The sequence below is a fragment of the Thermobia domestica genome, chromosome 3, assembly GCF_964235325.1.
Source record: "Thermobia domestica chromosome 3, izTheDome1.hap1.1, whole genome shotgun sequence".
Taxonomy (NCBI): Eukaryota; Metazoa; Arthropoda; class Insecta; order Zygentoma; family Lepismatidae; genus Thermobia; species Thermobia domestica.
Window position 1 is genome coordinate 212,229,619 of NC_137456.1, and position 72,089 is coordinate 212,301,707.

Genomic DNA, 72,089 nt, shown 5'->3' on the forward strand with positions numbered 1-72,089 from the left:
ATTTATTGTGTGGAAGGGTGGCTGCTCGTATGTTTCTGTTTATGATTGACCTTTTCCAGGTAGATATATGAGAATAACTTCATCTTTTATCCTTTCTTACCTTAATCAATTGAAATGAATAAGCAAAATAGTTTTCATGCTCTCGGGTTTTAATTGTGAGGATTGCAAATATATAACGTGCGAATTTCCAATACATTTATTACTATTGTCGTGTCTTCATGAATTATTAAAACAAATAGACCAAGAAACATATTTTTCGTAAGCGGCAGGAAAATGACGAGAAATCATCGCTCCGCGCGAATCAGCTGAAACTCAGAACAGCGCCAGTTGAAACCCTGGCGATTGAGAGCCAAACCAAAACACACACACACACATACAAAGGCTTCGCTGTGAAAAGGTTCGCGCGCCGACAAGTATTAATGCGCTTGTGATGCGGCTCTCAAGTTAACATTGCGTTTAGTATAGTTGCAAACCGTACTGTCATCAGAGCAATGTGAAAATATAAAGACAAAATCAAACTATTTATTTCTCAGATTAATATTGATTGCACACCTCATGCACAGTTCCAATATGCAAAATCAACCATCATCTTAAGTAGAAATTGCTGAAAACGACAGAGGATTGATATTTAAACCTCCAAGTAGGAACCTGTGCTGGAGCGATTCTATTATCAATATTACAACACAATTTCTTGTAAGTTGCGTCTGTCGTCAAGTGAGTTTAGTACTGCTACTGACATTTCAGAAACGAAGGGCGACGGTTCGAACCTCCGTGCGGAAAGTCAACGTTCTTCCTTTTTTAAAATATGAGAATTTTTTATAAATATAAATTTCCACCGTAAATTGCTACCTAAAATGTAGGGTACCTCATTCTTATAAAGCAATTTGAACAATTATTTAGAAAATATGTACTGCTTAAAATCGGATTAAATCGCAATGCCAGTAATCTGTAATATCTTAAATTTTTATTTTACATTGAATTTATACTTGTTTTATACTGTATAGCATGAATATTACCTGCTACATAAGAAACAATTATCTATAATTGAATTTAAGTAGGAAATTGATATAGCAATTATAAGAAACAGCTTGTGAAAATGAAGTGTATAATAATGGTTGTATCTGAAATAGATGTTGCGTAATGGTGTAATTGCTTACCCCGCCAGCTTTGAACTACTGGACTCTTCAAACTGTCCATCCTTAGGGATGCGCAGAGGCGAGTCGAGACAGAATTTTTCTGACAAAATTCGAGTCGATACACAGCTCTTCCAATAGAAAAATATACATTTTTCGAGTCGAGATATCACTTTTACAGCATATTGTCGAGACGAGACGGCCTCAAATTTTGTCTCGTGCGCATTTGCTTTATTACCCACTTAACCTTCGTATACTGCAATTATATTTAAGCTTGGCATAAATATTTATTATTATTAGAATGTAAACATTGTAGAATATATATTAACACACAATGAGGAAGAACTCAATGCTCGTAGTAATTAACAAATTGGTTGCAAGTTTATTTAAAATTATCTCTCTTGAAATCTAAATCAGCATTATTAGAAAGAAAGTAAGAGAACCGTTTTGTTAATTTGGACATATTGTAAGAGATTGAGGAATGTGTATTTAATCGAACAGAATATATGAAACTAAATGGAATGGCATGTGCAACTGAACTTGAAAGAGAATATGAAAGAAAGCAATGGTTAACAGCCGTAGTCACTACTTATAGCAGATTTGTGAAATCTATCCTCCCCCGAAAAAAAAGTTCAACAATTCTGAAATAAGAGGGTGTCACATTTGCTTAGTTTCCTGACAAAATTGAAAAATGGATTTTGCATATTTTTCGTCTATACCCCTTCAATATAGTTAGCTAACAAACCAAGTACAATCGACTGACTAGACGTCACGTGAGTGAAATTTCTATAGCAAGTTTCCATACAGCGTTCACCGAAGTGATGCAGACGTGGTGTTGAAGCTTCTGGTAGGTCCTATTTCGTAATGGATTTTAGGTCAGTGAGATTTCTTTATAGGTATGAGAAAGCTCTTTAACTCCATACTAAAGGCGTGTCGTATGATTTATTCAAATCGTCAGGTGTTCGGATAACCATGAGCCCAATTCGTTTTGCTTCACTGCTCACAAGTTTAACTTGAAATAAATTCTTACTTTTGCACGGAAACACAAACTGTTTGAATGCTCATTTTATTATGGGTGAAATGTATAATTCTGCAAGTAATAAAAACATTCATGTCCATCTCCGAGATTCGATCCCTCGTCCTTTGGCTCAGCAGTTCCATATGTAGACAACTAGACTAATTGCTCTTGTGTAACAGCTTGCAGGAAAATCAGTTTGAACTGCACGAAGGAAATTGAGGGCATTGATTATACCTAGATTGAGGCAACTACCATGTGCTCTCATATATACATAATTTCGAAATACTTTATCCTTAAATATTACAATGATGAATTGTTTCTACAGTACAGTTAATAACGGATCAACATATCTTATTACACTTAAAAGAAAGACATACAGATTTAGAGAATGTTTTCGATTGTGAACTTTGGATTGTGGGTTCGAACCTATCATCTTTGGTTAATTGTTTCCCGAAAATACTCGAAGTTGAACTTAAGAAATTTTTGCCTCAAAAGACCAATATTACAAGTCAAAGTTCAGTCAAGTTCAAAAACTATTTCTTACAGCAACTACGGTGATTACCTAATTAAATTTAATTTAGTTACCCCGTACCGTAACCGTTGGTGGACCGATCGCCAAAAATTGATTGCCCCATTGCAACGATCCGCGGTGGCCCCACTTCCGTTTTGAAAATTATGCCACTAGTGGGCCACCGGTAGCATAGACGCGACGAAATACCAATGAATTACAAAATTACTCCAACAAAATATGTTAAATAGCCTATATGCATGATTGATTTACTTTGAGATGAGTCTTAAAAGCGCTTACAAACTATATATAAAGTTCTCCCAGAATGGTGCGAAACAGCAACCTTGTGATGTAGAAGCATGGGTTAATCTTTACCCCGGAGATCACTTTGGGAACATTCGTCAAAAAAACAAATATATAATAATAAAAGCATGCACATGACTGGCGATAAGTCGTTTCGGTCCCTTCGTCGATTATCCGCGACGAATCGAAAGAAGGACCAAAAGAAGTCATCGCAACTACGTGGTGGTAACTGCAACAAACCCTACTCTCGATGTCTGTTTCGACTCGACGAAACCCTACCGCCAGGGACAGGCTAGCGGCAATCTTTCGATGTGTCGCTATATCGACGATCGACATTTACCGGCAAATGGGCCACTAGGCATTGGTGACGTTAAAGACATGGCGTCACGTTTCATCTCACAAATGTGAGATATTCTAATTTTGGCATAAATTTTAGCTCCTCTCCTTTGTTAGCATAGCATTTTAATAAAAATGGCGTGACAACAAGCCAGTCCGCGCACGGCACCCTAAAATGTTCTAGGAGGGGCATTCTTCATGGTTGCTATATATTGTTTTGGTATTTCTGTTTGTATACATTTCGTGAGTCAGAGGGCGGCAACACCATGCCCCCTTCGGGTGCCCATGAGTCAGAGGTAGCTGAAAGTGTTAATAAAAATCATTTCAAACGCTTAACCCATTTTTTGTTCTGATAGACGACGTCTTTTTCATTCATATCCTATGTAGATAGATACAGATTAATAGCATTATTACTGTCCTATTATTTATTTCATTTTTACAATATAATTTTCTAAAAGTTTAAGTCCTTTAGGCTAAAGAAGACGGGTGATTCAGGCAAATAAATTCTAGTTCAAGTAAAATTTTTAATGGCCTTAACGGGAATTGAACCCGCGAATATAATACCCAACAACGAACGACTTGCAAATTTCTGTTTTTTTCTTCCTTTCAAAAATTCTCTCGTATTTCTTTTATGATGATATCAGTTAATAATCTTCGGCAAAGTTTATATGAATAACATGAGTTGTTCTTAAACCTTTCGTTCACAAGTTTATTTCTTCCCCACATGAAACTACAGATATGACAGATTTAATTCTCATACTCTGCATTTGTTACAAAGCAGTTGCCATTGCCTGGTCAAAGACTTATGTCCACCACTATACATTTGCCTTTTTTCACTATGAGGTATGATCTGTCAGGAAAGTAAATGTACACCTATTTTTCGAGTCTGGCATTCCTGCGCTCCATCCGTGGAGAGTATGAGAATTAAATCAATCAAATGTTTACTGAGGGACAAAAAGAAAAGCTTAATCTGAATAAGACATTGCAGTGGGGCACATGCTGTGAATACGAATAGTGCATTGTGTAAATAAAGGACGACACCGAAAGAGAAAGCCAGAAACAGCTGTTAAACTTACAAAAAAAGAGTAAAAATTGTCGAAGTGGGAACATAAAACACAAATACAACAAATACGCCGACAACTAAACGATCACCATGCCATGATCTTGGTGTAGTGGTTAAGGTGCTGGCTTACAGATGCAAAGGACGCAAGTTCGAATCCTCTGCAAGGACATTTTAAAAATTTTTGTTAATAATACATACAACTCATGAGAGATAGTAAAAGAGGTCGTATTTAGTTTTTCGTAGCAATTATTATTGGTAATGTTTAGTACTGATAATACTTTTTGTCTTTGCGTATTGCTTTTGTTCTTGTCTTCATTTCGAAAGAGAAGAATATCCGAACAAATTACACCAAAATTCCTCATATTTTGAATGTAAACGCCATTTGCAATTAGTAAAGAATACAAATTGAACGTTCCGAAGTAGCTGCAAAAAGTAAAAAGAAAAACATGGAAGTCGACCATACTCATGGTTATTAAAAATACAATTTCTACATGCCTTACACCTCCCGACCACGTTTCTACGTTAGCAAGTAAGAGGCTTGTGTTTAGGTTAGGCTCGTCAATACGTTTTGCAAAGGGGCCCGGTTTAGCTCTGACGCACCACAGGTGCGAGAAGGGAGAAAAACACTTTTTCTCTCTCCCTCTGTGTGTCTATTTATCTATCTATTTGTATATATATAACGCTATTTGTGAATGCCATAACCACCCTAATTTTCAGCGGATTGAGACGAAACTTGGCACAAACATTAATTGTTGAAATATCTTGATGAGTTCGTTAACCAGAATAATGAGATGAAAATGTTCAAAATGGTGACCCTTCAAACTCTTAAAAAGTTCCAAGGGAACCAAATTTCGCCCATAAATAGGTATTCAGAAAGTTTGAATAAATTTTCCTCTTTTACTGAAATATTTGTGTGCAGAAACTTATTGAAATATTGGACCCGATTAATCGCCTAAAGAAGGTTCACGCCCTTTCGCTACGGTCAGTTTTTTTTTTTTTTTTTTTTTTTGCAGGAGGGGGTTATCTTCCTATTGGAACAAGATGATTGTTACTGATGATATGAAATTACACATTGAAAGTGAAGTAACTTGTGTAACGTGTTATTTGAAAGAATAATATAATAAATGTGCATTGCTCTAACACAGAGAACTCATGTATTTCGAGTTCGGGAGCCTGAATAGCGAGGAGTGTTATTTGATTTGCTTTTTAGTAACACATTGCATTGCAAATAAAGGTAGGCAACATTAGTGGTAAGTAAAAAAAGAACAACAACAACAATAATAATAATAATAATAATAATAATAATAATAATAATAATAATAATAATAATAATAATAGGTGTTGTTTGTGGCAAGGCAATATCTTTCTCAGTTCTTCTTCAAACGTAATGATTGTAACGCCATATCTCCCTTACAAACAAAATATTAGCAATTTATATCGAGAGAACGGGAAACTGTAGAGCGATGGGACCAACGTTGGACAGTATGCACTCATAGTACTCAGAAAAGTAAGCGATTTCAATGCAAAATGAACGAAGAGTCATTGTCATGGGTACTCATGGGGCCACGGCAGAGACCTCTTTAGGCAAAATGTCGATAGCTTATATCGAGAAAACAGGAGGTGATACTGGGATGGGACCAACGTTGGACACCGTGGACCCATAAGGCGCATCGAAAAAATTAGGGAGGCGGGCGCCAGCCAGCCTTACTTATTTCCACATAATAATATAAAATTATATTGTCGAAATACACACACGAGTTAGCTACTAATATTTCATATTATTATTATTATTATTATTATTATTATTATTATTATTATTATTATTATTATTATTATTATTATTATTATTATTATCATCTACAGCGTCTTTTCATTACGTGAGCATGTTTGACATGAAACCAAAGAGAAAATCCATCCTGTAGCGAAAAGAAACAATACTTTCTCTCAAATGGATAAAATATCAAGCCGAGATTGATTCGAACTCGCATGGACGGCGCGAAAAGCCAGTGCTTTTCTCCACTATTTTTTTAACTGACTCACCGAACGCGTTTCAGTAACTTACTTATTGCTAATTTTACTTGCTTCACTCGTTTAACTTGCTTTTTCTAATAACTTATAACGACAGGGACACGAACACAGAAACATCGAGAACAGTTAAAAATGATAGATGCTCTCCCGCCGAGAATCGAACCCGAGATTCCATACACACAAGGCTCACGTGCTAGCCTCTAGACCAGCGGCGATGGCAACGCTCACTTCCTGTGTCGTTAGGGATTACGACCACTGTATTGCCAGCTATCACTTCTGTGGGTTGTATACTATGATCACATGTTTCTTCTTTGCCGGAAGAGTAAAACCTACATTATATGTAATACATGAGGTATTTAGACCTACATGCTCTTCATATAATGTAATAAAAGGGTCATGGTGTCGGATTTTAATACATGACGTATTGCAGTATACAACATGCTTTGCATTACTTGTTTGTTTGTAGACAGCTACTAGCTTAGTGTTCTGAAAGGTTGTGTATAAACTGGGGATAGCCCGTTCCGGAATTATTAGTTTTCGGACTCCCGAAAGTAAAGCCGGACAAATTCCGGAATTCGGAAAATTCCAATTTTGTAATAATTTCGGAATTCGGAAAAATCCGGAATTTAGAAATTTCTGATTTCGTTAACATTCCGGAATTCGGAAAATCCGGATTTTTTCGAAAGTCGGAGTTTTTCTCAACTCCGGAATTTTCTAAATTCTGGATTCTTTCCGAGTTCCGAAATTATTCTGAATTCCGGAGTATAACTGAATTCCATAATTTTGCGAAATCCGGAAAGTGAAAGTTCCGCTTCCGAAAAATGAATTTATTTTGGTTAATATGAATCGTGGCGGAAATAAGTCTTTGACCAGGTAATGGCGACTGCTTTGAAAGAAATGGGGAGTATGAGAATTCAATCTGTCATATTTGTAGTTTCGTGTGGAGAAAGAACGAACTTGTGAACCAGTGGTTTAAGAAAAACTCAAGTTATTAATATAAACTTTGCCGACTTCATAAAAGAAATACGAAAGACATTTTGAATCGAAAAATATAACATACAAGTTTGCAAAGCGGAGACAAAGAAACCTAACGTAACCAGACTAAAGACGGATCGTTTACCGCGTAGCGATCGCGGTTCAGTGGTCAAGGTGCTTCTGCGAATGCACGTTGCAATTTTTTTTTCTTACTTTAGAATTTTTGATGGCGATTGATCAGCGATAACATACGTTTTATTATATTCAGATATTTGAATACTCGGATGTTTCAATACTTGAACTATCAAATCTTCAGGAATAATAATAGTAATAATAATAATAATTATTATCTCGTAGAAGATTAAAAGCTAGAAGCTAAATTATCGCTCAGGTCATACCATTACAAGGAGAAACGTGACATTTGGAAAGAATATTTCGGTTTGGTTTAATGTTGCTCACGAGAAGAGGAGTTTCTCATCTCGTTTCTAAAACAAATAAAATAACATGAGAATTAATATTTTACATTCGAGACGGGTCAGGGCTAAATCAAAATTTTCGTCTCTCTTTGGAGATGAGAATCGAGACGAGACGAAAAGTATCGTAAACATTTCCCGTCTTGTCTCGATTCTCGAAATAGTGTATGTCCATTCTTTAAGTAACAATTGCTCTGTAGACTGAATCTCGTAGGCTATTTCGTTACATTGTATTTCAGAGCTCATTGAATTATGCTCTGTGTAGGTATTTTTGTAGCAAAGCTTTTATATTTACCTCTGCATATTCTAAAAATTAGTTTATTATATGCCTTACTGTCGCGTGATATTCAGTTATATTTATTACAGTTATTTTCCTCAAAACATACTTTCTACATGAAACTTCAATAAAAGGTTCTAGTTTAAAATGTTGGTAGTTGCAGAGGTGTGTCTTGAAGGTACGGAACCCTTTCCCCGAAATCTCTACTTTTAAGTAAGTTTTGCCAAATTTCAGGGCAAGTTTAAAACTATTATTATTATTATTATTTTTATTATTATTATTATTATTATTATTATTATTATTATTATTATTATTATTATTATTGTTATTATTATTATTATTATTATTATTATTATTATTATTATTATTATTATTATTATTATTATTATTATTATTATTATTATTATATCAACTCCATGTATAATCTTTAAAAGATATACGGTTTGTATCTGAATAGTAAAAGCTAATTGACTGTCGATCTCGGTCGTCTGGAAGTCTTCAGGAGGCAAGGACATCGGTCACGTTCTGGGTTTGAGTTCCGAAGGGGCAAGTATTCGGGCTCGAGCAAAAAATTGTTAAAAGTTATAGGCTTCATCCAAACATATTCAAAACAGCTGGGACCGGGTTTGGGCTTTTCAACGGCTCGAGCTGCTCGGCTTACAGCTCATTCAATATCGAACCGAATCGAGAAGTGAGCCGAGCCAACAGCTCACCACACCGAGCCGATTTGAGCCATCGGCTTAGTTGAGCTGAGTCGAAACGTGCTGATGAACTAGTTTCAACTTAGCTGGCTCGAACCGGTTCACATGAGCCGAGTAGGTGACCCATCCCAACCGAGAAAGCTCGAGCCATCGGCTCAATTGAGCTGAGTCGATGGCTTGTTCCAACTAAGCCGGCTCGGGTCATCGGCTCATCCCAACCGAGCCGACTCGAGCTGTTCGCTCAGTTGATACGAGCCGAGCCGGTTGATATCACTACCCGAGTTGGTCTTCTGCTTGGGCTCAAGAATTCGACCGTGCAGATCTCAGCCTTGATTTTAAGAACTACAGTATATACTTATATTGGTGATTACGACATTTGAGGCTGTCTCGTAATAATAATAATAATAATAATAATAATAATAATAATAATAATAATAATAATAATAATAATAATAAACTCTTGTCTTCTCGTTATCTAGACGAGACGAGATACACTAAAATTGCCCCATGAGATGCACTAAAATTACGAGATGAGACGCACCTCTGTCATGAGCAACACTAAAAGTATTCCACATTACTGCTTACATTTCTCATGGCTTTTGCTTTCCAGTCTGATCAGGCCAATATTTCAAAACGAGTTAAAACGAGCTGAACGAGCGAGAGAGCCATTATCAAACTCAACTCAACTCGAAACTAGACCTCGAAAACAGCGACTTGGCTCGGAACTCAATTCAAGAAAATTACCTTTGACTCGACTCAAATTGTACTGGAGTTGAATTGAATTTTGGCTCGACTTGTGCTCATCCCTATTCGTGTTTGTATTTTATGTTTCCACTTAAACAATGTCTACTCTTTTTTCTCCTTTTACCTGATGTTTGTGGATTTCTCTTTCGGTGTCGTCCTTTATTTACACCGTGCACTATTCTTATTCCCAGCTTGTGACCCGCTTCAATGTCTTATTCAGTTTAGGCTTTTCTTCTTCCATTGACTTCACATGTGATTGATTTAATTCTCACTTTCCGCGCACGACCGATGAAAATGTATTATTATTATTATTATTATTATTATTATTATTATTATTATTATTATTATTATTATTATTATTATTATTATTATTATTATTATTATTATTATACTATTGAACTTGCACGGCGAAATTACTGTATAATACGATATCATTTCTGTAATTTTACTCCATTGTATGTTATTTAGTTTATTAATGGGCACTAAATTGTCTCCAGATCAACGAATAAATTAAAACGGCATGCACTTTGGTGGAAATATCGTTGCAATAAGATTATTGGTTCGTTCCAAACATGTTCATGTAATGATATTTCCACCAAAGTGCATGCCGTAGTTAATTTATTCGTTGATCTGGAGACAATTTAGTGCCCATTAATAAATTAAATAACATATAATGGAATAAAATTACTGAAATGATATCGTATTATACAGTAATTTCGCCGTGCAAGTTCAATAGTATAATAATAATAATAATAATAATAATAATAATAATAATAATAATAATAATAATAATAATAATAATAATAATAATAATAATAATAATAATAATAAAACATTTTCATCGGTCGTGCGCGGAAAGTGAGAATTAAATCAATCACATGTGAAGTCAATGTAAGGAGAAAAGCCTAAACTGAATAAGACATTGAAGCGGGTCACAAGCTGGGAATAAGAATAGTGCATAGTGTTAATAAAAAACGACACCGACAGAGAAATCCAGAAACAATAGGTAAACGAAGAAAAAAAGAGTATAAATTGTTGAAGTGGAAACAAAATACAAATACGAATAGGGATGAGCAGGAGTCGAGCCAAAATTCGACTCGACTCGAGTTCAATCCGAGTCGAGTCAAAGGTATTTTTCTTGTAGTACTTAAAATTATACTGTAGTTCTTAAAATTAAGGCTGAGACCTGCACGGTCGAATTCTTGAGCCCAAGCAGAAGACCAACTCGGGTAGTGATATCAACCGGCTCGGCTCGTATCAACTGAGCGAAGTTGTTGTATTACTATACATCTGCTTTCGCCCCTGTCAAATCTGGTCGATCTCGTTGACGCGACATATTTGCTTTTTAATACCCCTTTCTTCGTTTACTGAACAAAACAGAAACTATTCTGAAATATACTACTGCGCATGCCTCGTAGATAAATATTTCTGATGCCAATAGTTTCCGTTTTGTCCAAGGAATGTTCTTTTTCTTATTCCCAGCATGACCCTTTTATTACATTATATGAAGAGCATGTAGGTCTAAATACCTCATGTCTTACATATAATGTAGGTTTTACTCTTCCAGCAAAGAAGAAACATGTGATCATAGTATACAACCCACAGAAGTAATAGCTGGCAATACAGTGGTCGTAATCCCTAACGACACAGGGAGAGAACGGTGCCCTTCCCGCTGGTCTAGTCGCTAGCACGTGCGCCTTTGGTGTATGGAGTCCCGGGTTCGATTCCCGGCGGGAGAGCATCTTACATTTTTAACTGTTCTCGATGTTTCCGTGTTCGTGTCCCTGTCGTTATAAGTTATTAGAAAAAGCAAGTTAAACGAGTGAAGCAAGTAAAATTAGCAATAAGTAAGTTACTGAAACACGTTCGGTGAGTCAGTTAAAAAAAAAAAAAAAGTGGACAAAGCACTGGCTTTTCGCGCCGTCCATGCGAGTTCGAATCAATCTCGGCTTGGTTTTTTATCCATTTGAGAGAAAATATTTCTTCTTTACGCTACAGGTAGTCCCCTCTTCGTATTTTTCGCTGTCATATACGTTCGTGAGACTTCGTGCTATTCACATCGTCTCTCGCTCACTGTTAGTGTTGTAACACACGACGAGTCGATTTAAGTTTGTGTACTGTGCGATTATCTTAGTGGGATATTGAATTTATTAGTGTCTTCTAGCTCTTTATATCTTTATTTCTTCGAGTGATTTTGTGGTCGTTCTACGACGAAATTTCGACATGAGTTGTTTACGTGAAAATACCTTACGCATAAATTTTGGTCAAGTAAGTCAAAAGCCTTCTACAATTTTTGTCCATGAATGGATCCGAAACACGTTTAAATTAACCATAGATCAAATCCACAGCATTGAACTGGACTATATCAAGAAACAACTGTATATTAAGTTAGTCAACAAGGTTCTGTGTGAACGAATTCTATCTTCTACTCATGGTGAAGTCAAATTTACCGATAGTGACAAGGAATATTTACTTCCTATTGATCTCGCTGACAACAGTATTACCGTCGTTAAGGTGTCTTTGTGCCCCATGGAACTTAGTAATCAACAGTTAACACGAGTGTTTTCTCAGTATGGTGAAATACAGTCAATCCTAGACGAACAGTATTCTGCGGATCATGTCTATGTCACCCGTACTGGACGTAAATTAATTAAAATGAGGGTTAAACAAAATATTCCTTCATTTATTACTGTGTGTGGTTTGCGCCTCTTCTGTAGTTATTCCGGTCAAATACAAACTTGCGCGTTGTGCAATTCACAGGACCATTTTGTTCAAGAGTGCCCCCGAAAAAAAGGTCCGCCCTTCAAAGTTCACCCTCCAGTTCGCAGCTCTCCACTGCCACCGCTTCGTACCCCTTATAATCTCCCACATGAAAAGGTGTCTCTGCATACTGATAACTATACGGAATTTCCTCTGCTCACTTCTGCTCACCCTGGTATTTCTTCAAGTCCTGACGTTCCAGCACCTGAAACATCCCACGATCCCGTCATTCGCCCCGACCTACAAATGGAAGAAGATCGTACTACTGACCCGGAAGTTATTGCCCCTCTGGAATCTACTGCAGTACCTCAGTCTACTCCTGAATGTAAGGCCCAAGAAATTCTCAAGGAAGGACAACTAGCTCAGGTAGGTGACCAACAGTCAGTAAAGGACTTACAAATGGATTCTAGTGCTCCCTTGGACCACGATAATCAGTCTGTTGTGCCATTGGTAGCCGAATCGAATACCACCCGTGACCGGAATGTGCAATCACTCACAAGTGATTCCGCCAGTGAATCCGATCTTAGTGCCCCTGTATATGAAAAACGTAAACTTTCCAAATTAAAGGCAACTGTTACTGGAGTTTCAAAAACTTCTAAAGGAGGTCGTTCTTCAGATGTTACACCTGTTTCAGGTGCACGAACACGGGCCACCTTGAAAAAGTTGAAAGCTGGTACCCCTGTTGGGGAAGATTTATAATTATTTTCTTTGTATTATTGTGGTATCATTTTCAGCCCTTTATGCAGTGTTTACCACTTCGTTTCACTTTATTTTTGTTTATGTATAGTTTTAGTTTTGCCACCATTAACCTAAATGGATTTACTTCTCCTGTTAAACAAGAAGCGTTAAGAGATTTTATTTACAAAGCAGATATTGATGTGTTGTTCGCTCAAGAAGTGGCCCTTCCAGAATATGGTTCTCTTTCCAATCATACATGCTATTCTCGTTTTACAGAGAATGGGCTAGGTACAGCAATTATCTATCGTAGTGATCTAGCTTTTAAGACAATTAATGATTACCCAAATGAACGAATCTCCCTTGGTATGCTTGAAAGCATCAAATTATGCAATATTTATGTCCCCTCTGGTTCTCATAACAAGAGAGAGCGCCAAGATTTCTTCAATACTGACCTTGCTCAGGCTCTATTTAATGGTACTTACCCTTGTATATTAGGTGGAGATTTTAATTCCGTTTTACAACCCATTGACCAGACTCCGAACTTTAACTTTTCTCCCGAACTCCAGCGCATAGTAAATACGTATGATTTAGTGGATGTGTGGCGTCATTTTCGACCCGCTGACCCGGGTCACTCATTTCATACTTCACAATCATCTAGTCGCTTGGACCGTTTTTACATAAGCCGCTCACTTGTTGCACAAGTGCGCAATATTAAGCTCGAACCTGTTTGTTTCAGTGATCACTATGCTCTAATTATGAGAATAACCCTACCAGTATCCAAATTTTTGAGAAGTAGTCCCCTTTGGTATTTTAACACCTCTATCCTTATGGACCCTGAGTATCAGCATTTAATTCGAGAGGAATGGCGGATCTTGTTTCCGTTAATATCACGCTATCAGGGCAAACTTATGTATTTTTGGGACAAGAGAATTAAACCTAGATTTCGATCCATAAGTAAACAATATTGTATTCAACGGACCCAGGCATACAATACTCAATACAACTATTACTCTAGTCTTCTCAAAGAATACATGCAAGAACAATTACGAGGCCGTCCGGTCAGGCCTCAAATTCAAGAAATCAAAGCCCATTTATTGTCGTTGCATAAACAACGCATGCGCGGTTTTTTTGTTAGAAGCAAACTTGTCCAGGCCGATGACACGGAACAAGCTAACATCGTGCAAATTCACAAAGAACGACTCAGAGGCAAACAAAAGCTAATTTCTTCTATTAAGGGCAAGGATGGCCAACTTTATGAAGGTTCGCAGGTCCTTCCCCAATTTGTTCAGTATTATAAACAATTGTATACAAAACCTAATGTACATAATGAAGATGAATCTCTTTTGGACTTTATTCCTCTAAACTTAGATGTAAATGCTCAAGAGTATCTCAACAGTCCCTTCACACTTGATGAAGTCAAGAGATCAATTCAATTAGGGAAACGTGGTAAATCTACTGGTATTGACTCTTTACCATTAGAATTTTATATTACTTTCATTGATATTCTTGCCCCGTTTCTTACGGATCTCTTCAATGAATATCGAGATACCTGTACCTTAGGGGAATCTCTATCCACGGGTATTACTGTATTAATCCCTAAACTGCCTAACTCTAACTTCATAGACAATTATCGTCCTATCAGCCTTTTAAGTGCAGACTTAAAAATTTTAACACGATGTCTCGCGCTTCGTATGAAACAATATGTGGGAGAGTTATTAAGTTCCTGTCAATATGGACATGGGCAACAAGCTTTAATTCATGAAGCCTTAGCTAACATAAGAGATTTTATAGCCTATCATGAGACTGCCTCTCCTACGCCCGTTGCTATTTTATCTACCGATTTCTCGAAAGCTTTTGATAGGGTATCACACGAGTATCTTTTTAAAGTTCTACAAAAATTTGGTTTCAATGGCGCCTTTTTGTCCATGCTCCAAGGAGTATATCATAACAGGACAACTAAATTAAAACTCAATGGTAGTCTCAGTTGTGTCATTCCTTTCTGTAATGGTATTCTTCAAGGTGATAGCATGTCGAGCCTTTTATTCAGTTTCTCGGTTGCACCTCTCATATACGCGGCACAAACCAGACTCACTGGCATACAAGTTTATCAAGCTTCCATTTCTGTCGCAAGTTATCTTGATGACGTTCATTTCTATGTTAACAGTATTTCTACCTTAGAAGATATTCAGAGCCTTTTACACAGGTATCAACAAATTTCTGGAGCGATTTTAAATAAAGACAAAACAAAACTACTATGTATACACCCCGAATACCGGACTACATACAGTTCGCACTATACGATTGCTGACTCAGTTAAAATCCTAGGTATTGAATGGTTCAATAACACCAAACAAACAATTCACTACAATTCTGACATAATTGCAAACAAAATACGTGGTCTTTTAATACAGCATAAGCCTCGCAATATGAACATGATCAGTAGGAATTCATTTCTCAAACAAAAAGCATTGAGTCTTTTGTGGTATTTCTGTCAGATTTTCCCTCTTCCCACAAAAACATACAACTTCCTCAACAGTCACGCTTTGTTCTTTCTGTGGAAACACAAGCTGTTGAGAATTGCACGTGATCAGCTTGAGCTTTTACCAGCTCAGGGTGGCGTAGCTTATGTAAACATAGCCCTCCAGGCAAAATCACTACTGCTGAAAAGAAGCATTGAATTGTTTACGAACGATAGGGTCAGTGTGTCGTCATCTGTTCTCTCCGCATGTTTAGGTTGCATCGACCTTGAAGCTCCGATTCATATTTTTCCTTGGGGAATTAAATTCCCACACTTGTGTGAACCCGTCTTAGATATCGCTTATGCATTAATTGAACGAGCACAAATTGAGTTAATGCCTGTCAAAGCACTCTACCGACATTATCTCAGAACGCAACATATCGTCACGCCCCACATTCAATTGAAAGAACCACAACTTCATTGGAATTATATTTGGCAAAATATTAATGCTCCCTTTTTAACTACCCAGCAACGATCTCTTTGGTATTTTATCGTTAATAATAAATACGAAACGCGAGACAGACTATATCAGCTCGGTATAGTGTCTTGTAATCTGTGCGACTACTGTCATAATATAGATACTCTTGAGCATCGCTTCCAATACTGTACAGAGATTCAACATATATGGACCAAATTTAGTACACTCATAAGTAAGATTTGTCATTCTTCACCATCTCATATTACTGCTACTGATGTTCTGATATATCCAGATTTTAACTATTTTCCTAAAGCAAAAAATAACAGCGTAGTCTGGCTCGCTGCATATACGCTTCTTTATGTGCTTACCACACATCGACCATATCATGTCGATGTGTATTTGTCTTATTTAAGGTACCATTTGCAGCAAATGAATGTGCAGTATAAACAACACTTCGCAAATTATTTTGTTGTCTTAGCTCCATAACAATTCTGTAAACTTTTCAGATTTATAACCAGTTTTTTTTTTTAATCAACTAGCTCTTGTATTGCTTTTATAACTGTCTAATGTACATGTGATAGAACTGTTAATAAAGATTAAAAAAAAAAAAGTCGCTAGCACGTGCGCCTTTGGTGTATGGAGTCCCGGGTTCGATTCCCGGCGGGAGAGCATCTTACATTTTTAACTGTTCTCGATGTTTCCGTGTTCGTGTCCCTGTCGTTATAAGTTATTAGAAAAAGCAAGTTAAACGAGTGAAGCAAGTAAAATTAGCAATAAGTAAGTTACTGAAACACGTTCGGTGAGTCAGTTAAAAAAAAAAAAGTGGACAAAGCACTGGCTTTTCGCGCCGTCCATGCGAGTTCGAATCAATCTCGGCTTGGTTTTTTATCCATTTGAGAGAAAATATTTCTTCTTTACGCTACAGGTAGTCCCCTCTTCGTATTTTTCGCTGTCGTTCACAGTTAAAGTAACTGACTATTATTCTTTCTACGAATGATGGATCTTCTCTTTGGCTTCATGTCAAACACGCACACGTAATGAAAAGACGCTGTCGATAACAATAATAATAATAATATGAAATATTAGTAGCTAACTCGTGCGTGTGTTTCGACAATATAATTTTATATTATTATGTGGAAATAAGTAAGGTTGGCTGGCGCCCCCCCCCCTATTTTTTTCGATGCGCTTTATGGGTCCACGGTGTCCAAAGTTTGTCCCATCCCAGTATCACCTCTCGATATAAGTTATTGACACTTTGCCTAAAGAGGGCTCTGCGTGGCCCCATGATTACCCATGACAATGACTCTTCGTTCCTTTTGCATTGAAATCGCTTACTTTTCTGAGTACTATGAGTGCATACTGTCCAACGTTGCTCCCATCGCTCTACAGTTTCTCGTTCTCTCGATATAAAGTGCTAATATTTTGTTTGTAAGCGAGATAAGACGTTACAATCATTACGTTTGAAGAAGAATTAATTAAGATATTACCTTGCCACAAACAACACCTATTATTATTATTATTATTATTATTATTATTATTATTATTATTATTATTATTATTATTATTATTGTTGTTGTTGTTGTTGTTGTTGTTTTACTTACCACTAATGTTGCCTACCTTTATTTGCAATGCAATGTGTTACTAAAAAGCAAATCAAATAACACTCCGCGCCATTCAGGCTCCCGAACTCGAAATACATGAATTACAGTTCTCTGTGTTAGAGGAAAGCACATTTATTATATTATTCTTTCAAATAACACGTTTCACAAGTTACTTCACTTTCAATGTGTAATTTCATATCATCAGTAACAATCATCTTGTTCCGATAGAAAAATAACCCCCTCCTGCAAAAAAAAAAAAAAAAAAAAAAAGCCTGGCCGTAGCGAAAGGGCGTGAACCTTCTTTAGGCGATTAATCGGGTCCAATATTTCAATAAGTTTCTGCACACAAATATTTCAGTAAAAGAGGAAAATTTATTCAAACTTTCTGAATACCTATTTATGGACGAAATTTGGTTCCCTTGGAACTTTTTAAGAGTTTGAAGAGCCGCCATTTTGAACATTTTCATCTGATTATTCTGGTTAACGAACTCATCAAGATATTTCAACAATTAATGTTTGTGCCAAGTTTCGTCTCAATCCGCTGAAAATTAGGGTGGTTATGGCATTCACAAATAGCGTTATATATATACAAATAGATAGATAAATAGACACACAGAGGGAGAGAGAAAAAGTGTTTTTCTCCCTTCTCGCACCTGTGGTGCGTCAGAGCTAAACCGGGCCCCTTTGCAAAACGTATTGACGAGCCTAACCTAAACACAAGCCTCTTACTTGCTAACGTAGAAACGTGGTCGGGAGGTGTAAGGCATGTAGAAATTGTATTTTTAATAACCATGAGTATGGTCGACTTCCATGTTTTTCTTTTTACTTTTTGCAGCTACATCGGAACGTTCAATTTTTATTCTTTACTAATTGCAAATGGCGTTTACATTCAAAATATGAGGAATTTTGGTGGCATTTGTTCGGATATTCTTCTCTTTCGAAATGAAGAAAAGAATAAAAGCAATACGCAAAGACAAAAAGTATTATCAGTACTAAACATTACCAATAATAATTGCTACGAAAAACTAAATACGACCTCTTTTACCATCTCTCATGAGTTGTATGTATTATTAACAAAAATTTTTAAAATGTCCTCGCTTAAGATTCGAACTTGCGTCCCTTGCATTTGTAAGCCAGCACCTTAACCACTACACCAAGATCATGGCATGGTGATCGTTTAGTTGTCGGCGTATTTGTTGTATTTGTGTTTTATGTTCCCACTTCGACAATTTTTACTCTTTTTTTGTAAGTTTAACAGCTGTTTCTGGCTTTCTCTTTCGGTGTCGTCCTTTATTTACACAATGCACTATTCGTATTCACAGCATGTGCCCCACTGCAATGTCTTATTCAGATTAAGCTTTTCTTTTTGTCCCTCAGTAAACATTTGATTGATTTAATTCTCATACTCTCCACGGATGGAGCGCAGGAATGCCAGACTCGAAAAATAGGTGTACATTTACTTTCCTGACAGATCATACACTTGGAAACAAAATAAATACAATATATGTTGTTAGGGACCCTCCCATGACAAAACTGGCAAAAAATTGTGGGTGTTCTACTTAGTCTTCCACTATTTTTTTTTGAAAATTTCAAAAAAAATAACTTCAAATTTCATCCCCAAAAAATTTCAAAAAAAACATTTCCGACTTTTCTCTTGTTGAGAACACCTAACATATTTTTTTCATCATAATCGATTGAGCCGTTCAGGAGAAAAAATAATTTTAATTTTCCTTCCCCCTCCTAACACCCCTCCAAAAGCGCTTGGGGGCTGAAAATTTTGGAAACTGAGTTCCTTATAAATGTTAATCGATACTGTAAATTTGGTGCAGATATGATGGGATGCAGTTTTCACATGCTTATTCCGCTAGGCCCTTTACTATAATGACGGACTGATAAAATTATTTGAAATATGTGGGTAATATTGTTTACAGCCAACTGTCCAATCACTTTTCTACAAAGAAAACATTGGCCAATAAATGACGTGAAAGTACTTTTATGTCATTTTCACTTTATTGGTCAGATCACTGGACAGAAGGCCAATAATAGTCCGCTCAGATACGTTAGAAAGATGCTTGAAATCCTGGTAATTGAACTCTTCTTGCACACTATCGTTGTTGAATTGAACACTTCTGAATGCTGCATTGTTATTTTTCTGCATGGGACTGACGGATTTCTACATTACGTTCCCTTGCAGCTATTTTCAAGAATGATGTCTTTTTGTTAAGGAAACAATTCAAGCTACACTACTATGGATTCGAAGCCAAGTGCGCCGAACAGGAGTCACGTGGTTTAACCACTACATTACATACATGTTGTGTTATGTTGCGAGAAGCTTCGTTGCTATATTGTGAACTTACGATGCTTTCTCTCCGTGTTTTGTACAATGTGATTGACGATAGTTCTGTTCCTTTATTACTATGTCGCAATAATTGAATAAGGACCCTACGAAGTTGTTGTTTCGTAGGCGTTACGTTAGAGTGGCTGTCTTAAAATTCCAAAGATGCTGGGTTCGATTCTGGATGTGGGCCTTTCTGTTATTTTTTCTAATTGTTTCTGACATGGTACATGTTCGTGAGAAAAAATATTATACGTTTCTACGTGAATTGCAACTTGGAGGCAACAAGTAATGTGATTATGTTTGTGGGAAAGTTGTACAATATTTTTAACAAATTGTAACGATTATAAATTAAATATGTCGCGGAGTGTCGTAATGGCGTATTGGAAAACTCCTTGCTTTCCACGTACCAGTCCCACGTTCGAGTTTCTATTATTTTATCCTTTTTGCAATTGAGTGGTGAAAATTCACTTGGTTTTACTGTGATGCACATTTCTCTCTCATGTTATTCAATGGAGACATGAATTAAGAAGAACGGTCACTGAAAGTGCTTTTTTGAGAAACGTGACATAACCTAAGTTGCGAATACACAGACCTTAAATCACATAATACTTAATGAAAATGAAATCTTGCAGGTTTACGTCCCACGATTATGCTGAGTAGGCTAAGGGAGACAGTGATGATGAAAATAATGAAATGATGAAAGCAAAGGAGTCAGAGGAAACGGGAGAACCCCAAGAAACCCACCATACCGTGTTTGTCTACTACAGAGACCACTTGGCGGGACATGGGATCGAACTAAAAACCCCACTTAGAAGAGGTGATCGCTCTATCATTGTGCCATAGCGACCAGCAATACGTAATGTAAAACAGCTATTATTTAAGCACATTGCATAACTACAGTGAATACGTTCAATACTATAATATGTAAGCATATCTAATTTGTTTTCACACGTATCTAGAAAGAATCGAAATTGTTTGGCAAATCATAAGTGGTGGCAACTTCGACCTACGTAGTGGGAACCCATCGTCCCACTTTTTCCCCTTTATTTATGCTAATTTCGTAGGCAGGCCTAACCTATTCAAGTGTTGTTCCTTCACAGATTCTTATTATTGATTATAATATTAATCAACACCAATTTGGAACTTTGAGGTATTTGTTATAGACGTTCTCCCTGGGAACTTGTGGATTTTTAAATCGTTTGTCTCGGAACTATTCTCAAGACAAAGAGTGCAACAAAATCTTACCTCAATTCTTATAAATATTTCTACAAAGTTTAGTGGAGCTCTTGGCAACTTAAAAATTGCGGCTCCCTTCCTGGGCCAAGGGTGACCATCCCTCCAGATGCTTGGGCGAAATGTATCCTACATTTATCATTCTCTTTTCCCCACCTGAAAAAGAGTGCCTAAATTGTAGCGAGATTTCTCCCCTCCTCTAATGATTTCCACACTGATTTGCATGTCTCATACATAGAAGGATTTGATTTCGGGATGTTGTTGGCTAAATGTTCCTTTGTGGGGAGTCCGGGGTTCACCCCTGGAGAAATTGATAAAAACCGCAATCTTAGGGTAAAGACATACCTAAGAGACCTCGCGATCGACGTTGAGGTTTAAGTAGTGGTCGCTATCTCGATGTCTAGGTCTAGATGGATGTGGGGTGCACAAACGAGAAGGTCGCACCCCCGCTGTAAGTCCTGAGTTTGAGGAGAAACATTGCTGTAACACGTCTGAAATTATTCCTTAAAACTCACTGCAAAATAAGTTTGAACTTGAAAGGGCCAAGCAGTTTATAGATAGGGATTGACGCGAGACGAGACATATGAAATGTTAAAATCAGCTCTCTTGTTTCGCAAAAATATTTAAGTCTCATCTCTTGTCCATCTCTATCAATAAATCAAAGACTTTTACATTTTTTCAATTTTCTGTGAAGAAATGTCCTCATTCAGCACTCAGGCGGGAAATCATTTCCCAATAAAATAAAATTAAAAAACAGGTATGTCTTCAAGTTTCGGTTTGCAGGCGGTATTAACTGTAGCAAATGAAGTTTCGTCACTGCAATTCCTTTATCTGACATTTAGCCCTATGGACATGAGCCTATCTTTACGGGTATTTCTTTACCTTACATCAGTAACGAATTCAGAAGAAGCCATTTTTATTAATCTCGGAATTGGGGGAGAGAGGTGGAGTTTTTAAACATAGATATAATTAACACTAGCTTTTTTCTTTTGAAATCCCACAATTTACGGACTTCAGCCCAAAAGCCCCTTTCCTATAAACGCCACTGCCTTATATAATAATAAGCTACAGTATAATTCTCAAATAAATATGAATAACTTACCTGACTTCACATTTCAGTTGCTATTTTCTTTCATTCTCTATTTAAAACGTGTCTATTATGATGTTGTTTGTGTTTCATATCCAATATTGCTGGAACATTCCTCACTAGTTCTATTAATTAGTGAGAGTATAAGACCTCTCGAGTATACACATACAGAATTCTCTGCAGACGAAATTTTAAACAAATGAAGACTTTATTCCGTGCAGAGCTTCAGGGAGAACTAAGGAGAACATGAACAACGACGCTCCGCTGATGTAAAAAAATGATGTAAAAAATACTTGGTTGTTCTCCATTGCGACCACTGATTCACCCTCGCGGTCGACCTCTAGGTCGCGATGTAGCGTACATCTTCAGCATGAGCACACCCATTTGAATCCATGTGTTTGTGCCAGTAATGAGGGTGTGACCGCGACTTAAACCACGACTTCGATCACGAGGTCTCTTCGGTATCTATGTTTCTACCCTTAGGCCTTATTTCAACAACTTACGCAAATGTACGGAGGTTCCAGACTTCCTGGCTACGCCACTGCTTGCTAGCATACATTCTTCCTAAACATCATCAGTCTCTGTTCACTTTCACCTTCAGGCATAATTTTATTCTTTCAAGCCAAAGAGAATACATTCGTTATCCTTCGCATTTTGCGTTCTTAAAGGTAAAATTACGTTATAATTAAACGTGCGATTTTGCCATTTCAATGTAAATTTCTGTCCCCTCCTCCGCAAAATAAATATCATGGGCCCAACTTCCCTGTATGGTTCCCCTGTTCCAAATAGAAAAATTGAATTTGGATATTTTCTGCAAGACTATTGGCGAGATATAGAATTTCACATCCAGTAATTCTGTTTACGTGGTAGTGGAATTAATAGAATTGGATGTAATTGTTTTGTGTAAGTATAATTGTGCAGAACAACCATGGATAAACGTTTTGTACTGCTCTATATAAATGTATTAAAATTATTAGGAAACATTATGGAGAGGTGGAAAATATTCTTCCCAGACTGGGACGACAGTAATTAAGTTAGTACCAGGGAAAGGAAAACTAGAGACGGAGAATTTCCTTAGCTTTTCCCCTTACAAAAACGTTTTGTAAGTAACAAACATTCTGTGTCTGACGTATGACTGCCTATCGTTCTGTGTGGCTCTGTGGATGAGTGAGTAGAGTCGTTGCTTGGTAATCGTGAGTTTCACGGATCGAGTCCTGTTCAGGGTAGTCTAATTTTTTTTTATTCTTTGTTTCCCACATCTGAAGATGTTTCTCCCCCTCCGTAATCATCTGGTGCTCTCAACTGAGTTCTCCACTTGAATTCAACAATTGGTAGTGGGATGCTCTCAGGTTCGGATGAGCTTTTACGTGTCTACTAACCAAATCAAACTTTTCGACAAAATATGGATGCTACCCGATCATTTTGTCTTAAATTCTAAATTTGCGCATGTGACTGTATCTCTCTTTCATCATATTTGCATCTCTTGTTCTCCAATGTCATCAGCTATGATATAAGATGTCTTGGGATCAAAAGTTGAAATCATAAAAGCGCTATACCAAAGGGTTCACTCTCACTAAGCATTTGATTATATGTATGTGTTTTCACACTGAAGGAGGGCGGTATCCGCTCTTCCTACCCTCCTGAAGTGACAGAATATTTATTCAGACTCTGCAAAGTAATTTCAGATCTAACGACAGAAGGAGTGTTCATTCCAACAGCAACAGGATTGGACTTTAATTTTTGTTTTAATTTATCTTCACGAATAGGACAAGTATCAAGTAATATATATTTGAATTGCAAAATGCAGCATCTTTAAATTTTTTGAGTGACACGTTGGTATGGTGTATGTGCCTAAAGAAAGCTATGCTTATTATAATCTAGATGGAGATTTCCTCTAGTAAATATCTCGTTCCGTCCGTTTTTGATGTAAATATTTTTAACCTTGCAATGGCGAGACTTAAATGATATCTCTTAATTGATCACTGTTTTCTCGTGCTGTTTGGCAACAATGCTCAAGCATATCAGACTGTAAACTGCGTAGTGATATTATAGTTCATTCAAGGAACGTTCAGTACCTCATGTAAACAAATACACGTGGTGATTGTTTCATTTTATTGGTTAAAGAGCCTTGCCGCATCCATGCGGCAGAAGAAAATAGTCCATTGTCAAGTAAGCTGTTTTTCAATGTTTTCGTTGCTTATAAGGCTCATTACCAGAAATACAATTTACTTACAGTAAAATAACAGAAACAACACTCTATCTAAGAACTAAATTGAATTAATGCAATAAAAGAGAATACGCATGCGTAGAAACTTGGTTTGGCCCACCTTATTCGCGAATCACAGTTTACAATATGGCTGCGTGCGGGGAATATGCAAAACGCCGACAGGGTACAAGCACGTGCTTCTCGAAAGAAGCGGTGACCGATAGCCAATCATCCGATGACTGGCGGAGTAATACCATTCTACAATGTTTACATCAGGATCAGAAGGTTCGTTGAATGAATTTTAAATTCGAAGTAAGTACCTGTATATGTCGTATACATTGATATGTATAAAATTAATAAACAGGTGTGGTCTTGAAAACATTTGCCTTGGGTTTTAAGGGATGGTTCTTGTCTTACTCCACGATCGACATTCTAAATGCCAGACTCTTCAAAGTAACCTTTTCTACATGAGCTTACCTGCTATCACCGAATGTTCCATCAGTCTTCTTAGACTTCCATCGGTAGAGAAGTATTTTGTTCCCCAATTTTACTCGCAGTTCAACCTTAGGCATAGTTTCCTTCTAGCCACAAAATAATCCAATTAGTAATCGCAATGGATATAGCACTGTATTCACTCCGAGGAAATTTGGATGTTATGATTAAACCACAAGGTTTATAATATTCTGTCTCAGGTTTGGAGAATTTTAATGTAGCCGCGATTGTAGATATAATTCCTGAGTACTAAATAAGATCAATAATCGTGTTGTTTCCTAATTTCCACCTTTGAAACGGAGATGTACAAAGTTATCAATGAATTTAACATTAGCTCCTTCAGCAAGTATTACAACCGTATCTCATTCTATCATTTCAAACTGAATTAAAGTTTGAATTATGGGAATGAATAAAGCTATCGCCATCGTCAATATCAAACTCAATGTCCTTGTTTAGTTCGTAATTAAATATTCTTTGATTGAGTTGAAAAGATTGCAGTAGATAACTCTCAATAGCTTCCTTGCTCTATGTGTTCTATTTTTGATTCAGTGATCTTAAACATCAATAGACATCAATATGCTTGTTATTGCACTTCAAAGGCAACAGGTATCGTCACTCTAAAGTCAAGGTCACGTATATGACTGTCTTGAATCGTAAAGAATAATCGAAAATGCAGCTTGTGAGAGGTTTACACATAGTGATTGCGTTTCTTTATGTGTGCCTTTACCTCCTGATACGAGTATTCCTCGAGCAATGTTACAGTGCAAGTTCAATGGCTCAATGGACAGTAATTTAAGGAGATACTGTTCAACATGTGTTTTTCTGAAGCACGTTCTGTATTGTTGTCGATGCCTAGAGTAAGGCCACGCTAAGAAGAGCTCTGAGAACTCTCTCGTGCGATCAGGCGCGGTTGCCACATTTATCTTCTGCAACAATACAATATAGCAAGGGGCACATTTTGTGGGAAAAGTATCACTTATATATTACAACAAAAATATTATTTAACATTATGCCCGACGAAAGTATTAGTCAAAAGAAACAAACAAATTAGTATTGCGTTAAAATCGTTACAAAATCGTAAAGAAAACAACCGTTATTTCTATACACATAGGGCCTTATGCAGAATCGTTTTGACGTATGATTAGCGTCATACTAAATGCCTGACTACTGCATGGAAACATATGTTAGTCGAACTCTCTAGTATGACATCGAGTTTCTTCGTGCCTAAGCGGTTAGCGTACACCTTTGACGCGGGAGACCCCGGTTCGGTTCCCGGCGGAAGCTCATGTGGTTCGGATTCCACGTTAATCAGTAGGTCCACGTCTCATATAGCCTCGCTGCTGAAAGATACGTTAAACTCAAAATCAACTCAACTCTTTAGTATGACATTAAACACGTGTCAAAATGACTCTGCGTAAGACCCATAATGTTATATATTCTCTAAAATTGAAAACTACTTACGTTAGAGAAGGGTTTTCAATTGTAGACAATTTAATTCCGTTTACTGTAGAAATCCTATGCTTTTTTCCTAGGATGAATAAAGTTTCCGTCGGTTCAGCGAGGTCTTTCGGGCGCTTTTCTTTTGTGATTCTTTTCTCAGTTGTAGGGCTAATGTATAAAGCTAAATCTACTCTTTCAATCACTTTATTCAATGGCAATAAAGGACCGTCGTTACGTTCTTTTTTCGAAATATTCCCTAAGATTAATCACAAATTCCCGTACCTGACTTGTCAAGGGCACCCCCTTTCCGCACTTCTTACGCACTTCATGCATTGTGTTCATAAACACAAACACACACACATACACATACGAAATTTATAATTTAGGTCTATGTGAATAATACGAATACAAACTGTATTCCACTGATGAATGAAAATAACAACGATTACACCACAATATTCATACCAATACACTGGGATGATAGCACAAAAAATCAAAACAGCCTGACAACACAAAAACTTTCACAGTAATGAGTAGGTATAAATGCGACAACACTGTTCTCTTACCATGGAAACAACCTAGTGTTTCCAAACGTATTTTTGTGGGTCTAATCCTATCCTCCCCTTCACATATTGGTGAAAAAATGTCTTCTACGAAAAGACAAACATAACTGGATCATGTTCGTTACTTTCCAACTCCTCAATTTCTAAATCAGTCCTTATGAAAAGCTCATTATAACGGTCTCTGTAATATATAGACTATGTACATTTTTTTCCGATGTCAACAAATTTCCTACAAAGACCATTCGAAATTCTACTAGTTTCAGCCTGACATTCCAAATCACGGTTCATTGTCCTTGAACTTAAAAAATTCCGTAGAGACTCGCTACTCTCCTCACTTTCACTTCCACGAAAACCTACTCCCTGCGGCGACAGAGAGGTGGACCGGTTGTTGTTAAATGTAATTCCACTTCTATTTACGTAGCAAACTTGGCAAAAGGACGGAGTTGTGTCAATATGTGGAAAAAGAAAAAATATTCATTATTGTTGCAATAACGTTAGGCCTAATGGAACTACGTTGTGCTGGAATGTTGAGGAGTAAAGTGAAGTACGATTATTTTTTTTAAATACAGTGAAACATCCCTTAACGGACACCTCTCAATAACGGACACCTCTATAATACGGACAGATTTTTTTGTCCCGGCAAAAATATATGTTCTCTTATGGAACAAAACCCTCCCTTTTACGGACACTCTCAGATACGGACGCGGATAGTCCTTTTTTCCCCCAAGCGTTTCAATAACCTCTTCATAACGGACAGGAATTTTTCTCGATTCTGCGATATATTACAGGAGACAAAAGTATTTTCCCCACAAGTGTATCTATCATGAATCTAGACCGGTGAACCATCAAACAGAACACCTTCAAGCTGAACTTCAAATTCTTTTATTCTGCCCTCAATAAATTGCTTTCTGGGGGAAATTCTAGAAAACCTTCAATAAGCTATAACACTCACGCAGGGTCAGTCGTATGGCCAAGAATTCTATACGAAAGATCTTCCCTTCCCTATCAAATTTAGTCCTTTTCCTCTGGAACTTGCATCTTTCCGACAATTTCATAGATAACAAAACAAACGTTGTTTGTTTTACAATAACATTTTCAACGAACAATGTTTCCTCTCTTACATTCTTAGTAAAGCAACTTTCTCTAATATTATATTCTTTGCGATTGGGGCTGAGTCAACAAACATATGCACCCCCAATAACTTGCCTTTTCATCCATTCCGCCAGTACACAAACACACACACACACAGAGAGAGAGAGATTTTTTCCGCAACCGTACTGAGGATTCTCAGTGGACACTAGCTAATGAGTTTAGCCGGTTAGTTGGTTCCTAACGCATCTTTTGAGAAGGTCCTGAAAATTTGAAATAAATGAAAAATCTTTCCCTCCCATGTAGGAAGAAAATGATCATACATGCATTATCTTTTGCAATATACGAATATATTGACACATCCCTCAGCAATAATACTATTTAACATAAATTAATTTCTGCTTCATCCCTTCCAGTAATTCAAATACGTTTTAAATAGAGTATTTTCGTATTGAAGTTTACGTATTTACGCTCATACATAATATATCTACTGTATATTACTCCATACAATTACCGTTGCGAGAAATTAAATTACTGTAACCTCTCTGTAACGGACACCTCTCAGTAACGGACAAAAATTCATGTCCCATTGGTGTCCGTTATTGAGAGGTTTCACTGTATCTACTTTGTAAATATTTCAACTTATAATTTGATTCAATCAGTGATAAAGTAGTTCGATTCCTTCATCGTTCTGTCAAGTGGTCGCTTTGATTCTTGTTGCTATGACACTTCGCAACACTGTCGTCAACTTACACGATGTTAGATCTATCAGAGCTCAGGTTATGATAGCCTTAGAATAACAGATTTCCATTGGTTCTCAGACTGAGTTCACTACTTAATGGAGTCTCTATTCTATGACCAACATGTTTTTCATTCAGCAATACATCGCGTCTAAAGTTTATCTGTAAACTGGGTACATTGTATTGACTTACTAGGGTTGATTCTATACCTGTACCAAGTACCTGGGTAAAACTTATATATCATCTTACCATGAGAAGCACGAAACCGTTTTTAAATCTCGGGCAAACCAGCAACCAGACCCTATAAAGAGCCAGTTTGTTGGGTTTGTGACCCTATGTTGTATGGCATATTCGACAGAAGTAACAATGAATGTTATGATGCATCACGCGTAAGCGACTGAGCCCATCATGCTCCTGTTTTTGTTCATTGCTAGGATGTGACTCGGACAAGGGCTTGATAATATCACTTTGCACCCAGATGTACCCATTTGATCAGAGTTGCCAACGAATTGTAAATACAATGTGGCAGATGGTTTCTATACCACTGGATGTAAATCCATGTAACGTGCCATGAACATTATTCGTCACTAGAGAAAATATACTGTGGATGTATTTCTATCTCTTCTATCTTTGCTATGGTGTCGTATAATGTTTGTCAGTGTTGCCAACCAATTGTAAAAATGAGAAGGTGTAAAACAGGTTCCATACGATAAGACGTTTATACACTAAGCTTGGCAGAAACATCATACGACACCATAGCAAAAAGACGTTGAGTGTAACCATCTTCCAACCATCTCGGTTGTCAGTGTCGCAAACCAAGTGTAAATGTCATAATATTGCAAATGGTGTGCGTACCACTGAACGAAAATAAAACAAATGTGCCCAGGGGCGGATTAAGGTTTCTGGCGCCCCTAGGCACTCTGACATAAGGCACCCTCTCCCCAACATACACCTACGCACTTCTCAGGAAATACTACAATTCATGTTTAAAATATATACACCAGTGTACCGAAACTCCATTCATCACATTACATAAAACAAACATTTATGACGCTTTGAATTTTACAGTGGTTATAGGCTAGAACTTTACATGTCATAATGTGGACGGTAACACTCTCTTTTTACCTTTAAACATCAACAGTTACTGGAAATAGCACGATACTTGTTAAAAAAGTAAAACACTCTACCTGGCATTAGCGTTTGCAAATAAACTAACAACTCGTTCAAAATCTATCTTTCTTAACAGTTCTCTTTCAATGCACATTTTACTAAGAGCTGAAAGTTTTTGGTTGTGCCTTCTGGACCGCAAATGGTTCTTAACGCGTTTAAACATAGAAAAAGATCTTTCCCCTGAACAGCTCTAAGTTGACAAAGATACAGACATTCGTAGGCAAATATTTACAATGGGAAAGATGGTTTCGAGTTTGTTTGTCTGAATGTACTTCAACTTTTCAGATGTAGTTTCGATGGCTACACCATACGCTTTCAAGTGATCATTGAAATTAATACATTCATTCGAAAAACTGGCTTTGAAGTAATCTTTGTAATGAAAAACCAATGCATTTGCTTTTGTTCGGATGGTTTCAATCCACACTATCCAGTTTTGCGAGGAAATTATTTTTTCCATTTATCATGTTGTATGGCTTTTCCTTATGCACAATTCAGGGATTATGGAATCCATAGTTGCGTTAAATGTCTCCATACAAAATCGTTCTCTTCGTGTAGACACATGTTCTCCCTGTTTTGCTTTTTCGGGAGCAGTTTTCCCTATTTTTCTTCCGTCCCTTGTCATGCAGATATTCCTCACATCAAGGACGCCGATCCTGGGGGACCAAGGTAGCCCAGCCTCACCAAAGCTGATGTGGGCCTCATGTATTTTTATGAATATATATATTTTATGTGTGTTTTATTGTTATATGTATTGTTACATGTATTTTTTATGAATGCACCCCCACACACAGTTACAGGGAAATCGGCGCCCTTGCCTGACATCCATTTATATTCTTTGCTTCCTCTTCGTATGCATCAAACTTCTGTTGCTTCACTCACATCAATATCTGTTGCTTCTAGATTGTTATTGCCTCCATCGAATCACTCCGTTATATTTACCCAGATAGTACACATCAATGCCTACTCCAGCTGTTGTAGGTTTCGTCAGTAATCATCAGTATCACTACAAGTTTGTGGTTTTCCATCATTGTTACTTGGAATTTGATCCAGAGCTACACAAATTTTCCTGTAGCTTGTGGAAAGTGCTTTACACGTATCTGCCCTTCCTGACCAATGAGTTGCTGATAAGCCTTTCAGAACAGTTGATCTTGCCTTCAAATGTTTCAGTAGAATTGCCCATCTTCTGTCAGGCTGAGAAGAGGTTATATAAGTAGGTTCTGCAATAAACCAAAAAACGAAATAGCGTCACGACAAGACTCAGCGGCACATGTTTCTACAAGATTTATAGAATGCGCAGAACAGGTTATGTATTCTGCCATTTCCCCCTTTCTCTCCATATTTGAAAATATATATATATATATATATATATATATATATATATATATATATATATATATATATATGTGTGTGTGTGTGTGTGTGTGTGTGTGTGTCGTTCACTATGGACTCACATGACTTGGGATCAAACCTCCGACTCTTGAAACCAAATGTAAGCGCTCTACGTCGGAATGTGTTTTCGTAACCCTATAAGTTTTTGCTAAAAGCATCATTATTTTAGATTTTATTCTAGGGGGAATTTTTGTCGACATAAGAGTTTCATTTTTATCAGTTTTTTATACATTTGACCAAACAATATGCGTTTATCACACTCAAGGGAGAGGGGAACTACACATTCCTATCCTGCCGAAATGATGACACTAAAACATTTGCTTTCAATTACTGGAAAACAAAATGAAATTAATCATTGAATGACACTCACTTTTGTCAGTAGTTTTTAGAGCACTGCGCCCGCATTACTGGCTTTGGGAAGCACGAAACCTACTGCCGTGATTGACAATTTTCACAAGGAGCACGTTCCTAGCTTAATGTAATATGTAGTCCTTGAAACAGGAAAAGAATACAAATAAGGCGTTTCAGAAGCTATGGGAACACTTTGTGATATTTTTTATTCAGGGTCTACAAATCATTTCAGAACAAAGAAATGAAAGAGATGGTTTTAGAGCTCTAAAGCTTGTAATAATGGTTCCTGCTTTTTCCGTCTGAATGGAAAGAGTATATTAAGTCGCACGGACTACTTTAGACAAGGAGAGAAAAGGGATCGGGTTGAATTGAATACTAGGAGCATGCATTTGATCGAGAAGAGTTTCTGAGTGCATAAGCACACGGCGCAAGAATTTGTTAGTAATTGGAGTTAAACGTTTTGTAACACTTTCTAGGCCGCGAACTGCACCTTACCTATCTTTCTACGCAGCACCCTCTCAATTAGATGTCAGGGTATTTTGTTTTCATTACCTCAGGTTCATAGAATCATCTAGCATTGCATACAATACTTCCTAGTTGTATTCTTTTTCTTCTGTCATGCGGCCGTACATGTATAAAGCAGCCTGCAATTCAAGTGACGTCAGATTGTCTGTACTTTTTGTTTCCCCCTTTGGCATTTTGAATAAATCTTCGGCAATAAACCATTACACGTAATAATTTTGATAATTTCGAGAACTTATTATGCTTGTGTGATTTTTTTGGGTTGTCACACTCACGATTGTTATCTTCCTTGCCTCTGGTACATCTTCCGGCGTTGATTTGATTGATGACGACTACAATCTCTTAGGTTGTGATAACCATAGTGGCCCATGAAACCACAACGTCTTACATTGTATTTCATTGGGTTTAACAGCTCGCGATATCAAATCTGCAAGGTTGTCCTCCGAGCGGCAGTTTTACAAGTCACTAATATGCGTTATTTCTTGTATTTGTGCAATCCTGCAAGCAACAAATGTTATCCATGTGGCCGAAGACACAAGCCAAGCTAGTACGCTTTGTGAGTCTGTCTATAAATAAATGTTGTCTACCTTGCAATGCAATATAGATGCTACCTTATGCATTAACTGAGCCAGCATTAATACGACACACAAGTCCAGTCTGACGAATGTGATCTTGAGAAGTGCCACTCGTGACTTTAAGCACAACAATTGAGTGTTTGATACGTCCTTAGGTAGGTTGAAAGAACATATACACATGCTCCATAAGCGGCCTCATTTGCATCCGCAAATCCATGTATTTCAATTCGCTGAATGCTGCCGTCAGTCGAGACGAAATGGTTCACTTGTATTGTGTTGATTGATGGTAGTAGATGATGCAGCTGCTGCCACTTTGCGGTTAATTCTGTAGACAATTCGGCGTCCCATTGTATTGGATATAGCTACATATGCTGCAAGAAACACTAACTTATCAAACCAATCGGATCAAAAATCGTTGCTATTGTAGATGTAACTTGTCGTTTTGTTACCTTTACTCTCGTTACACTCGTGGAAGGAGCTACTTTGTCCCTAATGAAGAACTTGTCCTTTTCGAGCTGCTAAGAAAATCCCAAGGTGTTTACTACTTTGCCGCCTTGAAATTGAATAGGGAAGTTTATATCTCTGTAAGTCAGTGAATTGCTTCCAACAACGCTGCGCTGTTAGAACACCATTTGCGTAATTTAAAGTTCCCATTCTGCAGTAATGTAATCAGTTCTATTTGTAGAATTAATGCATTTTCTACCGAATTTGCCCCACTTGCAAGGGAATCCTTGAAACAATCTTGACTTAATATTGCTGAGCCTTGGCCCACACAGCAATGAAATATTTTCGAAACGTTTCTAAAACGTGCCATCATTTTCCTTCAGAAAATGTATCCTACTTCCCTTAAGGAAATATATTCCATATGTTGTTGAAAACATTTTCCACATAATACTGAAAACATTCTCTGAATATACTCAAAAACGTTGTAGAAATATTTTATACGCCGTTAGAGAAGATTTCCAAAAAATGCTTCCTGTACGATTTCCAAACATTACTGAAAATGTATTTGGAACGTTTTATACAATGTTAACGGAATGGTTTTTAAAATGTTTCTCATGGAATATTTTAAAATTATTTACTGGTAACACAGACAATATTTTCCTACATATGCCAAAAAAAAATTTAGTGAATATTTTTTGTACATCTCAGAAAATATTTAGAGAATAGTTTCTGTGCATGACAAAATATTTAGGGAATATTTTCTGTACATGACAAAATATTTACAGAATATTTTCTGCACATGATAGAACCCGAAGCCCATAGGCCAACCCGGTTACTATTGCAGATACGGAAACAAGGTAAGATATAGAAGGAAATTTTTAAAATGCAGCAAGTTTTGGATTTATATTAGTATACCGCCCAATAGTAACGAGAAGTACAACGCTGCCACTGTTGGATAACACTGAATGAAAGAAAGTGTGGTTTGAAATTATTTGGACCAAAGGGAACGGAAAGACACAATAAAAAATATAGTGCAAGACCCAATTTCGCGTCCTTCGTATCTGCTCTTCCTCCCCCCCCAACACCGTGGTTGCTACGCCACTGGCGTAGATCTGCATTTGAATGTTTATTCTTCACTGTGTCTCCTTTCAATTCTTCTCGGTGTAGCTAATTTTAAACTACACATTATTTCATTCGTGTAGCCCAACATGATGTATGGTAACGCATTTTCTTTATTGAGCGGTACACTATTACAAAAACAAAAGTGTTGCTGGAATTTAAAAGTGTCCTTACATATCTTACCTTGTTTTCATATCTGCAATAGTAACCGAGTTGGCCTATGGGCTCCAGCCTTTTGCGTCATTGTGTATATATAATGGCTTCTTGCTGGGAACAAATAGTGGGTCGAAAACAAGGCGGCCAGACTGTGACATAGCAGCTGGAAGAAAACATAATATTCTTCTGTCCAATTTTACCTGCTTAGACGCCTTTGCCTCACTCTGTCTTCATGACGAAAAACCATTGCGGCCCACAGACTCAGACAAAAAAAATAAATAAATATATAAATAAATAAAAATAAAAATTAATAATAATAATAATAATAATAATAATAATAATAATAATAAAGAGTGTAAATTGTAACTACAATAATGTTAGCTTGTTCTCATAATTTTAAGCATTATTTTTTTACTAAAAATCTTATTTATACAAATGGTTTCTGGGTGTTCCACTGGTGCTACTGGTATGTGGCCACGCCGTGCATATATGTTGGGCTGTCTTATGTGACTTACGAGATTCAAACTGGATATTAGTGTGTTCACAATCGTCGCCTGCCAGTTTTGAAAGCAACTGTATTGGATCCATTAAAAAAAAAAGATTGAGGTTTAGACATCCAATTCAAGAAACAATTGTTGGCAATCCTTTTCCTATCTTAAAAATAATAAATTCAATATAGCCGCTTTGAAAACTGGAACGCGATGATTGTGAAGGCTAATTTGCAGTCTGAACCTCGCAATATGACATAAGACACCCCAACATACATACACAGCGTGGCCACATACCAGTAGTAGCAGTGGAACACCCAGAAACATTCTGTGCATAAATAAGATTTTGAGGAGGAGGAAAAAAAAACACGAGAGCAAGCTAACATTATGTAGTTATAATTTACACTGTCCACTATAATAAATATACATATGTATCAGTTTATATCGGTTAGTAGTTTAATAAAAATATAAATATACACTATTCTGGCTTTATTTATTTAAATTCTCTTCAGCAGAATCTTCATGCTGCTCGTATTATTTGTTTCTATACATTAAGAACAATCTTCTCAAATATCAGAAATTCACATTTTAACTTCTAAAAACTTGTTCTAGGAAATTATGTCACTGACACGCTAATTCAATAAAAATCAACAACAATATTTATGTGTGTTGCTTAAAAATATGTTCCACAAATCTACGGCGCATGGGGAATAGATCTTTTCACGAAATGTCACTTTCTTGCTACTTTCAAGAAATATCACATTGCCGAATAACCAGAAATACTCATTTGCTTCTGTATAATCTCACTTTTGATTACCACAACTAACTCTAATTTCGACGCTGGGAATTGTCTCTTCAAGTTCTGTGGAACTGCAGCTGAATTCTTAACTGATTTTCTTGTTCGTCTCTGTATGGCATGTTGAAGCCAAATCCCAATAATCCACGCGATCTCATCGTTAGTTACGTTTCTCTCGTGTTGCAGTTTCTGAAAATAAAAATAATAGGTAGTGTTTAATAACATAATAACAGCAGGGAATGATTAGAGATCAATTATTACATCTTAAACTTACAAAAAATATTTAAAATGTTTGTGTAGGACCTACAGCAGGTTGTGAAGACAATAACGTGTTACAAAAGTAACATCCTGAAGAAAGTGTAAAGGGCAAGGAAGACAAGAGCTAAAGCTGAAAGTGGCATACCTCAGACTGTAGCTTAATTACGGACGTTGTAACATGTTGAAGTTGTCGCACTTTTATTTTTAAAAAGTATAGCATCTTATAAATATTAAACCTAATATTAAAAATAATAATAATTTGAAAACATGTGGCAGCATTTGAGTTGATGAACTAGCGTCTCATTTCGAAGGCTCCGATCTCAAATCTGGGCCCGATCATTCTTTTCCCCTCAGTCGCACAAGATGAATGCCGAGATGGTTACTAAGGCTTTGATGACCGCTACCTTGCTCGATTTCTTTGCCACGGAGCAGGCCATACATATTACTTTGCCTTATACAAATGAATAATTTTGATAATGTAGGAATTAATCATGAAATGCTCAAGAAAACCACCAACATGACAGAAGAATTCAGTAAAAGGATGAAATATATTTTATACATATTCAGCTCTCTCTTCCACGGGCACTTAAATGTAACGTGTCACTTGAGGACAGGAAAATTGCACATTTTGCTAAAATAAGGATTTCCAAAGCCTATTAAATGTTATAACAGCGGTTGCAGTATATGCTTTTGGGAAATAAAGTTTACAGGAAGATGGTTCTGAGAAGTATTCATGGCACAATAGTAAGTATTTAAAGCGAAGAAAATAAAAAGGGCACCATAATGTTTTTTTTTTTTTTTAACAATATTTTGAACATAGTGTATCCCTCTTCAAATGACAACTTCTATATTTTTCTTCCACTCTGAAAATGAGATTAAAGAACAGTAGGGAGAGTTTCTTACCTATTATTGTGTTAGTGGTTAACGAGGAAAGCTTTTTCCTTTTGCACCGTGTCAACTAAATTGCTCAGCTATTGCACTTGTCTTTTTCATGATGTTTCTTGTGATGGCCTCTAAGCTGTGGCCTCCCAGGTTTCATTTCTTAGACCTGTAATGAAATACACATTAAGTACTCAAGTAATAGTAATGGAAATTTAGAGCATACAACTGATGCCCTTAAACAAATTACATTGATTTTAGACGACAGTCTCACCGAGTCAGTTGCAATTGGCGCATCCTCAAAAATTAATATTTGCACTGACGTTTTATTTTTCCAATAAAAGAAAAGTTACACACTAATTTTCAAGCAGTTGTACAGGGTTGGCATAAACCATGGTTTTCATTGAAGAAAAAACAGTTTTTTTTGTTTGTTTAAATAATTTACTCTTTGTATTTATATTAGATATGGACAGAAATTAATTTGTTCCGTCTTGGTGTTATTATACAACAACAAGGTTATGCTGAAAGGGAATCCAAACCGCTTCTCGGCTTACATCTAAGAGAAATTGTCCATTTCGACACGAAACCGGGACTAATTGGTCACAAGTGAGATTGTCGACTCACTCACGAAGGACTCCTGATAAAAATACGTTATACTGATCTTTACATAGGCCTAGTTGTTAATATAATTGTCAAAAGTCATTTCAGAAGGACAAAAAGATAAGTAGTTACAGAAGTAAAAACATTATACAGAATTACATATAAATCAGGAAACTCCCGCCTTAGCCATTGGGAAAATCCTATTATTAGTTTAAATGTATTTGTATGTAAAATTTTAAGGTCAACGTATCATATTAAATGACAAATTTATTATGTAGATAACATTCAACAAAATTAAAACAAAGTCGAATCCAAGCTGATGTTGGAAGCTACGTAGGCAGTTGATACATTTTGCCAATTTCTATCAATATATTTAAGCAACCTTGGCTTCTTTATAAAACAACAGGCATTCAGGCAAGTAGAAATATACAATTTGGTTTCGTTTCGTATGTTTAGGCTTAACATCCTTATGAAATACCAAAGTTATCACGGAGAAGACTTTCGCTTAAAGGGACACCGAATCGCTACTTGGTTTACACTTGAAAGATGGGTTGTGGTTCGACCGAGAATTGAACACGGGACCCCTTGATTAAAAGATGAAAAGTAGATAAACATAATGCATATGGTGTGATACGTGGAGACCACACCATGAAGTTCACGATTTAAAGCATTTTTCGTTCTTTTTTTCTTTTTTGGCTTAAACCTGTTGGTTTTTTTTTTTAAAAAAAAACAGCTGTAAAACCAGCCAACCCTGCCGTAATTGATGAAAGCAATTGATGAAAGCAACGTATCTATAAAAAAAAAATATTACGAAATCTACAGGAAGACGAGGAATAATTTAACAGTTTCAGAATATACACGGTGGTTATAAAGTCAATACCTATTTTTAATCTAGATTATCCTAGAAATTGGCATCAGTTTAGCTGGCGTGTGATACTGTTAACATTTTAGAAGTTGTGGAAAATGCGGGTGCATACGTTGAAATGTAACTTAATAACCAAATGGTGCACTCTAATAATGTATTCGATGAAAATAAAACTGTGATAAGTTGTTTAGTTTTAGAAATATCCATTGTTACAAATAAGAACTGACTTTACACCCACGCTGTATTCAGGGAGTAGTAATGCAGAAAACAAACTATTCGCGAACATGGATGAGAGATACTTTCTAGCATGCATTGTTTAACAAGTCACGTATTTCCAAATTACTTCCAAAACAAAGCCTACACGAAGTTGTTCTATCAGAATTCATAAATATCAAATTCTGCGGAGAATTGTAGGTACTATAACGTCAGCAACCTATATTAATACACTAGTTTAGCATTGTTCACAGATTGAAAATATTATGTATAACTCAAGAAGCAGGTATTGTACATGAAAATTAAGATGAAATGAAACATTTAGTTTAACGTCCCACGTTTATGCATCCAGGGTGAGACGCTGATGATGAGAAATGAATGAAATAGTGGAATAAAGTAAGTGGGAGGAAACGGGACAGCCCCGAGAAAACACACGCACACGGTTTGTCTACCACAAAACCCGCTTGACGTTAGCTGGGATCGAACCAAGGAGCCCATGCAGCAGAGATGAACTACGTTCTTTCTAAACGTTTCAACTAGTTCTAAACGTACTCGCTTCAATGTCGGACCAACAATTGAGCCTGTTTCACTCTAATATACGGAATTTTCAAAAACTCTCGAACACGTGTCTACTAACTTTTACCACCCATCTCCCTTAGGCTTATAGACATAATCGTGGGACGTTAAACTGGAAGATTTCATTTTCATTTCATTTCATATTTTTTTACCACCTCCATCGCCGTCAGCACTCTTTTTCTTTCCTTCTTTTTTTGAAAAAGCCCAACACACCTGAACACATATGGGGGTTTTCGGGTATTTTCGGGTTTGTTTTTTCTTCGAGTTTAATTGAGGTTTTTTTAAAAAATATTCCAATGCCTTTAGGGTAAAAGTGTTAATGTGATTTATATTTGAAGATTATGATTGTCACAACTTGCAACAATTTTATATTCACTGCTGTTTTGAAAAATGACTGTCATTTTGAAATTTTACGTTGGATCGCCGCCAAAATATACACAGTTAATTTAGAGTGTCTTGTGCTTCTACTCTGAAAATTTCAACTTGAAAAACTGAAAATTGCGGCGTGGATACCCGCTATTTTGAAATTGTAGGTTGGTATGCCGCCAAAATCTGAACATGAGAAATTTAGCTTCTCTCGTACTTGTACCCTGAAAATTCAAACTTAAAGACGGAAAGTGGTACCCTGTTGTACGTGTGGTACAGGCAGACGAACGAACAAATATAGAACGAATCAGCCTAATACCCTTACTGACATTCGCCAAATATATTAATTGAAAACAAATATATTAATTTAATTTAAACAAATCAATCTATAACTCATGTTTTATAAAATAAAAGTTTCAAAATGTCTTAAATAAAATTAAATATTTTCTAGCGTAAAATAAATGGTTCTATTGTTGAAGTTCACTGCCGAAAACATGAACAAGCGGTAGTTGGCCAGTACTCCAAATTATATGCCAGTAGCAAGGCTAACTCTATAAAAATTGTTGCGTGAGTACCGCAGGATTCTGAAACGTGTAGTTTTGGAGAGTGCACATCTCAGTTTTTAAGTGAAGTCTCGACACGACTACGGTAGGTCCCATAGTTTTGGCGCTATAGACCTTTAAAGTTCATCTTTTCATATTTTCGGCAGCCTACAAGTCCGAAAGGAAGCAATTGTGCACCCAGGTTGGTCTATACTTTTTGTCTTATCTTGGTGTCAGGAATCATCTCAAAAAATGTTGTCGGTATTGTTATGAAACACCCTGTATAAATCAATTTCATAAAGTAAATGTTTCAATTGTCTTAAATGAAACTAAATATCTTACAGCGTAAAATAAACAGATTTATTAGGGACGCGGTGGTTCAGTGATAGAGCGTTCACCTCCGGTGCTTGGGGTCCCTGGTTCGATTCCAGCTCGCGCCGTGTCGACTTCTTGGTGGATAAACACCGTGCTCGTGAGTTTTCTCGGGTTATTCCCTTTCCTCCCACCTGGTTCATTCCACCATTTCATTCATTTCTCATAATCACGGTCTCATGTAGCCTAACAGGCATAACCGTGGGACGTAAAACTGAAAGATTTCATTTCATTTTTTTCAAATAGTTTTATAGTTGAAGTACCGGTATTCAGTTTCGATGCTTTGTGCGTTAAATTGCGGGAATTTCCCGAGCACTTCTTTCGCGACGAAGGTTTATTATTATTTTCCGAAAATGCAAGCTTTCTTTACTGTACATCGAAACTTCCACTAGTACAAAGTTTGAATTCAGCACTTGAAATTGTAAGCGTTACGCACTCTTCGAAACTCCGAGCACTAAGATTCTTAAATTTGACACGAAATTTTACGCTATTGCTGCTGTTGATTCTACAGAAAGCTTATTTGAAAAGTAGCAACAAATAACTAAACTGTTGTTGGAAAACCAAACTCTACTGAAGAATACCAGTGTTACCATCAAAGATAATAAAAAATAATACTAATAGTTTTATCAATACACTACATATTTACTAGTACTACCAGCACCTATGGCACTAAACCCATCAGAGTATGAGGGATAATGTCCTTCGGCGTCGCTAAGTAAGCGAGCACACTATTCACGGAAAGTATTTTCTAAAATATAAAATTGCATATTTTACTTCAAATCGGATATAAGCACATTCCATAAATGAATTTGTTCTATAATTATCTCAATCTAAGGTACGGCTTTTTTAAATGCATTCAGTGCATTAAGAACTTTATAAAGGCCTTACTTTGGATGTAGTATACCTTAACGTGAAACCACCTAATGTGCCCAAGGAAAGTCCAAAATCTGATAATAATCACTTCCAACGTGATCACGTTAATTGCACCAATAATATACTAACGAAAATCTCAAAAACTCAGGTGGGTCCAACCCGAAAAAACCCGGTGTTTTTTTCCGGGGTGGGCCCACTTGGGCAAACCCTGAATACAATACAATACAAGAATAATTGTAATTTTTCGGCAAATCTAGTCTGATGGCCCCCTTGAATTTTATATATGCTAGGTGAAATATTTACATTCGCCTGCCGCAAATCACTTAAGAGACAATAACAAAATTAGCGAAAGAATTATAATTTTTCAACAAATATTTCGAGCGGCACGCCAATAGTAAACCTGCACGCAGAATTCGGCAATACTCGAGCAGGCTGTTTTACCAAATTTTGACGCATTCCTTGCATCTTCCGGTTTCTTTTTGCAGAATATGCACTAAATGAAAAATCCTTAAGTTTAACGTCCCGCCGCTTAGGCTAAAGAAGACGGTGATAATGAGAAATGAAGAAAGTGGGGGGAAACGGGATAATCCCGAGAAAACCCACGAGCACGTTTGTTCACCACAAAGTCAACACCGCGCGAGCTGGCATCGAACCAGGGACTCCAAACACCGGAGGTGAACGCTCTACCACTAAGCAACCGTGCTCCCCTATGCACTAAATGAGGAGCTCTAAAAGAAAAAGCGAAACAACTTGTGCTAGGTGGCCAGTAAAAAGTAAGAACGCTATTTAACCGAGTCAGGGCAGAAGCACAGCAGGGGGCCCGAGCGACAGCGTAGGAAGCAGGCACATCAGCGACAGGGGGGGGGGGTACGCATAAAAGAGTACGGATGGTCATTTACAATATTTGTAATTATTCTTATCTTCAAAAACACTTAATTTCTATCCTTAAAAAAAAACTTTCACAGCTAATACACGTGTGTTACATCCCCTTTCTTTCTCACCTTTACAACTGAAAATAGTGTATGTAGGGCTATTGCCTCTGTTCTGAATTTTTCTTCGTGAATACATCTTTTCCACACTTTGCGCAGTTGATTTTACGCGATTCACCATACCATGACTCTGCAGAAACTTTATAGTGCTTCTCTCTTTATTACACAATTCTTTATTTAAAAAAAATCACATTACAACCATCGCAGATGTTCACAACTGACGTATGAACCGGAAATTCCCGCCGCTTACTCCTACCCTATTTGTATTCAAAATTCATTTCAATAAGCTGTGCAATGACAGAAATAACTTACATTCACACTTTTATTCCTTCACGAAAAATACTTCACATTTTACCTATAAATTTTGTTCTCGGTGTAAACGTCTGCTCGAATGATCCCCACAATTATTATAACCCAGTGGTGTATTTAAGGGGGGCTTCCGGGTTTAAGCCGATTGAAATTGTATTAAAGTAAATAAATTATCTTGCAGAATTTTTTCATCTCCAGGAACAAAGTTAGGCAAGCGCCTGTCCCCTAAAAAAATCGTGAATACGTCATTAAAATGGTAATATACGCGCCATTATCCCGTGATCAAAATAGAAGAGTACGTGCCTGCTCCCTTCGGAAGCACCCCCTTGGGCCCCCGCCTTCACCCTCCATGACTCGGTTAGATGGTATTCTTGCTTTTTAGTAGCCCGCTAACACAGATTGATTTCTAATTTTTGTACTGTACTTCTTATCCACACATCAGGACTCAGTATATATACGCAAATCGTAAAAGAATTGTAACTTTTTGACAATTAATTCTGACGGTCCCCTTGAATTCTATCTATGCCAAGTGAAAAATTTATACTTCGCTTGGCGAAAATCATTGAATACACAACAAGAAAGAAAGTGGCGAAAGAATTATATCTCACTAAGTATTTCGAGCAGTGTTTTTTCCAGACCTGTTTCTGGGAGGGCAGTGTCCCCCGGAGCATCCAAAACAATACGTTTATAATAATAACTAGAATAGTATTAGCATGCCCCGGGAACATTACTTTTGAAAGAAACACAGATTTCGAGTGGCACGCCAGAAGTATAAGTACACGCAGAATTATTATAACCTGTCATTAAAATGGTAATATACGCCTTGTAACTCTTTACTTCGGCAATATTATAAAGTACAAATCGCCGAGCGAGCGTTAGCGAGTGAAGGCGGGTTACAGCCCCGCAGGGCACGTTGTTTTCTGTTTTACCTTCTTGAGAACTGTAACTAACTGCAGGAACAGGTTCAGATGAATCGTTTATTGCCACTTCCTTGCCTAAAGTAAAGTCTTGCCCACATCCTTTCCCTCTGGAAAGCATCCACTCGCTCCTGCTGTCCTCCACCTTTGCCCTGCTGATTCAGATAGTATTGTTGCGGGAAGGTTCTAGAACACAGGTCCCCATATAGGTTAATAAATTTTTTCTCTATACCAAAGTAAAATATTTAATTCACATAGTATTGCCAAGCGAGCGTTAGCAAGTGAAAGCGGGTTAGAGCCCCGCAGGGCACGTTGATTTTTGTCTATATTACAGATAAATGGGAAGAGAGCCTTGTGTTCTAGAGCCCTGCCTTTTGGTGCCTTTTAGTGGCCACGTAGTACAGGCTTATTTGTATTTTTTGTACTGTAGTTTTTACGTGATATATCCGGCCCCGTATATATATACGCAAATCATAAAATAATAACTGTAATTTTTCAACAATTACTTCTGACGCTCCCTTTGAATTTTATCCATGCCATGTGACGTATTTCAAATCGCCTATCGAAAATCACTTAGGAGACAATAAAAAGAAAATTATTAAACTAATTCATTTTAGCAATTATTTCGAATGGTGAGCCAAAAGAAACCTGCACGGTATTTTATGTATAAACATAAAAAATGGAAATCTAACTTCCCACATGAATTTACTAATTTGTAAACAAATTTGTCGTAACTTTTACAGACAATAAAGCAAAATTATTTTATGTAATCGTTCTACTTACCGACTTTTCTTGTAAGCTCCTGCGTTGTCACAACTTCTTCTTCTTGTTGCTTTCTTGCCCCGGGTTTTACCTTTGGACAGTTTATAAACTGATGATTTTGACGGTATTGGTGCACTTTATACGGTCCACTAAGATAAACTGATCGTGTAAATATGTTCACAACTTCACAGGGACAGATCAACATTCAAATTCAACATATCGCGCAAGGAATGCTGGTACTTTTGAGAAAAAAATGACGGTTGATGTAGCGATGCTATTTTGCGATCGCAAATAAATGCCTGTGCGATGCCACCAGGATATTATAAATTTCAAATTTTTAACAAATATATTTATTTGATGCAGCTATAATTAGTATAATGATTGGTAATAATGCTACTACGATACTCTTGTGAGAGAATTTATTCAACATTCGATAAAATATTCTGGAAATAATTCTAAAATATTGCATGAAAATATTTCATTTAAGTTACAGGACAAGGTAACAAAAACATTTCCATACAAAATTAATAGGTGTTTTAAAAATATTTCTGAAAAATATTTCTCATATTACGAACGAATTTATTTTTAAAATATTCGAAGTATTTTAAAAATTATATTTCATATGTTTTCTTGTAAGAATAGAAAAGATTGCATATGACATGTTGGAAAACATTTTATTCTGTTCACAGGCCTATTCTGTTTTCTTTATCACGTAGGCCCTATGTAAAACATTTTTAGTGTTACTTCGAAAACATTTTCTCTTTCAACTAGAGGTATAAAAGTGCGGGGGGACGCCGCCCCCACCTGGAAAAAATATGTACGGCGTCTCCCCAGTTCCTAAAAAAAATACAATGGTCAAAGATAGTCAAGGGCAACGGCGTGACGTCATCCGCTACCTACCGTCCTTCGCCTTTTCAGATCCAATTTTACCACTGCTCTCAACATTGAAAACATATTACAATGTGAGGGAATTTTTGCTAACTTTATTCCTGGAAATGTGAAAATTGTACAGGATATTTCATTTACTTTAATATAGTAAAACAAATTTCGGTGGGGCTTAGCCCGGAAAGCTTATTTAACGCCACTGCTTCCTGTACTTCATTAAATGTTCTCCAAACACATTTTAAAAAATATTTCCGGCAAATATTTGGGATACTTCTCAGATCTAACAAGGAATGTTTTCTCCAGTAACGGAAGAGTATATTCTGAAAACAATGTAAAAATGTTTATAATAGACCTATATCAGAAAATATTGTTCACTAAAGACACAAAATATTTTCCAAAACAGAATGGGAAACATTTTTCTATTCATTTTTAATGTTTTCTTTTATCTGCTTTAAAGTTTTATATTCAAAATTTGATAAAATATTCTGGAAATAATACTAAAATATCATACGAAAATGTTTCATTTAAGTTATAGAAGAAGATTACCAAAATACTTTTGTAAAAATTAAGTAAACCTTTTTAAAACATTTCTGAAAAATATTTCTTATATTACGAAAGATTTTTTTAAAATATTCTAAATGTTTTTTATAATATATATTTAATACGTTTTCTCGTAAAAAATAGAAAATATTGCAAATAACGTATTAGAAAACATTTTTTAAATATGTGGAGTATATTTCGTTTCATTGTTTTCCGTATCACATATAGAAAACATTTTTAGTATCATTTCAAAAATATTTCCCTTCTCCACAGTGAAAATATATTAAATTAGATCCAAAACAATATTTCTAATATATTTTATGAATATTTTCCTGGATTTACTTTCCGGCAAGCATTCTCAAAATGTACTCCAGGTAATTTCTGAAATGTTTTACAAACATTTTTGGGAAAATATTTTCGGGAAATATTCGGAATACATTGGGGAAACCAGCATGGAAATGTACAGAAAAGGAAAATCTTTTGGAAACCAAGGAAAATATTTTCTTTTGATTGAGGAAATATTCCTTGCTGTGTGGGGGGAAATGATGTCGCTTCATCTTCTGCCAACTGCTAAAGACATCTAGTGACTACAAATGACGCTGAAGCTGTGCCATACTTGATGGATTTTAGTTCATAAATCTTAATTGGTTTATCGTTTGATTTTCGCTAGAGAATACGCTGCAGTGGCGTATCGTCAGGGTGCACTCGAATTGCCCTATACATTTTATCGATGTCCGCTGTAAAAAACACCGTGTGTGTTCGAAACCTTAATATAATGGAGAACAGATCTTCTATTGTTGAGCCAATCATAAGAATATCATTTAATGATGTCTCACTGCTAGATTTTACCGAAGCATCAAAAACTACGCGCAATTTTGTTGTGCTGCTCGTGAGCTTCAGCACCGAATGATGAAGGAGGTAGTACATTGTTCCTCTCTCTCCTTTTTGTTGTTCATTGATCTCCTGCATATGGCCAAGCTGTTCGTATTTCTCCATGAAACTTACTTACGATTCACGTAAATCCGATTGACGTTGCAGCTTACGCTCTACTTGATGGAATCTCGTTGTAGCTTGCTGTAGTGAATCTCCGAGCACTATTCGGTTTTCATGAAGAAATAGGCGCACGGAGAATTGGCCTGTTTCCTCCCGCGTAGAATTTTCTTTAAAATGCTTTTCGCAAGCTACTTCCTTTGATGGCTGGTTTCGTAGCAAACTCCTCTAATTCCCAGAAACGTCGAAGCTGATGGTGAAGATCGTCTTCTGTTCTAGTGAAACATGACGTCAATGGCGAATGTGTGGGGTGCTGTTGTTTAATTTGCCATGCTATTAACCATCCAAACTGCGTATTATGCAACACAAGAAATGTTTCTTGGTGCGTCTTCCGTTCTGGTTTCAGGATATTAAAGAATAACCCTCAACCCAATAACAGATCAACCTTCCCAGGTACGTTCCAGGTAGGATCAGCCAATGCGATGTTTTTAGGGATAATCCAGTTTCTGCAGTCAACAGGACGCCATGGTAAGTTTCCGGTGATACGCGGCAACACTGAAAAACTGATATCTGATAGTTGTGAACGACGTTGCCATGGAATGCAAGGAAATACCCACACTGAATCGTGCTTCTGATGTTGACTTGTTTACACCTTCTATCGGGATGTGACATCTTTGTTTTCTTAATCTGAGACGCTGTACCAAGTCTTCTGACACGAAATGGCTGTATGAGACACTGTCCAAGTGGCATCTGCAGGTGACCCACTTTCTTGAACCTTAACCACTGCCGTTGATAGAAGAACCTGCGAAGTATGCAACCCTTTGAGCGTGCAGTATGATGCTTGTGAAGATGACGATGATTCTTCATTGCTGGTGTTCTCCTTCTCTGCCGTCCTTCTGATGGACGGGACGAATTGAGTGTTCTTGTGTTGAAATGTTATAATGTGTTGTGCATCTTTCCACACTTCTTGCATGAGCTCGGTTTGCATTCACCCAATACGTGATTTTCTTTGCAGACAGTTTACACAAAGTTGGTTTTCGAAAACGCACTCATCCTTCTGTTTTTCACTAGCTTGAATGTACAACGGACATGAATATAAACCACAAGAACTCTCATGCGACACTGCTGACACACGTTTTCAAGTAATTAGGTTTATTCGACTTCATTTAAACTTGAGTTACTTGAGTTACTTGCTTTTACTGTGCTTGGGTTTGATAGTTTCTAAAACTTGACGCCTTTCTCTAGGAATGAGAATAGGTCAGATAGAATGGAAAACCTTGATTCTGTGTTTTCCAATTCCCAGGCCCTTCTGGCACTATTGCCCAATTGAGAAACAAAATGCGGTACTAAAATTCTGTTTGCTAAGTGTCTGTCCGTTTCGAAAGCTTGCAGTGCGTTTAAGTTGTTTGAAGCTGTGTTTACGAAGGGTCGAAGCTCTACACCGCGCCTTCCCGTTGAATATGTTGAATGTGTAGGATATCTTGAAGGTATGAGGCGGCGATAAGCTTCTTGTTTGAATACCTCTCCACCAATAACTGCCAGGCCACCGAAGAGTTAGCTTCTGTTATTGGAAGATTCCAAATTAATTGCAGCGCTTCTCCTTGTACAGACGCTCCTAAATATTGCAGCTTCTGAATTGTTGACATTACCTAATTGTTTGTTATGAATAAGCGATTTGAATGTCTTCATACGAAGGCCAGTGCTTGTAATCGCCATCAAATGTCAGCAGTTAATTGTCGGTATTTTAATAGGTGTATAAAATTGCGATTGTTGTTTCCTAACGGTTGATGCTTCTGTTCGTGCGAACTTAAAAACGCTTGCATTTTAGCCTTGACAAAGAAATACAGGTCTTCAATATCTCCTTTTTCTTCATCTGATGCTCCACCCTTCTATGCAATATCTATTGCATCTTGTATTTCCTACAACATAGACCACACTGAGTTCAGATGCCCGACACATGTCTTAATTTCTTCAATACTTGTTTCACTCTCATTGAACGCTCTCACAAATGCCTGCATACGACTGATTTGTCCCTTGTATGTTGCCTGTTGACGTACTAAGCGCTGTGGTTCAATCATTTTAATAGTCACTGATTAGGGAAAATAACAAGGAAAGAGGAGAAACCAGAAGTTAGTACCGACCTGTTCCTGCTGCTGAATGTAGACTACGCGCCTGCTGAGATGTTGCTGCCTCAATGATCCAGTTGAAATGCTGATTTTTTTAATGTTTTTTATGCTAATCACTGTAATTTCACTACCATCACTGTTTATTGAATATAAACTCTTCTGCACTGTTCTCTACGCCAGTGTTATTGCCGCGCGAACTGCTACCCGAACCAACATTTCGAGTCCCGAACGCCAAACCGGCCCGGAGGACCAAATAACTATTGTGTGTGATCGGAGGACCTGATTGTATATGGACTGTGTTCATAGGGTTAAGCTCAATCACTAGCTGCACGATGGAACGTTCGGTTGATGTAACATATATATTTAACACCGAGCAAATCAATTATATACAATTTAAATATTTACAGCAAAATGTTTGTCGAATTATTATGATAATTGTGTTAACACTAGATATTGATTGATAATGTCAATGTATTGTGCTGTTGCGCCAGGATATGATATTAATGAATGATCATTGACTTGAACTAAATGCAATGTCAATAGCGGCTGAGCTGTTTGCTTCCAGCCAATGTTTTCCCTGCCTTCTTCACTGTCCTTCCTTCGTTTCTGTTAGATTTTAAAAAGAACCAACCAAAAGAAGAAAGTGTCACTTGCTTCTTCCCTTCATTTGTCCACTACCCCTGCTATGAGAGCAAAAGTCAATGGATGGAGGGTGAAGGTGACCGTAGTTCTTCTGAGGAATAGTCGGGGAAAGAACTGTTAGCTTTCTTCGTTACACAAGACAGACGAGAAAAACAAAAAATGCATGATTTTAAAAATGAACAAATTCAACGGCTATATACATCAACATAGGGGGACATCGTTTTACGTATTAAACACCACCACCCAATAAACAGTGTTACCATCACAGTATAAAGTTATATTTTTCAAATGGCACTACGCCAGATTATTACATATTTTAAGTTAACATGTTAAAAGAAAACTTAAAATACCATATTTGTTATCCAGTGTTGCAAACTAAGAATGTTATAATATCAAAAACATCCAAAGTTTGGAAGCCTCTATTACACATACAGCAAAACGGAGATGGAGAAGACAATGCGCATCAGGATTACCTTAGCGTTTGGATACTATGGTCATGGTATGTCTTGTTTTGAATGAATACAGTAGCAATGAAATTACAAGGACTTGAATTTTTTTTTCGAAATGCTTTATTTTTAAACAAAAATGCTTAGATAAGTATCATATCCAGTTACTTGTGTGGTTTGGAATTGATGTATAAACTATTTTTCCGTTTACAGCACTTCGTTATCTCAAATCGTTCCGGAGATATGATAAACATTGCTGAAGTTTGTAACACTGCTTAAATCATGTAATTGCGACGACTTGTAATTGCACCTACTGAAAGTTATTCCTGCAATGCTATAAAAGAGTAGGAAAACAACAATTAGTTTAAATGTTGTCCAGAAATACGTGAGTATCCTCAGTGTTGCAAATTTTATCAATGTTTTATCATATCTCCTGAATGGTTTAAGATATCGAAGTGTTGTAAACTGCAAAATGATTTGTATGTCAATTGCAAACCACACAAGTAATTAGATATGATTCTTACCTGATCATGTTTTCGAAATAAAGCCTTTCGAAAACATTCAAATTTTCATGCCTTTTTAACTTCCTTGTTATACCCTCAAAACAAATCATAGCATGACCATAGTATCTAACGCTAAGATACTTCCGATGTTCATTGTCGTGTTCATCTCTGTGATGCTGTATGTGTGATACAGGCTTTAAATTTTGGATGTTTTTGATATTATAACATTCTTAGTTTGCAACACTAAATAATAAATGCGGTATTTTAAGTTTTCGTTTAACATGTTGATTTGAGATTAGTAATAATCTGAGTACTGCCATTTGAAAAATATAACTTTATACTGGGATGACAACACTGTTCACTGAGTGGTGTTGCTTAATACGTAAAACGACGTCCTCCTCCTTATAGTTGCTTCATGCAAAGTTTCGTTTTTTTCCTTCTTCTGGTTTCTCCGTTATCACGGATGATCCATGTAAATTGTTCACCCTGTATATATATATATATATATATATTAGGGATGGCCAAAATTTTCCGGAATCCGGATTCCGGAAATTTTGTTTTCCGGAATCGGAAAATTTACTTTCCGGAATTCGGAAAAATTCCGGAATTCGGAAAAATTCCGGATTTCGGAAAAATTCCGGAATTCGGAAAAAATCCGGAATTCGGAAAAATTCCGGAATTCAGAAAAATTCCGGATTTCGGAAACAATCCGGAATTCGGAAAAATTCCGGAATCCAGAAAAATTCCGGAATTCGGAAAAATTCCGGATTTCGGAAAAATTCCGGAATTCGGAAAAATTCCGGATTTCGGAAAAAATCCGGAATTTAGAAAAAATCGGAATTTTTCCGAAATCCGGAATTTTTCCGATTTTACTTTCCGGATTCCGGAAAGTAAAAATTCTGGAATTGGCCATCCCTAGCTAGTAGCTGTTAAAAGAGAAACACAATAATGAATATATATACTGTATTAGTTTCTTGTAGTTGGATATGTCTTTATCACTTACGTAGACAATTGCTACTGCAGTTATTTACTGTTTTATAAAGAAGGTCTTATTTTCACACACAAAAAAGTCGCCGGTATGTCTCAAACATTATCGCGTTCCCACCTGCAGCTGCTCCAAAGCACTGCAAACTACTTTTTAACCAGGCGAAAGGCAGTGGAGGAAAAGAAATCTCAACAAATATTCTAACAACATTCGCTTATTGTCAACATACCTACAGTGAGCGCAGAAAGTGTTCGTACACCGTGCATACTTTATATTGAAAACAGCTAGCATGAGAACGGGAGGTGGAAAATATATATATAACCAGAATTAAGACTACACATTCATACATTTTATTTCTATATACAAGAGAAAGGCCAAACAAACACAATCACTGTTTTGTTCAGAAGAAAAGAGAGAATTCCTTTTTTGTAAACGCAAAATGTCACCGTACACTTATGCTTGAATTAGTGCTTATAAAGTATATTACCTTATTTGATATTTAGTGGGATTACCCTGTGCGTTAATGATTGTAGTCTTCGTGGCATTGATTTCACCTGTAGTAGTTCGTAGTTCTGTAGCTTCGGGACTGATTATGTCCCATTCTTCTTGAATAGCTTTTCTTAGGCCTTCTTTAGTAGAGACAGGGCCGGCGCGAGAGAGGGTCGAGCCGTGCCACCGCCCAGAGCGGCAAGTCTAATGGGCGGCAAAATTTGAAAAAGAAAAGAATACTATCAAAATATAATGCTTCGTAATAGGCTCACATGGAAAAATAAGATTGTGTTAACCTGAGAATGTAATTGAACTTACTTTACTCACATTCAAGAAAATACTCTCTCAGGAAATTCAGAGCATTCCTCCTCGTTTTCAATTATCAAACTACTAGCCACAGGTATCTCGTTCAATATTTCCCTTGCAGCAGTGTAGATAGGATTTTGAGCTAGAGTGCATAAGATTATCACGGTGTCTTTTTATATTTTTTTCTATTCAATAATGTTCTAACGCTCCGCTCCAAGTATGCAAAAGGTACACTCCCACTTGAGACAGGCCGTTCTAGCCTGTAGCATCCAGGGGCGGATCCAGGACGGACTTCTGGGGGGGCGGTGGGTTGTAATACTGCTACTTAGAGCTACTTTTAAGAGCGTCAAAAAATAAACTATATATTTTATTTATATATAAAATAAAAAAGTTTCCTCTTCTGGGGGGGGCGATCGCCCGATCGCCCCCCTGGATCCGCCCCTGGTAGCATCTAGAGACATTTAGGTTCTAATAGCGAGTTTTTGACCAGTTTACAAATTGTTCATTCCGAATATAGTAAATCGTACAGCGTATTATTTCTTGAGAAATGTCTCATTTTTTGTATAGCTAAAAAAAAGTTTATGACTTTTTTTTCTGCGTCAGTTCAACGTTAGGCCATACTAAAGGAACATATTAGTAGTCTCACTTTAAAATCATAATCCACCACAAGGTGGGAGAGCCGAATTGATGCTCTGACTCAGTTATCAAATATAGGAAGTTTATGATGCCTTACTTCAAATAAGTAATGACAATAGAACCGATAGAATGGTCGTCCACGATGCTCTGTGTATAGCAAACCAGCTGAGTTACTTTTCTTTCCTTTACTCACTCGTTGTCTGATATGACTTTAAAGCATTGATTCTCATGTGTTGGATGCAGTAGGATTTCTTGAAAATATATCTGGGTACTTTGAGAGGAGCAGAAATTATGCAAAGTTTAAATCTTACTTAGTTGATACGATGGACTTGGCATCAGCATTAGATACGGGTGATCCACTGATACGTAATACAGTGCAAGCTCGAAGTCGAAAGAAGAGACTGTTTCAGTACGAGGCAGAGGATGAAGGTACTGAAAACAGCCACAAACAAGATACAAGATCGATTTTTATTACAAAGTTCTAGAAGTGATTGTGTTAGCTTTTAAGAGAAAGATTTGAGCAACTTAAACATCACAGCGAGTATTTCAATTTTCTTTGCGATATAAATAATCGTAAAGATATAGCCTACCACCTGATTTTTTTGTCTGAAAAGTGTACTAAACTTACCATTTTAACACACGAAGAATTGAAAGATATTAACCCCAGTGATTTGAAAGACAAACTGAAAGTGTTATCCACTATAATTAAGCCTGTGAAAGTTCAAAAAAAAAAAAAAAAATATTAGGAACATGACTTTGCTCCCAATGTTAGTATTGCACGTAGAATTTTGTTAATCTTGCCTGTAACAGTGGCAAGTGGAGAAAGAAGTTTTTGGAAATTTAAGTTTATTAGAAACTATCTACACTCTTCTATGTCTGAAACACGCTTGAGTGGTCTAGCGACGATATCAATAGAACACAAATTGGCTAAAACATTGGACTACGTGATGTGATAAAGAAATTTGCTCATATCAAAGCAAGAAAAGTTTCTTTCAATTAAGGTATGTTAAATTTATGTATGTCTATTGTGTTTTAGTACATTATAAGGCTTAAGCTAATCACTTACATTTACCATAATATCTGATTTACTGTATTATCTTCTTGCTCCATACTCTGTTGAAAACGCCTTTTGATATAAAATAAGCCTAAAAATTAAAATTCTTAGTCATGATTAAAGTATATTTTTAAAATTTTATTTTCTGTATGCGCTGCTCTATATTACAGATATACAGCGAAATCGAGCATACTGAATATTGTGTCAGTATAGAGTCGTTTAAATATTACGTGAACATTCCAGAAAGGCAGTTCTTTTTTTTTTTTTTTTTTTTTTTTGTTTACTTTTCCATTTTATACATGTTTTTAAATGACACTTGAACGTTATCTGTCAAAATAAGGTTTGCGGATTAAAGGGGCGGCATGTGAAAGCACCGCCCAAGGCGTCAAAATTGCTAGCGCCGGCCCTGAGTAGAGAAGCTGTGCCTTCTGATTGTTGTCTCCAGAACAGACCATAGATATTCTATGGGGTTCATATCTGGGGATTGGGGAGGTGTGCGAAGCTGTTTCAAGGTATTATAGAGTAGCCACAATCGAGTATTTTCCGCTGTATGTTTGGAGTCGTTGTCTTGCTGAACAATAAATTGTTTTCAAGAACCATCTTCTGCGCACTAGTATGGAAATTTTCCTTTAATATGTTAATATACACTTTGTGGATCATCACTCCATCGATAAGGTGGAGACGACCCACTCCTGAAGCACTCATACAAGCCCAGACGAGCACGGACCCTCCTCCGTGTCTTACTTTAGGGACGAGATTTTGAGAATTCATCTCTGTATTCACCTTGCGCCATACAATACGCCTCCCATTGGACTCGATAAAGTTAAATTTACTTTCGTCCGAAAATATGACCCTATTCCAGAAAGAAGCCTGATCCCTTATCTTTATACTCTTTTTCAAACTTTAGTCTCTTTATACGATTCGTCTTGTTCACCCAGAACATTTTCCTGGCTATCCGACCATGATACCTTGCAAATATTCCGCACTGTACTGGCTGATACTTTAACACCGCGTGTTTCCAGATCCGTTGCCAATTGCACAGCACTATTTTTTGGAACCTTTTTTCTTTCCCTAATAATGTAACGTTTATCTTGTTCACTCAACACTCTTGGTCTTCCAGTTTTTTTTTTTTTTTTTTTTCGCACAGTGATAGAAACATTATCGAAACATCGCAATTATTGTTTGTACTGTTGAACGAGGCCTGTCTGCAAGGTTTGCTATCTTTGTCAAAGACTTACCCTTCTTATGCAATTTAATAATTACTTTTCTTGTCTCCTCATTTGTTTCTGTTCGGTTGCTTCCCACTTTGACAGCCCACCGTGCAGTTTTTTCACTTCTATTCACAACTAAACTCATTCTGTTACTCGTCATGCTATACAAAGGTGTATACTCAGGTGAATACTAGTGAACCCCAGTTGTGGTATCTTTGTTTCGTATTCGTACGTCAGGTGTACGATCACTTTTTTGCGTCTACTCTATACACTTTCTACGGAATTTATTTACTTTCTGACCATTAAACTTGTCTTTGTGGTTCTTTATTGATATATTCATAAAGCTTAGTTTTCATTATTCATATTGTGTGTGTTATTACACTTCTTAAATTTTCTGTTTCTTTTTCGCAAACATTCTCGTTTCAATAGCATAGGTGTACGAACACTTTCTGCGCTCACTGTATGTACAGTAAATACAAATTTATAATTTTTTACTTTACGAAGTGTGCAATGTAATTGTTCAATAATTAACATAAGCAGGCATTCATTAATTTATATTAATATAATAATTAATAAAACTAATAAGCGGGTGATTGATGACTCAGTGGTAGAGTTTTCATCTATGGCATTCTAACCCAGGACATGTGGGTTTTCGATGGCTAATTTTGTGTTCGAAAATTTTCCCGGTGGAAGGCCTACCTTTCTTATATTTGTTCCATCATCACTCATTAACGAATTTAGTTTATCAAAACTCTATAGCCATATATTCATTCTGTCCGTCAGTGAAGCAAACAGTCTCAAGAACTATCTGATGGATTACCAATCAATTTTGGCCATGATGTACAGAGTCAATAGTTAAGAATCGAGTTCCCTGATGAATGTAATATTCAAACCGGAAGCGGTACAAATCAACCATTTCCGGTTTTAACGTTAATCATTATATAGTAAATATGGTAATAGATAGCGAGAAGCGGTTTCCAGTAATCGACATATATATATAACATTCATGTAGATAGAATGTTACCCAATTTGTGCATCTGCTGAAAATAATGAGCTTAGGTATTTAGAGAGCATTTTCCGCTTTAGAAAATGTGTGCTTGGTAAAGAATGTAGAGAATTAGCTGAGTCAGGCATGTAGCTAGAATATGGTAATAGGAAGGGGAGGGGGTCTGTCACGAAATACTGTGGTTATTTACCAGGGGCTCAATCATTCTAAACTATTTTATTGGCAACATATATTGGTTCGTTTAGCCAAGATTTCTAATGGGGGGATGATATGAAATACTGTGGTTACACACCAGAGGCTCGATCAATCTAAATATTTTACTGACAACATACCCATATTGATTGGTTAGGACAATAAAATGAGGATATATTAGTAAGTATTTTAATAAGAAGCTATGAAGAAATCTCGAGTAAAAGAATATAAAAAAGTATTGAAAAAGATATAGTTTTCCGAGGTCATTCGAACGGTGTCGAGAATTTTGCGTCTGGGAAATTTGCGCCCTACCTCAAGAACAGGGAAAATTGCGCCTGCAATGTACCTCCACCGGAAAGTTGAGCCCTGCGAAATAAAAGAACCTATTGGAGCTTACGCATTTGCTCGGAGGGGCTGACATTACAGCATAAACAATCCTCCCCCCACAACCATGCTATTTGTGATTTATTTTCATTGTGGCTATATAAGGGGAGAATAAACTTCAATATAAGCCAAAAGAACACAACGGATCAACGCAATCACTGTTTCTTCCAGAGATGATTTTGGGGGAACACTGGCCTCCCCAGAGCTCTCAGAGTGCCCCCTCGGAGGAGACCAAAATAATACGTCTATAATATAATAATAAATAGAATAGTACCAGCAGTGACCCCCCTCCGGAATACTAAGTGTGCCCCCCGGAAAATTTTTTTCTGAAAGAACGACTGAACGCAATTGTGTGTTTAAATTCCAGCAAGTAAACACACTGTACATAGTTTTCTTGATAATATTACTGAACTGATTTTACATTCACTTTACATTTTCTTTTCTATATTTTGTGTCCTGAAAAGCCAAACAACTCGCAAGGATTGTGAACAGAGATATCTGGGTAGAGCCAAACAGCCTTTTGTAGATTAAATTATACTCTTTGATTATATTAATAATTATATATCAGTCATTTATACTTTTTTGTAAATTTTGTAGTATAATGAAAAATTGTATTTGTATGGATTGCCCTTTAGTGAACTAAAATTGTACTTTTTTCATTTGTTCGGAATATTATAACGGATGGAGTAACTCACTGAGACGATGATAGGCAAGCCTAGTTCAAGTGTGAGTGGAAGTTACTTTACACAATACAAAAATAAGTTGAATTGTAGGGCGCTAACATCCCAGTGCAAATATGTAGCCGGCGCATTTTCCCCTCTTTTTGGGGTAGGGCGCAAATTTCCTGGGCGCAAAATTCTCTCATTCAAGGAAAATATAATGTCCGTGAAGTTGACAAGCCACTTATGTCAGACTCCATTTCGACTTTAAAGGTCGCTAGTGCTACGTTAGTGTTCGATAGTGACGCAAATCGTTAGTACTTCACAGATAACGTGTGCTTTTTAAATAATGGATATAGGTCTTCTAACTGCATGCCAACACGCCCACTTCTAAGAATCATCTCAAAAATGAGGTTAACCGTTAGAGCAAGTAAGTGCTCATTAGTGCCATTAACATTAATGCCTCCATCGTACGGCCCTTTGAGTAATGATAATAGCACGCTCTTTGCTAGTCTCAATGCGTCCCTATATTCTCGCGAACATTCTGACGTGCTCAAGTTAGTTACTTTTTTTTTTTTTGCAACTATTGTTTATCTGTTATTGTTTATTGCTAGTCTGCAGAGTAGTCCTTACATTAATATGCCATTGTCCTTGATAATCATTGCGTATTTACAAGCAGTTTGTTATTACTGTTAGAAGATATCAAAAAACAACAGATAAAATCTACTACTTAACGGTTCACATTTTTCTTTTACAGTACATAAACGATTAATAATAATAATAATAATAATAATAATAATAATAATAATAATAATAATAATAATAATAATAATAATAATAATAATAATAATAATAATAATAAGACTATTCCAGCATAAAAGTTATCAATTGCATCCCACTGGCAACAAGCGACGCATATTTTAACTTCACAAAAATTAGTTTCTCACGATTTTCTGGAAAACTACGTATGATAACATCTTCATTATGTCAAGTTGTTTATCTCAGTGTGATATATGTCTTACCTCTGGACAATATCACAGTAAAACAAATATTAAATATTAGGAGTACATCGTACTTTTGGACTACATCTCATTAACCATGGGAAGATTGAGTAGTGTATACTTTAGGATGTAAGTTTCAGCTTAACTTGCATCATACATTCTTAGGATTACAAAAAGGAAATTTGTTCGTTTGCGTTTGAACAAAATTCTTAGGATTACAAAAAGAAAAAATAATTTTTCCGAATTCCGGAATTTTTCCGAAATCCAGATTTTTTCCGAAATCCGGATTTTTTCCGAATTCCGAATTTTTTCCGAATTCCGGAATTTTTCCGAATTCCGGATTTTTTCCGAAATCCGGATTTTTTCCGAATTCCGGAATTTTTCCGAAATCCGGAATTTTTCCGAATTCCGGAATTTTTCCGAATTCCGGATTTTTTCTAAATTCCGGAATTTTTCCGAAATCCGGAATTTTTCCGAAATCCGGAATTTTTCCGAATTCCGGAATTTTTCCGAAATCCGGAATTTTTCTAAATTCCGGAATTTTTCCGAAATCCGGAATTTTTCCGAATTCCGGAATTTTTCCGAAATCCGGATTTTTTCTAAATTCCGGAATTTTTCCGAATTCCGGATTTTTTCCGAAATCCGGAATTTTTCCGAATTCCGGAATTTTCCGATTTTACTTTCCGGATTCCGGAAAGTAAAAATTCCGGAATTGGCCATCCCTAATATATATATATATATATATATACAAAGAGAGAGAGAAGGAGCACTGCGAATGTCTTAGAAACGAATTATTCAAGATAGATGGTTGTCCAGAGGTATTGGAAAGTCCTTAATCCAGCAATGGATTTGATTGACAATTATTGATAATGGTATGTAGTCGGACTAGTAAGACGTAATCGGACCGATCGCAAACAGCGGCCTGCCGTCGAAAATTTGACGGGTCAATGACGGCTTAACACGGCGGTATCGTTACGAAATCACACGATTGCCGCAATTTTACCGCCATGGCGGTAATAAGGCGGCATCCGCCGTTTCTCCTCGTCTGAACCCCTAGTGTTAGCTTAAAACCACCAGTACCACCATTAAACCGCCATCATGGCCGCTCGTAACCACCAGTACCGCCAATAACCCGCCATGTGGGTTCTTCTCTGCCGCCTTTAACCCTCTACTCTCAATTTTGCCAACAACGTATTGCATTGGTATTTAAACCCTGAAAGTTCTATACCAATACAACATTAAAACACAAAATAACTAGTGCTTTAGCGTACTTTTATGTTAATTTAACACGTAAGACATGGCCTTTCGAGCACATTAGAAGTAACTAGTAGTTGTGAGTGAGAATTTTTAATTGGATTTAGAGTGGATGCTGCGGCGAGTAGCCGCCGTTATCAGAGTGAAAGGTGGTGCTTCACGGTATTAGGTAGGTGTCTCTAATTCAACTGGTGATCAGTGTACAATCCACGTACTGAAGCTCACACAGAACTCAATAATTTTACGAAACGGAGTTCATTGTAGTTCACAACTGTAAAAACAATGAACAAAAGGTATTTTCAATTTAGTTTTTTTTATTCATAGCCACGTTCTTTTATGACTGCTATTTGTAAAAATTTAATTACAATTGTCAACACTGCAGGTAGTATATACATATTACTGAATTAGGTTATATTTAAATTCAAATTTTACTAGTAGAAGCATATTGAATTAACTTGACTTACTTCGCCTGAAAAGCGTTTTGTGTGTAGCAATTTTGAATATCTGATGGTATGACGGTGTAGTAAGAGCAACAGTCAATCTCTTTGCCGTTCACGCTGCAATTTCGTAAGGTTTTCCTACAGTTCCTGAAAAAATAAAATAAAATAAAAGAGAAATATTTTACCCACTTAGTCATCATCTAAACATATCAATATTATTTACATTGTTATAACTGTACTCGTGGGTTTTGCTTCACATCGTAATACTACGGTAGACTTCGAAATTATGCAAATTCAATACTAAACTTAAAGTAGTAACTCCAAAACTACGTTATACGGGGTGTTTCAAAACAACACCGACAACGTTTTGGAGGTGATTCCTGACACCAAAATAACACAAAAATTATAAATCAACCTGGGTGCACAAATGCTTCCTTTCGGAGTTATAGCCTGTCGAAAACATGAAACAATGAAATTAAAAGGTCTATACCTCCAAAACTATGGGACCTACCGTAGTCGGTTCAAGAGTTCACTTAGGAACTAGTATGTGCCCCATTCAAATATCACAGTTTCAGAATCCTGCGGTACTTCCGCAACAATTTTTATGAGGTTAGTTAGAGAGTACTTCAAATTACATGCACGTAGAAAAACTCCCTTTATAACAATTGCTTCGTGAGTACCTTAGGATTCTGAAACATGTATTTTTGGATAGCTCACATATTAGTTTCTTAATGAAGTCTTGACGCGACTACGGAAGGTTCCATAGTTTTGGAGCTATGGAACTTTAAAGTTAATTTTTACATATTTTCGGCAGCATATAACTCCGAAAGGAAGCATTTGTGGACCCAGGTTAGTCTATACTTTTTGTCTTATCTTGGTGTCAGAAATCACCTCCCAAACATTGTCGGTGTTGTTTTGAAACGCCCTGTAGATGTATTAATAATAGAGAAGGTTTTAATAGAGGAGTAAGGTCAAATATGAAATATGTTTCTCGGACACTGAATCCATATCAAAAAGTCATTATTCACTGTCTCTTATTCTTTTGTTTTATGGATATAATTATTGAAACTGGAAAGTGCGAACTGATATCTATCACTTTCAATTACAATAGAGGAATAACACAGAAGTTAAATATATCCTTGCGAACTATATATCACAAAACTGCTTGTCTGTATCCACTTCTGTTTTATCAATTATACTTTACAATTAGTCTTGTAACTGAAATTGAGGACCGTTTTCACAAAACTCAATAAATGCCATTTACAAAATCTTATAGGAGAGGTTTTTTAACCCTATAATACCCCGCGTTACATATATGTAACATTGGGATTTTACTTCTTTATATTGATACAATGGTGTTTTGCTGCTAATACCCACTGTGACACATCTGTAACAGTACGCTCAACACCACTTAGTGGATTATTGCTGAACTTTTTGTCATTTGGTCCTCCCACAAGTACTTGAAAACATATTTTTTTGCCTCTATGATATCACACTCTGGGTATTATAGGGTTAAAGTTGTACTCAATATCGTTGACTCAAAAGATTTCGAAACTTTAATACTGGTCATCCATATAGATAAGGATTGGTGAAGGAATAATTGAGGTTTATCACTAACGGTCTTTATTTAGGAAAACACTTATAAATTGCAAATTTTTACAAAACTCAACATACCCACTTTTTCATGCATGCTTCTTCATTCATAAATATTCAAACCAGAGGTACTAGTAAGTTTCAACTAATTCTGGTTTTGATAGAGTATTGTGGGTGGTGATTTTATATTCTCTTGAAGCGGTGAATCGACTCCGAAAACAACTTGTCGTTATCTATTACCGTTTTGATCTCTATGGCGATTAACATGCATATGCCCGATTAAAGTGTTGAAATATTGCAATTGAACTTTACGACAGATTTTTCAGTGCTTTACAGTACATATATCATTTTCACCATGTTTTGACAATTTATTATAGCCTCCAGATTGGTGACTCCAACAATATGTTGGTGTAGCCTTTTTGCAATAAAAGAGATCTCTATTGTAAGTTCTAGTTCTAACTGAAGGTGTACATAGATGTACTGTATTAGGTGTATTAGGTGTACATATAAAAGTATTATGACGCTTATAATCATATTTAAGGCTATTTTTGTTCCTCGTTAATAATAATACATTACATTTGTATATATTTACTATTTACTTAACAGCAGTTGGCAATACTCTCTAAACCGGTTGTAAATCAAGATCACCATGTACTGATTTTACCTCGCCGTAAATTCTGACATCATCAGCGAACAATAATTTTTCATTGTTGGGTATATGATTTGGAAGATCGTTAATAAATAATAGAAATATTAAAGGACCTAGGATGGAGCCTTGTGAAACTCCTGATAACGCAAAATATTCATCTTACTTAAACTCTTTATAGACAACTGTGTGTTTACGTTCAGTGAGATATGATGAAAAAATTTAGAGAGTACTGAAAAAAATTATAATGATTTAATTTGTTTAACACTTTTAATGACTTACTCTGTCGAAAGCCTTCTCAAAGTCGACATATATTACGTCAACTTGGGCATCCTTCATCTAACGAATTATTTATAAAGTCAGTGACTATTGCTAGATTAGTAGTTTTTGATTTGCCAGTAACAAAGCCACGTTAGCAGGTTGAAATTGCTGGTTTAACATGATCAATATTCCGTTTATGTAATATCTGTTCAAATACCTTTGCAATAGTACACAAAATTGATATGGGTCTAAAATTAATAATTTCACATTTATTATTAGATTTAGGTATCAGACAAACCAACGAGGATTTTCATTTATTAGGGAAGGTGCGCGTTTTGATGGAGAATTTAAAAGCAATCTCTTGGGGTATTTAAATATGTCAACACTGCATTTAATTATATAGGAGGGTATCCCATCGGGTCCTACAGCTGTTTTGGACTTGAAGATTTTTATTGCTATTTCAATTTCATGCAAGTAAATTTCATTAACACACAACTTTTGTAAGATTTCATTAACGTTACTCGATAAGGCGTTTGCTATAGTCACACTTGGGTCTGATGAAGAGGGCACAAATACAGAGGCAAAGTATTAAGCAAAGGTATCAGCTATTTCGTCATTACGATGGAGGTCCCGCCCTTCAAACTTCAATGTGCTCCCAGGGAGATGAATAGTCCTATATTTTAAATAGTTCCAGAGTTCTTTACGATTATTGTTAATATTTTCTTCCGAATTTTGGATAAATGTGTTGTATGAAGTTTCGATGTCTTTCTTAATATCCTTACGTAATTCGTCAGCGTTTCTATAGATGTTCATATTGTTGGTAAGTTTATACTTGCTATGGTACTTCGCTTTTGACTTCAGTTTCTGAATAATTTCCTCCGTGAAACAGCAAGAATAGTTATAACGTGAACTCCTTTTTGATGAATATTCCTATCAAATATATTATACATAATGCCATAAAAATTTCTTACTAAATCGTTAACGTTATCATACTTTTTTAAAACAATTCCAATCTACCAAAGAAAGTTCTTAGTATAACTTCAAAAAGTCAGCTTTTAAAAGTTGTATCCAGAGATGTTACTCTTCCGTTTCACTTTTGCTGTCAACTGTTGTTTGATGCTTATTAAAATGGACGGATGATGCACATCTTCTATAACTAAAGGGAAAGATTGTCGACTGACTCCCACTTCTGACTTATTTGATATGACTAAATCTAAGGTTAAATTAAATTTATTAACAACGTCGTTTAATAATTCTAAATTATAATAAGTCATAAGGTATGTAAAGTTTAACATTTAGAAGAGCTATTTTCAAAGTTAAAGTTACTGGAATTTATCTCTGACAAGTTGAAGTCACGTACCAAAAGTATCGAGCTACCTGGAGGACAGTTAATTTCTATCCGGGTAAATAATTCATCATAACATTTAATCTTAGATTCAAGTGGGAAGTACGCAACACAAATAAATATTGTTTTCACCCCTACGCTTATTTTCACTAACAAAAAATCGTAATTGTTATTAGCTCTATCTAATAAACACATATTGCATTTGGTCAAAGCAGAAATAAGAACTCCCCACCCCCACCCTTTGATTTGCCAGTTGTGATGGTATTGCGATCTTGCTTCAAAATGTGCACCTATTATCAAACAGTTCAGAGTCATAATGTGACTTATTAATCCATGTTTCTGCAATTGCAATCAAATCATAATTATTTAATAATACCCGCAAAAGAAATCATTCACTTTACCACGCACACTCTGAGAATTCTGATATATGAACGAACAGTTTTAGAGTTTGTAAATGCCCAGTTGTTTTGAATAAATCACCTGGATCAGCTGAAGACAACTTACCACTTGTTTTTCTCCTTCATTCTTTGTATTGTCCTCAATATCGTGACTACGCCTTTATTTGTTTCCGCACATTCATTCTTACCTGACTGTAAACACTGGTTGTATTGTATGTCCTCGATATTACTACCGGAATGGGATGTTACCTTTTGGCAAGTGCATCACTTTTTCTTAGAAATTTGTTGAAGAAGTTTCCTCGCAGACTGACGCATGGTTGAGTGCTGGGGGAAGAACAACTACAAGGAGAGTTACGAGACTTCACCGACAGAGCTTGTGAGTAAATGAATGGTTCTTCCCATCTTGAAGCTGAGAAAGTCTCGACTAGTCCCATGAGATACAGACCTACTCTCCTCACGAATTCCGTCTGTAAGTTGCTTGATCGCATGGTCAATGGGCGTCTAGTGAGGTATTCAGAATCAAGTTCGCTCCTGAGCAAATATCAAAGTTAATTTTGCTCTTTCCGATCAAAAACACTGACAATCTCGCTTATCTCAAGAGGCAGACCCACGACACATTTCTCAACGGCAAACATCTTCTTGCTCTTTTCTTGGACTTAAAGAAAGTGTATGACACCATATCGCGTTGCAGTATCTTCACATCTTCAAGCCAATATATGACTGGGGTATTCGTGGGCATGTGGCTCAATTTACAATTAATTTTCTTCATCTGCGATATTTTAGGATGCATGTGGGATCTTGCTTTCCAAAGTTCTTTATTCAAGAAAATGGTGTTCCACAAGGCAGTATCCATAGGTCACGTTGTTTGCTGTCGCCGCCAACAGTGTTCTCTCGCAGCTTAAGACTCATGTCTCTGGTCTACTTTATGTTGACGACCTTGTAATTTATTGTCGCTCCCGGCGACAATTACTTGACAGTTTCAGCTGACTTTACACGTCTTGTTCGCTGGTAGAATGGGACAGGGTTTCCCTTTTCCGTACAAAAATTTCACTGTGTCTATTCTGCCGTCAACTGTAACATACTTGAATATCTACAATTCGTCAAAACTTTTTCCAGATTCACTGATAAAGTATGATGCTATGGTTTTAAATGTTTCTATAATACACTTGCGCTACCTTTGTTCTTTATTTATATACTGCATCTTATGTGGAAGTCTCTTTAGTAATATGCTTCCAAGTTTGATTTCTTCCCATTTCAGAGTATAGCGAACGTAACCGTCTGAAACAACTTATGAAAATGGTAACAAATTCTTCTATTCAGCTCCTCATCAAAATTTAGTATTCGCTTCACTTTGGAAGTAATTATATTATTCTTTGAAAATAAAATTCACTATTTTCTTATATACAAATGAAAGATCTCTTAGATAAAGCCCTTTCAATCACAAGAATACTAGACAAATCATTATTGTAGTTTCCGACTCACTGGGATAAACCATCAACAAAGGACTCCTTAAACAAGGAGCTCAAAATTGAAGTATCGAGTTTTTTTAAAAAAAACTCTGGTGGTATCAGCAAGGTATAGAACTGACACATGAAAAAGTATAGTTTCCAAAATAAAGTATTATCAGGCAGACAGGCGCAAAATATCAAAATATTTTATATTATAGTATATGGGAGGCTATATGTGACAAATGGATTTTTGTAGGTACCTTGGGTTCTGCCTAGAGAGCTGGATTTTGGACAGCATGTAAAGTATAAAGGCCAATAAATAATAGTTAAAAACCATGGTGGACACTTTTATAGTTTCTGACTATTGTGTCGGACAAAAAGTGAGAAATGGAGCATTGTTATTCATGGAGATGCGTTGAAGTTGACATCAATTAAAATTTATATTTTCTTCGAGTTCTGGTCGTACACATAAATTATGACTAATTGGCAGCAAACCAAATGAAAAAACGAGTACGTTTCATAATCCGTATGACACATGGATGAAACAAAATTACACTGACTCCAAAAATGCATATAGTTTACACCCATTAAAATTAATATTTTCTTTGAGGTCTTGCCATACACATCCGACTAATCGAAAACAAACCAAATGTAAAAAATGGAAAACATTGTAATGTACCATTACAGTTGAAAGTAATGGCAACTTTTTTTACGCACCCTGTACCTAGTAATTTTTTTTTATTCAATTTCGGTTTAGTTACACAATTTATTTACTCTCTTTACTTCGAATTAAATATAATGAATCGAAAGGTTTCATTAGTAACCATATTCCCATTGAATAATATATTTTATTTATATTTTGATTAAGTGTAAATCCCATTTTCGGATATATAAGTCGAATAGTTACAAGGTTTACCATTCTGACGTCATACCGAAACATAGTTCTGTCATTGGATATAAATTTTCTTAATTTCAGACCAATGTAGAATTTAGTCAGGTACCTAATCTTTCCCTCACCCCCCCCTCACTAGTCCATAGTCACTTTCAGATCCGGTTATATCTGGATTTGCCAAATTTCTATTTGCTTTGTAATTTCCGCGGCTAAAGTTTTCGTTCTGATTGGAGGAATTCTCCTACCTCTGGCGTTTTCGGCGCAATGTTATCAGAATAATCGAAGACACGTCACGAAGCACTATCTGTGGAAGTGATCACCATATTTTGACTTCATTAGGACTGAAATTCAAACGAACTTAAGGTAATATCCATTTAATTTCATTGATAAACGTCGTGTGATCATTTAGGAGCCAGAAACATATATTTTTGTTCAAAGAACTGAAAACCAGGGGAAAATATCTGACTTCCGGATTTCTGTTTACTAGGAAGCCATGTTTGCTGCCCAGCTAGAATAGACAAAGTGAAATAGTGACTTTACTTTCTTTTTCTTTCAAACCATAGATTCAGTTAGGGATTAGGGAAATTACGACCTGTTTAGTGCATGTTGTTCGTGTATTAGGTAGATGTGATTTTTTTTATTTTACAGTAAGTGCATGTACGTAGTAGGTTTGATAGTTGTAATGTAAATGATCATAATGGCAGCTTAAGTTAGCTTAAAAGGGCTCCTATCCCCTTTTCCAAATTGAACCAGTTCTAGCGGGGGAATGGGTTAGTTATTGTTTGTTTTAGGGCCTTTTCCCCTTTCAGGGGAAGGGTCCCTCAATAAACCTCGTTAAGGTGCCCCCAGGGCATCAATCTTTGGCAATCATTATGTAAACAATTGGTCAGGTCAATTGGACCTAGGGTTACTTTTCTCATTTTGCCCCCCTTTAAGTTTAATAGAGCCGATTGTATATACCAACAAGGGAGTATTTTTTCTCAACATGCATGTAATTAAATGGTGCATGTTTGGTTTAGTTAGTTGTCTTTATGTATAGTACTAACAGTGGTGTATGTAGTTAGTAGTTTTGTGTGAGTGTGTGAATTTTCGGTTAGGACAGTGTATAAATATGCGTTAATTTAGTACCATTTGTCTAACTCGAAGTATACTAAACCGGAGTAAATATTAAATTTCTGACTAATGAGTACAAGTATATATTTCAGTACACGGTAAATTATGCCTCCACCACAGCGCCATAGTGTCTGTTTTCGGTAGTCAATTGTTTGTTGACATTACGACATCGCATAACTTAGTGATCTAGATTGTTTGATTTTGGCCATTTATTCTCAAATTACTTCCCGTGGACATGGTTTTCGGTTCAGATGAGTATACCTTCATATAAGATAGCATGAGATCTTACTGTACTGAAAATTTCAGTTTGCTAGGTCCAGTAGTAATTGAAATATCTACTGAAATAAAGAATACCTATTTTCTTAATAGAAGTAAAGCCCATATGCTGTTACTGTTTGTTTCAAAATGTAGTATTAAATTCTCTTTTCCCGTGGCTGTAGAAAATTCCATTGTTGCTTTAGTTTTATCAGCAAATTGGAAATAGATTAATCATTGACAATTTAACTTTCAGTGAATACACGTATGATTTTTTTTAAAACTGCGAAGTAAATACAATTTGGGTGCTTCGAAACAACGAGTACGTGGTTCGATGAATGTTATCGTGTAGTAGTTTGAGCGTGACAGATTGTGATAATTATATATTCATTAGTGTGTAATATAAATATGTGTATGGCCTGCGTGTAAAATGTATGAAATAGGGTGTCTGTAAAATATTACTTCGCGCGAAAATTAGTAGATAATGAATGAATGTAATGATATATTAATAATATGATATAAAATATGAATGAGATGATGACACCTATATTTAAATGGATAGGCCTAGTGTATGTTATGTAGTGAAAATATGAATATGTTTACTAAAAAAAAAAAATCTCTCGCGTTTTGACTTCTACACCGGTACATTCATCCAACCGAGTTTGCTACTTGGATAGTGAATTGTAGTTGGGAATTGTGTGTTACTTCGTATTTAAGTACCTCATAATAACAGCCCCGGATCTTAAGCCTTTCAATAGATAGGGTAGCATCATGTGGGAATTACTTCTAAAGGTTGACAGAAATGATAATTAAGGAAAATAACTGCTATTTCCCGTGATCATCGAAAAGTACAGGTTTCGGTCATTTGTACCTTTAACATTCATTGCCTCTCCGAGATTTTTTTTTCCGTTGCTTACCTTGTTTATTTATTGTGCAGTGTACATATAACTCAGTTCGGACTATCCGATTAAATCAACTGCTACTAAATTAATATTCATGTCATTAGCGTACCCGGACGTCGACCCCTAGTCCCCTTAAGTATTTTCATGTCTTTTCTTAGTTTAATTAGATGAGGGAAATTAACGACGTCCCAGACTGTGGCATGTCTGCGCGGGGTAGCCATCGGTGATGGTTTGGCATAGAAATCACCGATCCAAAATTCAGTTTATTTAATTTTTTTTTTATTTCGGCAAATCATTAGTTAGGGATATCTTAGATAATACTTCTATTCTAGTTTCATTACTGTCCTCGAACCTTCTTAGTTTTTCTAAGAGGTCGAATATTTTTTTTACTTAGAGATTTCAAAATTGGGGACGCAGTTACCTGGTCCCTTTCCCCCTCTCCTTTTATCCTGCTGGTCTGGGCCGGATACGGGGATCGGATTTCAATCTTACAAGCAAACTCTTGTGGGATTGGGATCTGATGGACACAGAACTTGCATCCTTGGCAGCAGGGCGCTCCTTGAGTCTACGTATTTGAGTAGACCACCCTTTTGGCATGTTAAGAATATTTTGGCTATGGATTTTGTTGAGAGCGAAATTCGACTTCTATCTTTGTAGCGTTAGTTATTTCCCACTTAAGTCTTTGGCGCCCCTATTCTTCGTCTTCCTTCTTCTCTATCTCTCTCTCTGTCTTCATTACTTCAAGTTTTTTTTTCAAATTTTTCAACCTCCCCCCCCCCGGTTTCTGAAACTCATGAAAACGTACAATATTCATATCACTTATTTCGATCGTATGTACTAACTGAGACATCGAGGGATGCAATTCGTGGAGGTATTGCAGCACATCTCAGGACCATTTTCGCGATATTCAATCCACCACGGGAGAAATTGACGAGAAGGTACACTATGCTTTCAGATTCCTAGAAACATTTGTTATTCATTGATCGTACAAATTATATCCATTGATTACTGATTTCTGGTTTTTCTTTCTATTGATTGGTCATATAGTATGTATGTATTAGTAGTTTGGGCCCACTAGTTTCGAATAACATTGATCTTTTTTCTGTATATACATCTATATATGTACTTACATAGTTTTAAAAGTTACGTGCCTGCTCTATTTGTTGTATTTCCACCTCTTATGTCAACTTATTAAATAACACCAACTATTTCTTTATACGCGGATCTTTAGTAAATTGAGAATGATTATTGATTATCGGGTTTATATATATATAAAGTTCAATGTCGCAACCTTATAAAAAAAATAATAATTTTTGATAGTCAGGGTTTTTGTTTTGCTTTTGAGCCAATAAAATATGAATACTTGTCGAATATAAAAAGGTTATGTAGATATTAAATGTCGACGAAATACTACGATGGATATTAAAGTGAAATTTATTATATTGAGTAATATGAATATATATATATATATGCGAGTATGTATGTGAAAGGCTCGGTATTTACCCTGGTTGTTTTAGGTTGCCATAGATTTTTGACACCCGATATTAACCAACTATTTGTGATATATAGCATTACCGCGTAAATTGTAATAAATGACATTTTGTTGAGTTGTTATTGATGTTTGTAACTATTAAAGTTGAATATCATGTTAAATACTGCATGTAAATAAAACAAGTAGCAGGTCGTAAGAAAAGTAAAAATAACCCTAATCCTTATCCAAATTTATTTTGCGAGATCATAGTGAAATCAGTAAGCTACGAAACAGTGTGCCCCTCCAACGAATCCTTCTATCAGTAAACTATGAAACAAATCCTTCCCCTACGATCGGAAACCTAACTATTCAGTGACTAGAATCTTTTGACTACAAGATCTATACTATAAAAAAAATTACTGATCTTAAATTCAATGAAGTGAAATTTGGTCAATAATTTAGTAGTGTGAATACAGGAATATGGAAATATGTTCCCAATGTCTGTGACTGGATTCGATAATTTTTCTTTAATCTTGATAAACTTTGAAATTTTATATCAAGTGCGTCAAGTGACGAAATGAGAAATATAAATATATATGTGATATGAAGCAACTATTTGTCTATAGTTAAAACCAAAACGACTAAATACTCTCATGGACACCAATCACAGTGCGTAAAGAGAGTTGAAAAAGGAGTTATTATCGACGTGAGAACAAAGACTCATAAAATTGTCGAAATGTCTCCTCTTGGGACAGAGACTCAATAAAATGTTACTAAAGTGTTTTTTTTTTAAGAATGATTAACCAATTATATATTTTTTTTTCTTTCTTTTGCCCGCTATGATATGTATTCATTGCACTGAATCTTAAATATATTGACCTTTGATTTTTTTTTCTTTATTTTTGTCTTTCGTATTGTGTCGAATTTTTTTTTATGTAATCCAACTTTTAATATATCTAGAAAGAGAAATGTGTTATTTGATCTTGCTGAAAGTAGCAGATTTCTGTGCATGCTTATGAAACATTCTTTTCATGTATTAAATTTTTCCTGTTATGTCAAACTAAGTTTTCTTTTATTGAAATGTAATAAATGTCTATAGAAATGTAGTTAGGTTAGTTTAATTCAACTAAATACAACCTGAAGTATACATTGTCCTGTATGAATGTGTGTGTGAGTGAAATGTAGGTTTAGTATTAAGTGCACAAATTATTTTGACATATATGTGTGACTTATTATAATTAATGGTAGTTAGCAATTAAACTCATTGAATGTTAATACTAACTTAATTTAAGTTGGCTCTATGAAGGAAGTAAAAAGGACCGAAGTAGCCTGAACAAATGATCATCATGGGAGAACTGTGAAAGTCAAAATCTTCGACAAATATGTGATACTCTGATTTTTTTTTCTTTCTCTGTGGTCGATTCTAACATGCCATCTACTTCGTCGTTTATTTTTCAAATATTGGATATTAGTCTAGAACTTCTGGAAATATTGAATAAACGGTAAAATTAAACTTTCTCATCTATCTCAGAGCTAGATTGTGATAATTCGGTAGTTGGGGTTAAATGGATCTAGGTCGGGGATGTATGGGTTAACATGTGTCTACCTTTGATCACCTTAATACCAAACATTCACCCAATAGCTATTGGAAATGATCCCAATTCGATAATTATTCACTTTCCTTTTACCATATTTCTCAAAATATCCAGTAACAGTTTCCTCTTTATCACCTTCTTACTTTACCTCTTTCCTCTTCTATCTTC

General features: G+C 36.3%; 1 protein-coding gene across 1 annotated transcript; it reads right to left on the reverse strand.

Moving 5' to 3' along the window:
* Window positions 1-46,344: 46,344 nt before the first annotated feature.
* LOC145682107 (uncharacterized) lies at window positions 46,345-46,674 on the reverse strand. The gene has a single exon (XM_081753702.1). It carries the CDS (start codon window positions 46,672-46,674, stop codon window positions 46,345-46,347), a length of 330 nt encoding a protein of 109 aa, XP_081609828.1.
* Between the last annotated feature and the right edge of the window lie 25,415 nt (window positions 46,675-72,089).

What these genes read in the sequence shown, in the direction of transcription:
- LOC145682107 (XM_081753702.1), bottom strand. Translation starts at nt 46,674, where the DNA reads ATGGAGAAATACGAACAGCTTGGCCATATGCAGGAGATCAATGAACAA.